Below are 71,328 nucleotides of genomic sequence, written 5' to 3'. Positions count from 1 at the left end.
CAAATGTCATCCAGCTATTGAAATCTCCACTAAGATAACAACTTTGATGCTATAAGGGAGCTAGGCGGCTAGGCAGCGCCTAGGCGTCCTGGGCGGATCTAGGTGGCTCCTAGGCGGCCTTGGGGTGATCTAGGCGGCGCCTAGGCGGCCTGGGCTGTTCTAGGCGGGCTGGGCGGGTCTAGGCGGCGCCTAGGCGGCCTGGGCAGGTATTCTTGCATGCATCCTCTGCAAATGGTCGTGCAGGTATTCTTGTTAGTAGTTACAATTCTGACTTCTTAGTGGTAGTACTTGCGTAGAATAAAAGACGAGTGCTTATGCGAATTGGGCATTCTGCCTTGTTTATATTATTACATTCTACATCCAGCAGATGAGTTGATTAGTTAGAGAAATATATATATTTTTGTCTGTAAGGACAATATGCAGCACTTGCACTTTAATGGTACGCTAATTGTTTCTGAAAAAGGCGCAGCTTTGATTTATCGAATTATTTATTTTTAACAATTACTCTTTGACTCGGATGATTTGTTCCTTAAGAAAGTAGAGTTTTCACCTCCTGGCCTCTTCTCACATCTTTTGGGTTCTTTTCAGGGTTTATGGTTTGATGGGGATTCTTCCTTATGGATGATGCGATGCATGAATGTTGAACTTGCTGACTCGATAAGAAAAAGAGGAATATTTAGCGTGCAGCAACTATTGTATCTCCCCAAGGCAACTTTGCAGACCATGATTGGAAAATTTCCTGCTTCAAAATTGTATCAGGTACGGACTTCTAAGATAGTTGACGCATGGCTGACTAACCCACTGGTCAAGATTTAACATGACTGGACAACTTTTTGATTGGGCTGGGTAGGTTATTGAAATACGAGTCAGTTATTGGCTTTCAGGCATGTTAACTGATTTCAGTAGCTTTGCATCCTAGAATATTTTGTTCTTCTAAGGATCTGCACCCTTCTTCCACGCATCGAACTGAAATTAAAACTTCAGCGGAAAGTCTCGCTCTTTAGACATCACACTGGTGAACACCAATTTCGGGCAAGAAAGTGGAACACCTCAACATGGGAATTATATGCTCTCATAAGAGAGTATCTTTCTCTGATCACTTGGTTATTCACATGGAGTTACCATCAGCTATGGACAAGAAAATGGAAGGCGGCTGAAGATAAAGCAAGGGCTACACTGTTTGGATATTATGGTACATAATTGAGATTTCATTTGGATTTATAGGTTTTGCTTTCTGCTATATCCAATGGGGGGAAAGACAAACACTATACTGAATATTTTGCAGGTCTTAATTTGGCTGTGCATACATTTCCTCCTATTGCTTTGGCTATTATTGGATCATTCTACTTGAATTTGAAGCCAAGGGAGTCAATAAGAAGGTAGTGCATGTTATTATGTCATTGGGTTATGATCACTCAAGATGCCAATTTAACTTCTACTTGTGTGCTTTAATTTTGATAGCAGAAAAGGGAGGAAATTGACTGCTGGCTTCTCAAATCCATTGGTTGTGAACACCCTTCTGGGTGTTTTGTCCACTCTAGAAATACTAGCAGTCTTCCTCTTTATCCTGTTCTTAGCTTGGAATTTTTATGCACACATCTCAAATGATTTCAAGAACTTGAAGCCTGCTAAATCACTAATGCTGAATTCGTGAGTTCTATATCCGAAAGTTTTCTATTTTGAACATTTAGAAACAAGAACTTCATCATGATTGATGCTTAAACCGTATCTCAGATGGCAACTCAAGTACCTAAAGGTGGAAACTCGGTTTGGTTTGCTAGCAGAAGTCTGCCTGGCTTTTCTTCTTTTCCCTATATTAAGAGGTCTGGGCTTATTTCGGTTGCTTGGCATCCAGTTTGAAGCTTCTGTAAGATACCATATATGGCTTGGGACTGCAATGATATTTTTTGCCACGTTCCATGGTGCAAGCACTTTGTTCATTTGTGGGGTCGGCCACTTTATCCAGGAGGAGGTAAATCCTAGTCCTTTTTCATTTGGATCATTTCAATCATTTGGTTTTCTGTTCGGTGTTAACTCTGCTGTATTATTTTGGTATTGGCATTATTTAGTTTTGCTGATCTTTTTGGTGCAATTCATTCAATCACAGATATGGGAATGGCAGAAAACCGGGCGGATATACCTTGCTGGGGAGATCTGTCTGGTCACAGGGTCAGTGATTTGGATCACTACATCACTTCCTCAAATAAGGAGAAAACAGTTTGAAATATTTTACTACACACACCATCTCTACATGGTTTTTCTGGTATTCTTCTTGTTTCATGCTGGAGACCGTCACTTCTACATGGTTTTCCCTGGAATTTTTCTGTTTGGCCTTGACAAGTTCCTTCTGATCATACAATCTAGACCCGAAACATGCATTCTTTCGGCACGAATCTTCCCTTCCAAAGCTATAGAGCTTATTCTACCAAAAGATCCAGGTAATTTTTCTAGACCTTGTTTACTAACCAGAAGTTTTCTAAAATTGGAGAAATCATATGAAACATCACATTCCACTAATTGCAGGGCCCAAGTATAGACCAACCGGCATTATATTTGTGAAGGTACCAAGTATATCCAAATATGAGTGGCATTCATTTAGCATTACTTCCAGCTCTAGGTTTGATGACAACACAATATCTATAATGATCAAATCCGAAGGATCGTGGACAAGTTCTCTCTCCCATATGATCCAAACTAGGCAAGAGTCAGATGGCAATCAAACGAAGTACATACCTATTGCAGTAGAAGGCCCTTATGGATCTGTCTCTATGGACTTCCTAAGGTGCATAAAAAGTTAACTTTTCTTTATAGAATGTATATTGTTAAACTGCTCAGTGATGATCAATTAGCATCTCAAAATCTGGTGAACATGAATTTGAAATCTTGCTTATTTTCGTTTAGGTGTCTTAAATAAATTTCTCCAAAGTCCAAGAGCCCCAAGGCCCAAGTCTTTGATTAGTATAATATAATTATTATTAATCAGCGCCAAATCCAAAGGTGAGCCTATAGCCAAGCCCATTACCCCAACTCTCCAATGTTAACCACACTTACCAAACCATCGTAGTGCTTTGTTTATAAAGACCTTTATAGGATTGTGGATTTTCGATGTGGGGTGTCCACAAAGGGCACCTCAAAAGAATATCTTCAAAGTATAGCCGCTCGGCTATACCATTTAAGTAGCTCTCTTTTTAATTACTTTGATTAGTAGTTATGTTTTACTTGGTGAATATTTAAGGGAAACAGAAAAAGGAAAATTTGAATTACTATTTATTAAGTAATATAATTCATGAAGTTAATTAATAAATTTAATATTAATTATTCACTAAATAAATAATAATTGAAATATAATTACTAATTTCACTAATCAAATAAGGCAAATATATTATTTAATTACTAACAATAAAATTTTAAAAAATTAATTAACCTAAACATCCTAAGTTTATATATATATATATATATTTTAAAAGACCTTCTCCTGATGAAATTTCGTTGTACAGTGTTTTCGTGGGAAACCAAATCCGCAAATTTTGCCAAGATAGATCTGTACAACGAAATTTCGTCGGGAGAAGTGTTCATGTATTTTTTTTAATTTTTAATTTTTAAAATATAAAATTAGTTTCTTTACTTTTTCTTTTGGCCAATTTCCTTAATTTAATATATGAAATTAAGTAATATCTTATCCTTTTTGAATTACTTTAATTAGTAATTGTGTTTCAATTATTATTATTTTAGTGAATATTTAAATATGTTACTTATTTCATAAATTGCTCAATAAATAGTAATTAATTATTTTAAATTATTTTGTGCAATTTTCAACGCATGCCCGAGACATGCCTATTCAATGCATGCCCAAGAAGTGCCTATTCAACACATTCCCTAAAAGTGCCCATGACATGCCCAAGAAATTCCGAAGGCAGCTTGCTTCGACATCTGTCCACAACACAACCTGTGTACACCTTGCTTCGACATCTGTCATCAACGTGGCTATGGGAGGCTTGTCGAATAGGGTGTGCACATGTGCCATGACAAAAGCATCAAAGTAAAATTAACGAGTGAAAACACTTAAAAATTAAAAATTAAAAATTTAAAAAAAGGGAAATAGCTCAAAATGCCACCCTTTTGATAATTTTAACTGAAAATACCACCTCTCCCCAAAATTTTTGGAACTATCACCTATAAATATATATTTATTTTTCACTTATTGCACACATATCACTCTCTTGCTGCCAACTTTCTGTTCTCTCTTCAGCTCTCTCTTGGCTCTGTCTCACCTCACAGTTTAGGGTTTCTCTGAATGTTGGTTTAGGGTTTATGGGTTTTTATGAAATTGGTTTAGGGTTTAGGGGTTTCTCTTAAATGGGTTAATGGGATTTTCTGAAATTGGTTTAGGGTTTAGGGGTTTCATTGAAATTGGTTTAGGGTTTAGGGGTTTCATTGAAATTGGTTTTGGGGTTTCTCTGAAATGTTCTTATTCTAATGATTCATTGTTTGAAACAGTGAATGGGTTTGTTCTTTGTGGATTGATGCTTGCACTGCTGTTGTTTTGATGTTGCTATTGATGTTCGTATTGCTTTTTTTTTTTTTGCTGGTGTATTGCTAATTGTAGTGATGTTGTATTGGCATTTTAGTGTTGTATTTCTAGTTTATTATGGTTCTTGTAGTAGTTATTAATTGGTATTTGGTGGCGTATGTCTTTATGACCATTGCAGTTGTAGCTCAGCTCTCTCTCTCTCTCTCTCTCTCTCTCTCTCTCTCTCGTGCAGTTGTATCCCTTTATCGTAGCTCTCTCTCGCTAGCGCTCTCTATTATGAATTGTCCCCATCTCTCTGTTTTGAATAGGGAAACCCCCCATTGACCCCATCTTTTAGGCATGTCTTTTGAATAGCATAAGGTTGCAGCTGCTTGAAGCTTCTACTCCATTGTCGACCTCCAATAGGTAGTCTTGATGGTTATTTTCTTCGTCTCTATTGGAGTTTGTGAAATTGGTTTTATTTTGATTGCTTGGGTTTCTATGAAATGAAATTGCTTTGGGTAATGTTTTTTGAATCTTCATGCTCATCCATCTGGGTTTTTACCAAATGCATTTAGATTGCTCAGGATATGTGAATCTTGAAACTTGGGATTTTCCATTTGATGTAGTAGATTTGTATAGTATGATTGTGATAAATCCTTGTTCAGTGCTGTGTTAATTGTTGTTTTATTGTTGTTGTGTTTCTGTTATATTGCTGTTGTATTGCCATTGTATTGTGGTTGTATTGCAGTGATTTGGTCGTGGCTTCAAATGTGTTAATTAAATGTTGTTTTGTCATGGTCAGAAATGGAGACAATTGTTATTCTGGAAGAGTAAAAGAAATATGTTGTCCAACAATTCACAAAATCTGAAGAATCTAATCTTGAAATGGTTTGCATGTTTCAACAAAGTCTCACCAAATTACAATTGGAGCGAAATTGATGTTACTGGTGTCTGGCAGGTGCTAATTATGGGTGGAGAGGGAATGGCTCATCATAGCCTCGTGCATGCCACAAGAAGGCCAAAGACATGGATCTTTTGATGGACCTCTAATAATTTTCATTTGCCAGGGTTTGTGCAGCTGAGTAAGGGTAAGTGCTTGTTCGCTTCATATTTTGGTGGGTGGTGATTTATTTTAAATGTCAAAATTGAAGGTTGTCTAAAATGGATGTCTGCGTATTGTATGTATATTGACCTAATATTGTCACCCTAGTGTTCTTATATCGCTACTTGTTTGTCTGTATATTGTGTGTATATTGACCTAATATTGCCACCCTATTGTATGTATTTTGTGTCAATTGGTACTCAGAAGTGTGCCACTTGTTTGTTTATTATGCGATTGTATCCCTACATTGTCTATATATTGCACAACAACGACGAGCCACTGTTATACCTCCCTAAAGACAAATTATAGATCTGTTTATATATCGAGCTGTATGAAAAACCTCAACTAAACAATCTAAAGAATAAGTATGCTAACGACGACGGCAACTCCAAAACAAAAGCGAAATTTGAAAGTCGAAGCAGAAGTACATCCCTAGTGGTATTGATTAGACGTACTACCCAATTTCGTTTCACAAAATGAAAATTGATGCATATTCTTATTCCAAAATGAGTACAAGTTATTTGGCATGTCTATAAAATGGATACAATTTATCTGGCATGTCTACAAAATGGATACAAGTTATGTGCCATGTAAGGCAAGTAGTCACTGCCATCGACTGTACAATTTCCCAATATCACCATGTACAACATGGCCGCAGACCCCATAAATGATTTCACATTGCTACACAAAATAACTAAAGCAAATAGCTGTATCAAACTGGATGGATCACCATATAAAGCAGCTCCACCAGAGCTCCTATGTTTGCATATTCATATAAAGGATAAACTGAAATAATTAAATTATGACTGAATGGCCAAGTGTTAAGCGAAGACTGAATTCAATTGAGAAACATTATCACCTGTATCTCATATATATGCCTTCCCCCTCAAAGCCTCTATCGCAAGCTTTAGCCGGTAATAGGTGATCTTCGATGGGTTAACTTTATCCAAAGAAATGCCAGCACTGAGATGCTCGATGAATTTGACTGTCATTATTCCGCAAGAGGCACTGTCGGGCCAATAAGTTCATAAATTAGAACTACACTTATTTACAATCACTACTACAAAAAATGAAAAAGATGACTAAAAAAAGACGACGGTAGAAGAAAAAACCATCGTTGTATTTAAAAAGACGACGGTAACAAAAAACCATCGTGGATAAGTGACTTAAACAACTAAAAAACGGAGTTACTGTTGAATATTTTTTTATAACGACGCACACAAATAAAAAAGCATCATCTTATTAAAAAAGTTTTCTTCAGAGTTAAAATCTAACCAAAAAACAACGACAGCAGGTATGACAAGCATCGTCTTTTAAAAATCAAGTGTCATTCTTTTGGTAAAGACATGGTTGTTTTGAAAAAACTGTCGTCTATTATGAAGTAAAGACGACGTTTTTTTTTAAAAAAGGGTCGTCTATTTTATGTAAAGATGATGATTTGTTTAAAAAAAGGTCATCTATTATGAAGTAAAGATGACGTTTTTTTTGCAAATAGTCGTCTATTATATGTAAAGATGACGATTATTTATAAAACAAACCGTCGTCTATTATATGTAAAGATGACGCTTTTTATAAAAACCGTCGTCTATTATATGTAAAGATGACGCTTTTTATAAAATCGTCGTCTATTATATGTAAAGATGATGCTTTTCATACAAACCGCCGTCTATTATATGTGAAGACGACGATTTTTATACAAACCGTTCGTCTATTATATATAAAGATGACGTTTTTTATACAAACCGTTGTCTATTATATGTAAAGATGACATTTGTTATAAAACCGTCGTCTATTATATGTAAAGATAACGTTTTTTTTTTATAAAACCGTCGTCTATTAAATTTAAAGATGACGATTTTTATACAAAACTTCGTCTATTATATGTAAAGATGACGCTTTTATAAAAACCGTCGTCTATTATGAAGTAAAGATGACGGTTTTTTTTTTTTTTAAAAATAGTCATCTATTATATATAAAGATGACTCTTTCTATAAAAAAGGGTCGTCTATTATATGTAAAGATGATGGTTTGTTAAAATAACCGTTAAATCATGATTTTTCATTTATACCATCGAAATTTTTTGTCCCGTTACTTGATCTCTGAATGTTTATTTTTTCCGATTTTTGGTGTATATGATCTCGAAGTATAAACAAACAAGTTTGACGGTTGGATCGTTGAAACAAGTTTCTTAGAATGCGTATGCCATCAAAACAATATATTCACTAACAATTAAGAGTTTATTTATATTTTCGCTAAATATAACATAAGATTTTGTGGTATCCACTAGTGCAAATATTTTAAATTGAAGATCAAATTCAGTCATTGTATTCATACAGGGTCAAGGAGTGTAGCGGTAAAAAATCAAAATCGGAGTTAAAATAACCGTTAAATCATGATTTTTCATTTATAACTGTTGAAATTTTTTGTCCCATTACTTGATCTCTGAATGTTTATTTTTTCTGATTTTTGGCGTATATGATCTCAAAGTATAAACAAACAAGTTTGACGGTTGGATCATTGAAACTAGTTTCTTAGAATGCGTATGCCATCAAAACAATATATTCACTTAGAATTAAGAGTTTATTTATACTTTCGTTAAATATAACATAAGATTTTGCGGTATCCATTAGTGTAAATATTTTAAATTCGAATATCAAATTCAATCATTGTATTCATATAGGGTCAAGGATTGTAGCGATAAAAAATCATCAAAATCGGAGTTAAAATAACCTGATAAATCATGATTTTTCATTTATAACTATTGAAATTTTTTGTCCCGTTACTTGATCTCTGGATGTTTATTTTTTCCGATTTTTGGCGTATATGATCTCAAAGTATAAAAAAATAAGTTTGACGGTTGGATCGTTGAAACTAGTTTCTTAAAATGCGTATGTCATAAAAAAAATATATTCACTAACAATTAAAGTTTATTTATACTTTCGCTAAATATACCATAAGATTTTGTGGTATCTACTAGTGTAAATATTTTAAATTGAAGATCAAATTCAATCATTGTATTCATATAGGGTCAAGGAGTGTAGCGGTAAAAAATCATCAAAATCGGAGTTAAAATAACCGTTAAATCATGATTTTTCATTTATAACCGTCGAATTTTTTGTCTCATTACTTGATCTCTAAATGTTTATTTTTTCCGATTTTTGGCGTTATATGATCTCGAAGTATAAACGAACAAGTTTGACGGTTGGATCGTTGAAACTAGTTTCTTAAAATGCGTATGCTATCAAAACAATATATTCACTAACAATTAAGAGTTTATTTATACTTTCGTTAAATATAACATAAGATTTTGTGGTATCCACTAGTGTCGTGTATTATATGTAAAGATGATGGTTTGTTTAAAAAAGGGTCGTCTATTATGAAGTAAAGATGACGCTTTTATAAAAACCGTCGTCTATTATATAAAGATGACGCTTTTTATAAAACCGTGTCTATTATATGTAAAGATGATGATTTTTATACAAACCGTCGTCTATTATATGTAAAGATGACGCTTTTTATAAAAACCGTCGTATATTATATGTAAAGATGACGCTATTTATAAAAAAAACTGTCGTCTATTATATGTAAAGATGACGCTTTTATAAAAATATTATATGTAAAGATGACAATTTTTTAAAAAAAGTGTCGTCTTTTAAAACACGCTAAAAAATGGCTGCTTAAGTGAATTCGAGCTCGACAAATTTTCAAATTTTCACCCGTCGTTGAAAACCTTATCTCTCATTAACAATAAAACACGCTAAAAAGGCTACTTAAGTGAATTCTGACAAATTTTCATATTTTCCCCCGTGTCCAATACCTTATCTCTCCTCCTTGAAACCTCCTGCACTCTCTAAAACACTCTCATGAAATTCTCTACAAAATCATCAAAAATCGATATCAATGAAGGAGTTGAGAGATTGAGGTCTTCGCAGATCCATAAAATGTAGAGGATGTTCTGTATTTGAGAATCAAAGTCGTTGAAAGGTTTGATTTGAAAGTTACCTAATCTCTTAATACCCTTCTATATCTTGCTAGTGAATTCTAGATTAATCTCTTTGCGTTTCTGGTATGTTTTGTCTCCCTAATTTCAGATTTTGTCTGGTTTGTTTACATATTTTTTTATATTTCTGGTTTCTTTTTAGATTTTCTGATTTGGTTATTAGGAGATGAGGAGGAAGCTTGCAGATTTATAACTTTTTCTTTTGCAGGTTTTCTATGTGAGTATGTTTTTTGTTGTTGAAAAATGGTATTTTTATGCTCATTTTACAAGTTTTGTGGAAATATGGACCAATGGTAAAATTTCTCTTCCACCTAATTTTTATGTTTATAATCTTAGCTTTTTTTTTTTCCTCTCTTTGTCATTTTGATTTATTTGGATGATAGAGGAGACTTCGCATCATTTGTATGTTTGGATGAGAAATGCTTGGATTAGACGTAGGTCTTGTTAGGAATTATGTTTGTTGTAGAATAAAGATTGGTTAACTATGTAATAACTATTGAATCTTCAAGTTTTATGAAAGAAACTATTTTTGAGTGTATATATTCATTAATAAAGCATTATGGTTGGTTTTCTAGTTAAAATCGTTGTATAGCATCATAGGAAATAAAAAAGAACTAAAATGTAGCAGTTTGGAAACTTATTAGACGACGGTTTAATAAATCATGGTCTTTACAGATAATTAACGACGGTTTTGTTAAAAAGGTCGTCTATTATAGGTAAAGATGACGATTTTATAAAAAGTCGTCTATTATATGTAAAGATGACAAAAAATCGTCGTCTATTATATGTAAAGATGACGATTTTTATACAAACCGTCGTCTATTATATGTAAAGATGATGTTTTTTATAAAAACAACCGTTGTCTATTATATGTAAAGATGACGATTTTTATACAAACCGTCGTCTATTATATGTGAAGATGACACTTTTTATAAAAACCGTTGTCTATTATATGTAAAGATGACGCTTTTTATAAAAACCGACGTCTATTATGAAGTAAAGATGACTGTTTTTTTTAAAAAGGGTTGTCTAATATATGTAAAGATGACGGTTTTTTTTTTAAAGGGTCGTCTATTATTAAGTAAAGATGACCTTTTTTAAGATGGTCATCTATTGAATGTAAAGATGACGGTTTTTATAAAACAACCGTCGTCTTTATAAACAATCCATGACGGTTTTCATAAAGAATCGTACTCTTTACATACAATACACGACGGTTTTATTAAAAACAGTCATCTTTTCTCCTATAATTAACGATCTTTACCTTTAAAAAACGACAATTTTCTTTAAAAACCGTCATCGTTACAGATAAACGACGGTGAAAAGTTGTCGTAGTTTGACACCCAAATAGATGTCGGTCGATTTCACGACGGTTTGAAAATCGAATACACGACGTTGAATTCCCGTTATCTTTTTCCTTTTTTGTAGTAGTGAATATCAATAAACTCCATTACATTAATATAGCCTACCAATCACATTGTTGGGGCAGATCTCCAATGCTGCAAATTGTGCAATAAAAACTAATATACATCCCCACCCCACCCTACTACTTGGCAGCTGAACCAAGGCCTAAAGGTGCATGTCATATTGAAGATATTTCCCTTAGTAATTCTTTAAGTCTGTTCTCGAACAAGTGATTCATCTTATATGACTTGTTTCCCAGTGTTGGCTGCGCAAATCTTCACGGCCTGGTGCTTCGGGCCGAGGGGATGTGCGTTAACACGTGACGCCTTTCTTTTGGATGCGGTGCGGTTGTGCACGGGCGTGCCAGACGGTCTACCGTAAGGCCGAGATGGTGATGAGGTTTGGGTAGAAGATAGTTAAATGATGCGCCTGTTTTGAGTTCGACTCCTAATCAAACGATTGTGGCCGAAAGAGGAACCTGATCGCGGTCGTCAAGTTCACGGCCTGAGGTACAAGGCCGTTTAGTGGTGGTGTTGGTGGTGGGTTTTAGGCGGTGCTCCGGCGCGTTGCTCAGAGAGCGACGGTCATATGATATATGGGGTGAATGAGATGATAACAGAGATGGTGCTCCGGCGACCTTGAAAATCAAGGGTCGTATGATATATTGATGAATGGATTTTCCTTACAATCTACCACTACTCCTAGGAAAGCAAATAAAGGTATTGAAAGTGCATTACAGGAAAATATAATTTGCTCTGTGGGAGGCTTTTGGTTTGGTGTTTGAACCCTTTGAATGTAGTCTTGAGCTTAGTATTTATAGGGGGAGTCCTGGAGGGACAATCGAGGCTGAAAAGATCTGCGTGGAGGAGCCTGATCGGGGCAAGTGGGTGGTCAAATCGGCATTTGGAATCGTGAAGCATGGTGACCACCATAAATCCAGGTAAATCTCGGCACCGCCCTGATCGTGGGTTCTGCCCCCTTGGCCGTGGGGATGCATTTAATGCCTGGTCTGGTGGTTGGTGATCTGACCTCAAGTTGTAAGAATACTTGTGAGGATGTTTGCGCTTAACCCCTCTGATTTCCATCATCAAATCCTAACTTCAGTCATTTCCCTTCTTCCCTCTTGCATTAAATACTTCTTGCGACTAGTGGGTTTGTTGCGATAGTCAGATGCATTACTTCATTAAATGGGGCGTGGGACCTTGAGGCCACGTGGCAGTTTGACCACAGTATCTTCGGCCGTGTCTTTTACGGCCTTTGGCATCGGCCTATAATATCGCGGTCGCGAGGCCGAGGATTCATTCTTTGTTTTCGGAAGGCGAAATGCCTAACGAAACGTGGCCGTTTCAATTCATGAGTAGGTGCTAGGGCCGAGAGGAAGTTCCTTCAGTCAGTTTATGACCGTGATTTATTAGGCACAAACACCCACGTGTCCTTCAAATTACTTGTCTCTCACTCGAATTTCTGTCTCACAAGGATTTAAGTCTTTACCTTACATGATTATTGACAATTAACTAACAACACACCCAGTACTCTGCCACTTCTGCATAATATAATATCTAAAGACACATCTCCACACACCAGATAATCATGAAACAACTTAAGCTAGAATGGAAATGTGCAGTAGCAGAAGCCCAATTGAGAACAATTCAAGACTAACAATAGAAATCTATCTGACTAAAAAGAGTTTTAAAAAACAAGAAGACATCGAGAAACAATTGATTGACTTCAAGGTATAATGTAATGGAATATCCTATGAATTAGTGGCAACCACAATAATGACTCCAATATGCCCTCCTTTCAATTGTAAGGAAATGAATGAAATTGGCACCATCCCTTCAATTTTTTCTTAACAAAATAAGAGGTTTGTATGTATTGTCTGCTTTATCAATATCAAAGATAAATTAATAAATACACCATCAAAACTGTATAAAATGTTTGTTAGACATGTACAATTACAAAATTAAAAGTTCTCCTCAGAAACAGAGTTCTCTAAGTATCCATACACAAAAAAGAAAAGCAAAAGCTTAAAGAGTTAGCTTGTAGCAAAATCTATGTCCCCATTTCTCTAAACCACACCTGCTGGTGGTAGGTTCCCATCTTCACTCATTTCCCACTTTCTTGTAAGTAGCCAATGATCAAGCACAAAAGAGCAAACTTTTAAAGAACTCATTTTACACCACATATGGTTCTTTGCCCTTCGTTTAGACATTGAATTTTCATCCCCAAACTGAAATTCCAAAGAATCACAAGAAAATATGAAAAAGAAAGAAAACTTATCCATATCCAATATGCAAGCCCTAAAGTTAGTAAACAAAGTTATAAAAAAAATGTCAAATTAACAAGCATTATTCTCAAACAAAAAGTATGATATGGTTGGGAGTTTACAAGTTAAAAATGATATACATAGGTTAATTGTCTTAGACTTTAGATATCATCTTCAAGAAAGAAAATAGACACTGATTAGACTTGTAAGAAGGTTAAATGCAATGGTCATAAAGACCCATAGTAAGCCACCAAATACCAATTAATAAGTGCTACAAAAATCATAATAAAACCATAATAAACTAGAAATACATTAGCACTAAAATGCCAATACAACATCACTAAATTAGCAATATACCAACAAAAAAACAGCAATACGACATCAATAGCAACAGCAAAACAACAGCAAGTGCAAGCATCAATCCACAAGGAACAACCCCATTCATTGTTTCAAACAAGGAATCATCAGAATAAGATAATTTCAGAGAAATCCTAAAACCAATTTCAGTGAAACCCATAAACCCTAAACCCATTTAAGAGAAACCCCTAAACCTTAAACCAATTTCGAACAAACCCCTAAACCAATTTCATAGAAACCCATAAACCCTAAATCAACTTCAGAGAAACCCCTAAGCTGTAAGAAAATGACGATGAACAGTACTTGTTGGAGGTGAGCGATGGAGTTGAGCTTCGATGAACAGATTCCTCTGGGAGAGGAAGAGAGAAGAGAGAGTGAGAGCTGAGCAACGACAGAGTGAGAGTGAGCGTTGAGCAACGAGAGAAGAGAGAGTGAGAGCTGAGCGACGAGAGAGTGAAGAGGAAGTGAGAGACATAGCCAAGAGAGAGCTGAGAGAGAACTTCAGCAAAAGTGATATGTGTGCAATAAGTGGACAATAAATATATATTTATAGGTGATAGTTCCAAATTTTTTAAGGGAGATGTGGTATTTTCAGTTAAAATTATCAAAATGGTGGCATTTTGAGTTATTTCCTTATTTTAAAACATTGCGAGTGTCCAGATAAAGGTAAAAACAAAAAGGTCTTGGTTGGGTGTTATGAGAAACAAGGGTTTGCAGAGACCACCATTGAATATTAATTTGTAAACAGAACCCAGCCCAAAGCAAACTAAAAAACAAAAACAATATTGAGCCCAAAAATAGAGTGTCATAATGGATTATTCAACAAAAGCAACCCCACAATAATGTTATTGGTTATTCCAGTAGAGAGAGAGAGAGAGAGAGAGAGAGAGAGAGAGAGAGAGAGAGAATTCTAGTCTGCCTCCTTCCAAATATCCATTAAACCCTAAACCTAGTAGCAGTTTTCTGGTTTCCATTATTCATTCACTTCTGTCCCATGGTCATGGCCTCAGCCACTTTCTTGAAAGCAGGCCTAGAAGAAATGTCCTCCCACCAAGCCTTAACATGGCGGCGCTCATTGACCAACGAAGCCCATGGAGTCTTCATGAAATAATGAGTGTAGGGAAGGTGGTTTAGGTCAGCAAGGCTATAGAAATCACCAGCCAAGTACTTGGTGCTGCTCAGCCTAGCCTCGTACACGTCCAGCACTTTCGCAAGCTTCTCGAGGTTGGCGTCAATGACTGCTTGATCTGGTGTCATGCCGTATATTGGCGCCACCAAATGTTGGAAGACAATGGCAGAGATTGCAGGGTTGAAGTTCTGAGACTCTGCTTCTGTCCAGACCTTCACTAATGCAGCCTCTTTCAGGTTGTTGTGCCTAATCAGATCGGCACCAGTGTCCTTGAATTTCTCAGCCACATATGCTGTGATAGCTCTAGACTCTGCCATTCAATAAAACAATATGTTCCACAAATGAGTACGGAAAGAAACTAAAAGCTTCAATATATGCGCACACAAAAAAGTCAGATGGTTAAGGACACTGCTTCCCGTTCTTTAGAAGAAGACGATTCTTGTTCCTGCAAATCACAATTTGACACATTTGCAAGAATAATTCAACAAAAACATAAAACATTTTGCACACATGTCAAATTGTGATTAATAGTGAAAGTAGGAGTTCCAACTTCCAAGAAAGGACGCAAGTATTTTCGTTATTACGATCATTGCGCTATGTATTCAAATTCGTAACCAAGAAACAAAAGTCATAAAATAATCATGGGTATTATGAATACACATAGACTATAGTACAAAAAGGTACACTCAAAATGTTCTCCAAAAAATAGTTTTTTTAAAAGGTTCCTCAAAAAATTGAATCAAAATAGGAAGGGGTTCGGAGAAGATTGGATGCCAGACAAACATTTATAAATAGCTTTTTATTTTTGTTTTTCCGTTCGATTGTTTTCCCCACTCCTCCAATCGTACAGTCCTTTATTGATTTTCCGTTACAGATTCCACAATCTTTAGTTTGTGAAACGGCTAATTCATTAAAAACTTTAAGAACTGCTGGACGTAGATGATGAATATTGCTGAATGAGTGATGTGTATTGAGATTCCTATAATTTCAATCAAATTCAAGAGTGCAATTCACAAAGAGTGGATGGTTTAAAAACAAAATAAAACAAAATAAAATCATGAAGATCGCTGCATAAATCCAGATCTCCAGGAGAAAGGGAACGAAAGGGAGGATCTAGAGCAATATTATCAATTATACATTCTGTTCTATATATAATAAATTGAAGAAAAATTACCAAAAAGAGTAAGATCACCATCTTCTAGCACTGGAATCTGTCCAAAGGGCTGCAAACGAAACCAAATCAGAAATTAAAAAAAGGCTATGAAAAAGAATGACTTGTGCGATTAATTGAATTGAAACATCACAAAAAAGAAGAAGAAATAATTACATTTTTGGCGAGGAAAGCAGGCTGCTTGTGTTCTCCAGCAGGAAGGTTGACAGGGATGAGTTCAAAATCCAAGCTTTTTTCATGGAAAATGGTTAAGACACGACCGGTGCATGTTGAAAAGGGAAGGCCATGAAGCTTGAGTGCCATTTGTTGATTTGTGTGTGATTGTTGAGGAGAATATCAAAGATGAAAGGTGAAGATGGAGATGGTGAAGGTCTTGATTCTTGATTTATTTATACAAATTACTGAGGGGCGTCTCTTGTGCTTGGTACGTGTTAGGTAGTATTTACTAGTTGTGATGTAGATTTCCTTCCAAGAAATCTCCACAATTACCCGATGCGATAAGATTTCCCCACTCCCTTTTTCTCCATTTACACTCCATTTTGCTTTTTAATACTTTTTAATCAATTTTGTTCTTTCTCTTTCCTATTCTACCATTACCCTATAATAATTTCATTTTACTTCACTTTTATATTAGTTATTTTTCTTTATACTTAATTTTCAATTTGCATTCAATTTTCAGTATTTTTCTTTCCTTTAATCGAGTAAGAAATTAAGTTTTTTTTCCCTTTTAACATTGAAAACGGAGTGTAAGTTGAAAAGTTAAGTACAAAGAAAAAATAATAATATAAAGTGAAGTAAAAAAAAAAATTAATGTAGGGTAAGGATAGAATAGGAAAGAGAAAGAACAAAATTGATTAAAAAGTATTAAAAAGAAAAATGAAGTGTAAATGGAGAAAATGGAAGTGGGGAAATCAGCTCCCTTACCCAATTTCTGACATTCCTTCGCAATTAGGAAAGAAAGTAATTAAATCAAAATAACATTTCATATCCCAATTAGTATAGAAAGAATATATATATATATATATATATATTTCATAGCTGATTAGTATATAATTTTATTTTATTTTCAACAAGGGTCGGTTTGTTATGTAGGTTTTTAAAAAGTTAAATTTTTTTTTTTGAGTGGCGAGAAAATTACCAGTTAGTTTAAGCGTTTGATAAATTTTATTATAAAGTGATGTCACTCTGTATAATCACTAAAATGTATATGATGTTAAAAATGTTACGTCCTAATCAGATTCGAAAAGAAAATATGTTGACTTGGGTTTATCATTTTCTCTTAACCTCTTCAATTTGCCAAATGCAAAAATAAAAATGAAAGATCATCCAAAAAAAAGTTTTATTAGTTCCTTAGAACTAATCCCATTGTAGAGTATACTACGAATTTTATTTCAATGATAAGAATTGTCTATTTTTCAAGTATTCATTATAGAATTCCTTCTAATAAATCTCCACAATTACCCGATTTCCGAGATTCCTTTGCAATTAGTAAAGAAAGTAATTAAATCAAAATAACATTTCTTATTGCAATTACTATAGAAAGCATTTATATAAAAAGAAAAAATAAATAAAAGTTCATATCTAATTAGTACATAAAGTTTTTTTCCTTCAACAAGGGTAAGTTTGTATTGATGTATAGTTTTTTTAGTACAAGTGATATTCTAGACTACAAAGGAGATGAGAGTTTCTCACACACTATTAAGGTGCCATAAGAATTCGAACCAAAGACCACTGGTATGCAAGTTTGGTCCTTTTCACTCGGTTGGTTTGTATTGATGTAGCTTTTAAAAAAGTTATTTTTGTTTTAACCAAAAAAAAAAAAAAGTTATTTGTTTTGTTGGCAGAATAATCACCATTTTTTTTTATACAAGCGATATTGGGAGATGTGGATTTTCTCACACATACACACATTGTTAAGGTGATATGGGGATTCGAACTTGAGACCACTAGTTTGCAAGTAAAGGCCCTTTCTAGTAGACTAGACCCCATTGACGAATAATGACTAAAATGTACAAGATGTTAAAAATGTTATATGATATTAGATTCGTAAAGAAAATATATTAACTTGGATTTATACATTTTCTCTTAACCTTCGATTGGCCAAATGCAAAAATAAATAATAAAAGATCAACTATCACACAAAATATGTTTTATTATTTCTTTAGAACTAATTATATATAAACAATCCTATTTTATTGAGGAACACATTGTGGAGTACACTTATTTCAACGACATGAACCATATATTTTTCAAGTATTTATTTATAGATCATTCTTGTAAAAAGTTAGATAAATTTAAAACCATTAAGACATTTAGTTGTGACGAATAAAATAGACAAGCATGGTGACACTAAAATGAAACTATTATAATTGAGTGGTCAAATGGTTTCAAAATACTTAAAAGATAAATTGTTCAAATAATTGAAATACAATACGAAGTGACCCTATAAGGATGTGTGTCAATTGAAGCTATATATATATATATATATATATTCTCATTTTCCTCCGTCCCCTACCCAACCCACCCTTCTCCCAATTATGAACCACTTAGACATCAAATTTTTTTTTTCAAAATTAAGAAAAATAGGGTAAGTTGTGGCAATCGTCTATGAAATAAACTCCATTTTGCATTTTCGTCCTTAAATACCAATAATAGTTAAGAGCATCCACAATCATGCTCTCTATTTTTTAGTTAAATTTTAGCTAAAAACATATAAAAGTTATTTTAGGAGCTCTCTATAAAATTTTAACTCCAATCATGCTCTATAGTTTAGGAAGTCATAAATGCTATAACTCTTTTTTAATTGGTCAATCTCTATTAAAAAAATAATATAAAAATAATAAATATTAATTAAAAGTTTGAAATACTCATTAAATAAAGCATCATTAAATTATAGGGAGTTACTAGGAGTCTTTTTTCTCTCCTCAGATTTAGAAGCTCCTAGAGGTCTCCCTATTTTAGGAGGTGGATAAGGAGCATAGTTGGAGATGTGTTTTTCCAAATCCTCCCTAAAATTTGTCTAACGAGGTGGTTTAGGGAGCCCATTGTGGATGCTCTAAGATTCTTTTCATAAAGTTTGTCTAACTTGCATTTAACAAAAAAAAAAAAACCCCTTATTGTAGGTTTGACAAGAAGCATAGTAGCAAAAATCAAATTCGGCCATGTGTGGAATTTAAATTGAGACCCTCACATCATCTAACATGAAAATAATAATAAGAAAAAAAAAACAACATAAACTGATGCCATAAAACAATAAAAGTAATGAGCACAACTATCGTAAAACCCGTTACATACACAAGAAGGTGTTACTTATTTTACTTACTTAAGAACCACTTGAGAACAATAGGGTTTATAAAGAAAGACCCAAAGGAAATTATTTATTTAAAACCTAGATAAAACCAAAGGTCGACTCCAAAGTCTTAGCTCCTAAAATATTTAGTTAAAACCAGCGGAAGCAAAAACCAAGTTTAGACATTGTAATTTTTCAAACTTCTTAATTTTCAAATAAGACTGGGGCAAAGAAACCCTATGGGACCTAGATCCAAGACTGTTGCAGCTAAGCCACCTAAGCAACTTCATTAACGTCGTCTGTATCTGGAACCACAGTAAACCACTAGTGAGATTCACTTAGTAAGTAGTATGAACGTGCTTCAAACAAGGCAAACGAGCACAAAGACCACAATACATATATGAATATAATACAGTCTTATACTTAACCCCTTATGCACCATGCATGAAAATGAACACATAGACTTAACTTAAAAATCTTGCACTAAAACGATCCTATGATACTAGTGGCCCATTGAAACTTATATATATTTAGGAGGGAGCCTTAAGATCACCCGTTGGCGACACAAAAAATGTGAGCCTTATAACATACTTATTATATACTCCCAAACATAAGGGCTCATAGTAACCAAAGATTCTCTAGGGATTATTTCTTAAAAACACGACATGCTCGAGTAGTGCATGAATGCATGCACATGACTTAAACATACTTACATAACGCGACTTAAACATACTTACATAATGTGATTTAAACATGCTTATATATCATCAAAAGCTTTGCAGACATTCATACTTTGCAATCAAGCAATACACATACACAACGGAGGAGAGAGAAAGTTGAATGGGGGAGAGAGAGAAAGTTGAGTGGGGGAGAGAGAGAATAGACATGGTTTTCAAAATTCGACTTTGAAATGTTTACGGTTGTGCCACTGGACTTTCATTGACCGTAATTTTTTCGTTAAAACTTCGATATGGGCCCACTACATGTCTACGAACTCGTATCAACGAGCTCTAAGCAATGGTACCTCACAAATCCCAAAAAAATTTACGGATTGAAAAGTGACTAACGTGACCTTATTTCACAACTAAATAAATTAAGTAGATTAAATAAATGGTTAAAATTGGGCCGGCGTGTCACAGGGCATCTCATTAAAGCTTCACAATGATCAACTTCATGCTTGTGATAAGTGGCGGCCAAGAAACTTTCATTAGTGGGTGAAACCAAATTTTTTTTCAAGTGCCGTTTCTAGTCACACCAAGTCAGTCAAAAATGGAAACAACGGTCAGAGACACCATACCAAGTTAGACAAAAATGAAAAAAAAAAAAAAAAAAAAAGCTAGAGACCACACCAAAGTCAGGCAAAAATTGGAAGAAAAAATGAAGGTCTATCTTCAGTTTATATGAAGAACATGGAAAACAAATGGAAATAAAAATAGAAAGGAAGAAGAGGAGTGTACATTTTCAATGGTTCTTGAGAGAGAGAGAGAGAGAGAGAGAGAGAGAGAGAGCTAAGAAAAAAACAGAAATAAAAAACAAGGAAAAGGGATGACATTATGATGTGTGGAAAAAACAGAAATAAAACAAGCGCACGAATCAACAATAGTATAGAAACATGCAAGTGCGAGAGGTCAAACCCATAAGGACTGATTAAAGACAACTTAATTAATTAAATCGCACTAAACCCAATTAAAAGAAGGATTGATTGTTTTGAGTGATGAATGAAAGAAAACTTAATTTTGATAAAAACTCAAGAGCGAAACAAATAAAATACATGAGAATTAAATGGGTTGAAAAATCAATTTGTAAAAACACTAGGACAATGAATCCACCACTAATAACCAATCTAGCCTCTTAATTACCAATCCGTTAATTAATCCAACTGATGTTGTTGATTAGTTTCCTTGTTTTCATGAGTTACCTATGCTATTTAGGCTAACTAGTATATTCCTACATGCAATTTGTCTATGGTATTTAGTACAAATATGAACATATAGAAACTCCTTAAGTTTTGTGAAAACCTTTTATAACCATGTAAACCCTAGGAGTATGGTATTTACCCTAGAAGAATTACAATTCAAAACCAAAAGAAGCAAGCCTCAAATTAGGGTAGCTAAACATCAATTAAAAACCAAGATGGTAGCTAAACATCAAGACATTCAATCAAGTTTATAAGCATGGTGATTAAGAATCCAACATCAAAATGTAACCAAAAGATAGGCAAAATAAGAAAACTAGATCATATATTAGGGCTTCATCATGCCCTAGAAAAGTGTTTAGTTACACATATAGTCATGAGAAAAGTCATGGAGAGATAAAACCCGGAAAATAATGGTGATGCGCATGCCTAAGCTCCATGTCCTCACTTGAATGGAAATTGTGTAAAACGGTGGTACCCAATATTTGGGGTCATTCTTTTACTGGGACACACATCAGCTAACTTGCACACAATATTTGGGGTCATTTCACTTTAGAAAATTCGGAAAAAATAGGATACACGTAGCTTTATGTCTAATATTTCCAAACATATATCTTACACCACTAGCAAAAATCAGAAAAGTCTTCAACTCATCAATCTTCCACAGTGGTGCAGTTCTGACGGGATTGCAACTTGAACTGTCTTAACTTGTAATTCTGGAACAATTGGCTTCATAGAAAATTATGAAAATTTGATACAATGATCTTCAATGTCTTAACTTTCTTCTCCAATTGGCCTTGCACTAAAACTCTTCCGAAAAATTGATGTTTTACCAAAAACCTTCTAGGAGAGTAGAATAGCTGAAAATAAGGAAAGTAAAGTAATAAGGCTTTGTTTAATCAAATTTCCTACAAAAACCAAATATAAAAGGTATAAAAATATGAGAACTAACGGACTTATCAAATACCCACAACTTAGATTTTGTTAGTCATTGAGCAAAACAAAACAAAAGAATAAAACAAAACTTAAGAACAAAGACTCAACACAAACAAACAAGAAACTATTAACTTCCCAATATTGATCTCAGAGATAATTGCCAATCGTTGGATAACTTCTAAGAAATAAGCAGCAATAACTCAAGATATTATCAAACAGTTAGCCCAACTTTAATTGAACAACTCGGAGTGTAGTATGTGTAATAGCCAACATTAATACAACCCATGACTTAAGCTTCACACAAGTTAAATAACCAAATAATAACAAGTTTTGACTTCAAATTTCACAACGGATGTTCACTCCAATAAAAGCACTCGAAATTTGACTATTTTGTTGATGTTGTTGTTGTTGTTGTTGAGAAAAGATGGTATTTCATTAAACCGAAAGGAACATTACATGGTAAGAACTAGCATGTTAACAGTGGCCTCATTAAAACATTCCCAGAGAAAACAAAACCCCTGGGTAGGAAAGAGTACCACCCATGCTATTGACTAAACGGAAGAGTCAAACAACTTATACAAAACAAACAAACCTAAAATCCGACCACAAAACCCTTAAAACAACATCCCATCACTACGTAGGTACTGTCAAAATACAAAATAGTAGGGATGTCAATGAAAAGCCTACACTACGCAGGGATGTTTTAAGGGTTCACTACGTAGGGATGTCAATGAAAAGCCTACACTACACAATACTATGGTACCTAAGCCATAATACAAAATAATACAAAATAATATGTACCTATGCCACTATGTCAATACCATAGTATTAAGCAGTGTAGGCTATTTCATTAGCATCCTCAGCAATGATGCAAACAGAGAAGAGCAAATTTGGATTAATTTATTGTTTGAGATCAATAAGAAATATCATTTCTTGGTTGCTTCTGACCTTAACAATGTGCATTGATGTTAATGCCTCTATAATTGCAGTCAACTCCAACGTGCTCTTGCTTGATAAATAAGTTTGGGCAAAGTGTTGAGGAATGTCCTCTGATGGAGTCTGTTGATTCCCAATGCAGTGATTCAAACCCACTCTTTCTGCCACATGTTGCAGACAGAGTGCTGGTGGTGGGATTCATGTCTTCTTGTCCACTATTGCCTAAGTAGAGGTGATGCTTGCTCCGATAAAAAGTTAAACATAAACTACAAAATTTCATTAAAAAACTGAAAATTTTAAAAAACAAAAATAAAAAAGAAGCAGAGACCTTAATCCTTATGGGTTAATCGCATATAGTGTTGGTGGAGAGAGGCTCGTACTTGTGTTGTAGAGGAGGCGGTGTTGTGGTGGTAGAAAGAGGACACAAATAGATCTGGGCATGAGAGGGGACTACACTGTTGGAAACAAATAGAAAAAAAAATGAAAAAAAAGTTTTATAGCCTTGAGTAAGTGATGTGCTTCTCATGAAAAAAAATATTAAAAATTAAAAAAGGATACCCGTGGCTTTAATCTCTTTTATCTAGGTGCATATTAAAAGTTTTTTTTGTCTCTTATTTGGCCCAAAAAAAACCTTTAGTCTCTTTAAAATAAATAAATAAAACTGAATTTTATGAAATGCGTGTCGAAAACTTAAAACAAGGGTAGTGTTTTTATTGATTTCAGTTACAATTAGTTTTGTATTTATTATATTTCAATCAATAGTCACCCGATGCAAATAATTACACATGAACAACAAAAGTGAGAACCAAGCAAAATTATTGACCATGTACCCAAATATCACCAAAACCAATTTAGTTACAATGAAAACGTGAGAGAGAGTGAGAGAGGGAGAGGTGGGTGTGGGGTAGGAACATGGAGTAGTGAGAATTAGTTGCATAGCACATACTACCCATTAGTTTCTAGGTGAATTAGATGCATAACCAAAAGAGCCACATGTATAGCCTATTTTCATCTATTGGTTACATAAAAATAAACTAATGAATGGTCTCAAGTTGTTGGTCATCAAATGAATAGTAACATTTGACATTTTTAAGGGACAATTGTAACTAATATGTTGGGGGGGGGGTGCAATATTAGTGATTAGTGCTCAATATTGTTGTAGTGGAGTCAGTAGTTTTCGTCTCTCTTCAAATCTCTCATCGAAGTTCTTGACAAATTGTCTTGATCAACCCTCAATTTCAAATGGGTGGTCAATCCTTAATCTCAAATGGGTGGTCAATCCTTTATCTCTGGGGTGAAACCCGTGAACTTGTTGGATGATAAATTCATATTGGGTGGCAACCCTCAAATCAAACAAATGAATGAGATATCCATAGGCTTGTTCAATAATGCTCTACCGAGCAAACATGAAAAAAATGAAAAGCAAAATATTGGGGTTTAATTCCACAACATGTGACAAGCAAGAATAGGGTTTACCATTATCTGTAGACTCTAGTTGATTCCCTGTGTATTAGTGAGCTGCAAATAAAAAGTGACACCTAAACATGCGAAGAATAAAATGTTGTGCAATGTAATTTATGTACTGTATTGTTACGATTTCTGAAAATGCTTTATTGTTTTGTTCTTTGTATGCAGAGTGTTGATAATGCTCTCTTACTCACCAAGAAGGTGAAGTAAGGATTGTATATTCTCTTTTCTGTAAAAAGTGAGCACACACAGCATGCACTATATGGTCGTTGGCCTTAGCTGGATACACACAAGCAACATTGCATCTTAGCCATTCATCTAGCTATTTTCTAGGATTATTACAAGTGTCTTATTTCAGCCTTAACTTTTCCTCAAACTCGTCATTCTCTAAGACTAAGTGCATACACAGTTTAATATTCTGGGCTTATACTATACCTATCAGCTCATTACTTATAATTCTACATTCCCCTTTAAGTTTTGAGCTAATTTTACTCCAAGCTTATCTCTAAGGTAGCATAATTGATCTTTAGCCAAGGCTTTTGTGAAGTATTTGCTAGTTGCTCATTTGTAGGGCAGTAAGTCAAATCAATGATTCCTTCTTGTATAGCATCCTTGATGAAGTGATATCTTCGATCAAGGATTCTTTGTAATGACAATTGCCGTAGTATTGTCACACTGAAGTGGAGTAGCTTCAGCTTGAAATTCATCAAAGTCTTCCAACACAAACCTAAGCCAAATTGCTTGTGCAGTTGCCTCTGATGCACTGATATACTCTACCTCTGCAATAGAGAGAACAACACAGTTTTTTTTGACTGAGGCCCAACCAAAAACTCCATTGCCAAAAGAGAAAGCATACCATGAGGTGCTTTTACTGTCATCAACTAAACCACCCCAGTCACTATCACAGTAGCCAATAAAGACTGCATTCCTTCCTTTCACATACTCCAAACCATAGTCAAGTGTTCCTTGGACATACCCGAGGACTTGTTTTGCAGTCTCATAATGCTTATTGGTGGGACAATGCATAAATCTAGCAAATAGACCAGCTGCATACATCACATCAGGTCTTGTGGCTGTGAGATACAATAGAATTCCCACAATCTTCCTATACTGTTCTTCATTTGCTGGACCATTGCCATCATCTTTCCTTAGTTTTTTAGTTGTAACTAAGGGTATAGAAATAGGTTTACACTCACTCAAGCCAAATTTACTCAACAAAGATGATGCATAATTTCTTTGATGAATAAAAATACTTGTATGTGTTTAGATGACTCCTATTCCCAGAAAGTGATGCAAGAGTCCTAAGTTTGTCATTTCATACTTTACCATCATGTCTTTCTTGAACTCTTATAGCATTGACTGACTATTCCCTATGTACACAATGTCATCTACATATATGGACACAATCAGAATCTCTGCTTCTCCTCTAGTTTTGGTATAAAGAGTGGCCTCACTTTGACTCTTCACAAATCCACATTGAGCAAAGTAGGTGTCAATTTCACCATACCAAGCTCTTGGTGCCTATTTTAAGCCATACATAGATTTATGAAGCTTGTACACCTTGTCTTCACTCCCTTTGACCACAAACCCATCTGGTTGATCTATATATACCCTATCTTCTAGGACACCATTTAGAAAAGCAGATTTAACATCTAATTGATACAATTTCAACTCTTATGTGCTGCCAATGCAACTAATGTTCGGATTGTGTCAAGTCTAGCTACAGGTGCAAAGGTTTCATTATAGCCTACACCTGGTTTTTGAAAGTAACCTTTGGTTACCAGCCTTGCCTTGTTATTTTGTATTGAGCCATCAAGATTTAACTTGATTTTGAACACCCACTTAACTCCAACTATAGGCTTATCAGTTGGTCTATTCACCAGCTCCCATGTTGCATTTTTCTCTATCATTGACAACTCATCTTCCATAGCCTTCATCCATGATTCATCTTTAGCAACGTCATCAAATTTTTCAAGTTCCATAATGCAAAGATTGCATTATGCTAGAACATCATCCAGATTTCTCCATTTTAGTGGAGTGTGATCAAATGCTTAAGTATTTCTCATGCTGCTACTTATGCCACCTGATGGTTCATAAGGAGGTGACAACCTTGGTGAATGCATGTGATCATGGCTTCCAAGAGGTGCCATTGGTGATGTAGTTTCAGATATATCGGGTTGCTCTTCATGATATGTCACAGATACCTTGTTTCTCAGACATTTTCTTCCAATCCCAAGCTGCATTTTCATCAAACACAACATTCCTTGAGAGTAGAAGTTTTTTAGTGATAGGATCATATACTCTGTAACCTTTTTCACAAGTTGCATAACCCACAAATATACCCCTGGTACTCTTTGCATCTAACTTTTGTCTCACTTCACTTGGTATGTGCACATAACACAAATAGCCGAATATTTTAAAATGAGCAATCCTTGGTTTTCTCTTACTTTATGCTTTAAATAGAGTTTTATCTCCAAGTGCTCTAGTAGGGCACCTATTTAGTATGTAGACAGTTGTGTGTACAGCTTTTGCCCACAAATAATAAGGTAATCCCTTCTCATGAAGCATGGCTTTTGCCATCTCAACCACAATTCTATTCTTCCTTTCCACTACTCCATTTTGTTGTGAGTGTAAGCCATAGAGAATTGTCTTTGAATGCCTTCTTTTTCACACAATTTGTTGAATTCACAGGATGTGAATTCACCTCCTCTGTCACTTCTCAAACACTTTACTCTAAAACCACTTTGCAATTCTACCATTGACTTGAACTTTTGAAAACAATTCAGTGCATCAAACTTGTATATGAGTAAATAGACCCATATTATCCTTGTACAGTCATCTACAAGAAGCATGAAATACTTGTTGCCAGCAATGGATTCATTTTTCATAGGTCCACACAAGTCCACATGAACTAGCTCAAGAGGATTGCTTGCTCTTCATGCTTGGTTCTTTGGGAACCACTCTTTATGCTGCTTTCTAAGTTGACACCCTTCACAGACTTCATCAACCTCTTCTAAGTGTGGAAGTCCATGAACCATTTCCTTTTCTTTGAGTTGGTGCAGCCCCCTTAGATGTAGGTGACCTAGCCTTTTGTGCCAAATCCACGTAGAGTGAGATACACTTGTCTTCAATGCAACATGATCATTAGGTAATCGTGCCAAAGGATAGCATCTATTTCTTTTCACTTCCACTTTGATGATAAGATTCTCCAGTGAAGCACTGTAAAAAACACTGCACATTTTGCCTCCAAATAGCAGATAATAACCATGCTCATCCATCTGTCCCACGCTTAGCAAGTTCTCCTTCAACCCAAGTAGCTACATCAATTATTTGATATACTTTCTACCTTTGCTAGTGTCAATCACCCGATTGCCTATTCCAGCTACATTTACAAGCTCTCCAATTGGCATTTGTACCTTGCCTATTACATTTATTCTTATGTCAGCTAGCAGCTTTCTATCCCTAGTCATATGATTGCAGCAGCCACTGTCTATGTACCACTCATCATTAACACATGTTTCAAATATGGTATTATTGGTATAGAACAAATTTCCGGTTACTCCCACTTGATTTACATAGTTAGCTTTCTGCATAGTTTTGTTTACAGTACATTCTCTAGCCTAATGTCCAAATTTGTCACAATTGTAGCGCTTAGGCTTTCCTTTGTACCTGCATTAACCAAAATGAAACTTTGAACACACTTTGCATTGTGGTTTTGAACCTTCTTGACTCACTAATTATGATGAATTTTGTGGAGAGCTAGTCTGTTGATATTTGGATTTTGATTCTCATGGCTTGCCCTTTGGATTTCAATTCTTCTAGGATTTTGATGAACCAGATTGGTTGCTCCCCTTGTTCTGATTCTTTGGACTAATTGAGAATAAGGCAAATGCCTTCTCAGCTGTCTTAATATTATGCAGCTCAAAACGTTGCTCTTGGCTCTTTAAGATTGCAATAACTTCCTGCAATTCTACAGTCTCTAGACTATTTGTGTTCTTAATCACCAGACAAATAGAATCATAAACTTTACTAAGACTGATTAGAACCTTTTGAACAAGCCTCTCATTAGAAAGAGACTCTCCAAATGTTTTCATTTGGTTAAGCAACTCATTCAATCGAGTAAGAAAAACAGATAGAGGTTCATTATCACGCATTCTAGTGTATTCAAATTCACATATGAGGTTTTGAAGTTTTACCGATCTGACATGGTCACCACCATCATATTCTCCATACAATAGCTCTCATGCCTTCTTAGCTAAATCTGTATTAGCAATACGAGGGAAGATCTGCATTTTGAATAATGCCCAGAGCTTTTACATATTTCATAAGAATCGTAGCCATCTTCTCATCATCTTCTTCTGCTGATGGTTCCTTAGTAGACTTCTTCTTCTTCGAATCTGGAATCGTGATTTCTTCCCTATCAGAGTCCACAACCCATATGACTTGAATATAGTTACCATCTTTATTCTCTAGAACTCGTAGTTCTCACTGGAGAAGATCGGAGTTTTTGCTTCTGAATTTCCAGATTTCGAAATCTTAGTGAAAGACTGAATTTGTTATCTCATGTTTGCTTTTCGTGAAAAAATACCAGTTGAAGCGGAGGGTTTCTTCAGACATTTCTGATCCCAGGTAACCAAAAACAGTTTATGTTAGATTTCAATTGAGCTCCAACGATCGTCACGAACTTGAGTGAGCACATATGTAGCTTGATTTCATAGTTTTGAAAAATGCCCAGATTCAATTGACCCAACCTGGCTTTGAGGCCATGTTAGTATTTTAAGATTCTAGTTGGGTTATGGGATTCACAAGCAGAGAGAAACGAAACTAATGAAGAAGAAGAAAATGCAGAGTGTTGATAATGCTCTCTTACTCACCAAGAAGGTGAAGTAAGTATTGTATATTCTATTTTTTTGTAAAAAGTGAGCACACACATCGTGCACTATGTGGCCGTTGGCCTTAGCTGGATACACACAAGCAACATTGCATCTCAGCCATTCATCTAGCTATATTCTACGATTATTACAAGTGGCTTATTTTAGCCTTACTTTTAGAGCCTCACAATTGTCATTCTCTAAAACTAAGTGCATACATAGTTTAATATTTTAGGCTTATACTATACCTATAAGCTCATTACTTATAATTCTACACACGCAAGGTGCCTCTGACCCCTGCCAATAGCATGCAGCCTTTAGAATCTATGATTACCCAACCAACCCCGCCATGTTAAGTCTATGCCAACCAAGCACAATCATAGTTCACCTTGATCCATCTCGGCGATGGTTTTTTCCACTTATTCTCCTTGCCCTCTTGTTGGTCAAGTGGGCAAGGGAGTTCATTAATCAAAGGCTTGGATGTCATTTGAGCCGTCTTATACTCTTGTACTTGTGGCCGGAAACAACGCACCACATCTTCAGAGCAATGACTAACCCCTAAAACACTGCAGTATTATGATTCTTCCATAGTTTCCACAACCCAAACACCACCAATTGTGAGGTATCTTTAAAATTCTCAACCTTGGAAAACTTCTTTAATATACTTTCCTAGCAACCAATGAAGTCTTCCCCTTCAATTCGCGATATATCAAGTTGTAAGAAACTAGCAAACCAAAATAAGCACGCATGCTCACGGCCGAAAAAAAAAAAAGTATTTGAGATTCTCCTTCATGTGCACATAGAGTATAGCATAGGCATTGTCCATATCAACATGGCGACACTTCAAGTTCTCCTTCACGACTAATGCATTAAAACAATATAAGTATGGTTGAGTTTTCAATGAATCTAACCCTAATGAAAAAAAAAAACTTCCCTATAAATCCATCGGGCCAGGGGATTTTGTTGGGTTTAACAACTTCACCACTTGCCAAATCTCCTAAGAAAGTAACTTTTTGTGTTAATTCATCATTATGTTGGCTTGTAACCCACCTGTGCACACATCCTATGATATCATCAGTATGTGTGGGACATCCAGAAGTAAAAATATCCTTGAAGTTTGATATTGCAATGGTTTTTATATCATCTTCGTTAACGCACCAGCTTCCTCTATCATTCTCCAATCCCATCAATCGATTTTCCCTTCTCCCAGCAAGTATCTTAGAGTGAAAAACTTGGAATTTGTATCCCCTTCATTTAGTCACTGGACCCTCAACATGAGTTTCCAATACATCTTCTTCTCTTGAAGTGCACCTTTAACATTGAGTTCCATTTGCAAAACATTGTCAAGGTCAAAATCTAGAGAGAGGTAAGCATTCTTCAACTGTTGTTGTAACAAATCAATGGTTGCCTTAGAACTCCTCCACTCCTTCCTCTACCAATTCAATAAACCCTTTGGTACCCAAATCAATTTGTCTGAAATCTGAGACCCCCATGATCCATGAAACTGTCATCCCTGCCTTTCTTCCACTACTTTACGACAAACCTCAGCATCTCCCCAATACGGATCATAAATAAACATTTTTTGCCATTTTTGAGCTGGAGCCTGAGTTTATAGCATAAGCAAAACATGATCAGCTCATGTCACTGCCACATGATGCAGCATCGTTGCTGGATACAAAGCCATCCATTGATCAGTCCCCAACCCCTATCCAAATGTTCCATTATTCCTCCATGTGAAGGGATGACCCACGTATCCCAAATTCAAGAGGTGGCTATTTAATGGAAACATGCAACCGTCTTGCAACACACGGTTTCTCCTTTGAGCACTTCTCGACAAGTCTTCGCCCTTTCTAGCCAAATACACTAAGAGCCCTTCTTGAACACACCATTGCACCGTGAAACAAAAGTGAAGACTATTAGAAAACCAAGGCCATCAACAACACAAACCCTAGTTGCTCTGCCAAAACCCTAGCATAATCACCTCTTCATTCGAGAGAGTCATCCTATGTTTTTTTATTTTAAATTTCAAGTTGATGTGACTCTTTTCCATATATTTTTCCTAGAGTCACCCTAAACCATTTTAATAAGTCTAGTCAGACGACACGACTCTTTTCCATTTTAATTGAAATAGTTCAATCCTACTCGCCAATCATGGCCTTAAGCGTAATAGAAACGAAAAGTTTCACCCAAATAAAAATAGGGGAAATTTGCATAAGGCTTAATTATGTACATGCCCTCTGTGCTTACAAACTTGTCTCAGATTACCACTTGTGTTTGCAAACGGCTCAAAGTACCCTCCAACCTTTTAAAAACCGTCTTACGTTACCCCTTCCGTCAGTTTTTGATGTTGTTTGAATGTTCATCCCCCAAAATTCCGCGAACCCCTCCCCTTTGTTATTGTTCATCCGACTAGTTTTGGGCTGCCATCTCCTCCTCCGCCACCCCAAGCGATGACATGGGTATCAAAAGAACCAAGACGTTGTCCTCTACGACCTCACATCTCTGCCAACCGCCATCTTGATTGTAGGAAAAAGCAAGAAATTGGCTGGTTTTTACCCAAAATCTTCATAGCTCGTTCAGGCGATTCCGAGCACCATTTGCTTTGATCCGGTATAATTTTCAACCTCTCGAGCTGTTCTTGCTGCTAGTTGTGTTGGTTAGGAGAAATTTCGAGTTTTGAAGGGTAAATAAGCGATGAACAAGTAACAAAGGGAGGGGCTTTCGGAATTTTAGGGGATGAACATGCGTTAAATAGCAGCGGGTAAGCGTGAGACGGTTTTTAAGCGTTGGGTGGTACTTTGAGGACGTTTGCAAACACGGTGTGTCGAGATAAGTTTGAAAATAGGCGTATGTACATAATTAAGCCTTTGCATAAATACCACATAAACTTTTACGCATGTACATGCTTACCACATGAACTTTATAGAGTGTTGCAATGTACAACCTACGTCTAACTTTGTTAAAACTTTCCGTTAAGTTTAAGGGCATTTATGTCAATTCCCTATAACTAAAACACCTAGGGATATTTTAATAAGAATGCTGTTTTATTTTTCAGTTTATTTATAAATTTGTATTTTAATATTTCACTTAGGGCCTATTTCTCAACTCACCTTATCTTCCTAACTATCATGTAAATTTGAAAAAACATAATTGTATCTTTCTACCCATTATTATTCATAAAATACCCTTTAATTATTAATTCAAGCAAATTATCTTGGCAATTGTGCAAATTTCCCTAAAAATAGAAACAAAAACAAAGAAACTACAACATAAAATTCCAGAAAATCGCGAACACCATTGATTGAATTGATGGGTTTCACAAGATTTGGGCGGCCAAAAGGAGCGCAAGGGCAGTCGAGCCCCAACCTGTACGTGGCCAACTGTGGGCCAGCGGTGGGACTCTCCTATGACACCATTGTTTCGGTGTTTGGGGCCTTCGGTGAAATCAAAGGAGTCTTTGCGGCTGATGAGAGCGGTGCTCGTGTTGTTGTGTGTTTTGCTGAAGAGGGCTGTGCCCAGAATGCCTTCAATGCACTGAATGGACGACCTTGTGCTGAGCTTGGAGGGCGTTCCTTGCACATTCGCTATTCTGTGCTTCAACCCACTTCACAATCACAGGTACTTTCTCTTTGTGTTGGACTGTTGGACTTGAACTTCATTGTTCTAGCGAAAGTTCGTTTCTTGAGGGCAGTAGGAATGAATAGTTGGAACTTTTTGACTCTGTTGAAGAAATTAGATACTGAGTATTGATTATTGGTTTGACTGGTGAAAATGATTCAGGTTGAGGACTTTTTAAGTTGTTTGAGAGGAAAAAAGAAAACCTCATCTGGCCGAATTTTTTATTCGTTTATTCTTTTGTAGCATAATTGAGAAGAGCTGTGCTTGTAAAGGCAAATGCCATGACTTGATTTCATCTTCTAATTCTCACTTTAGGAAATATTGTGGTTAAATATGGTTGATTAATGGTTTGATATCACTACATTGTTTCCTATGTCTTTGTGCAGATTAACTTGATTCCTGGGTGATACCTATTTTCCTTGAAATGAGGTTTTGATGTTATTTGCAAATGTGGGATGTCAGAATTCCCACTTTTAAAAAAATGAAAAATTATTTATTCGAATCCCTTGTTTGTTCTATTATAACAATGCAAATTATTGTTCAGTTGCATTGCATGGCTGCACGTCTTGCTTATTTTTTTTTGCGTTTTCTTCTTGAGTTCAAGAGTATGTATATCATTCTTCAATTTCTTCTCACATTAACAAGATTGGTGTCTTTTTAGGGCCGAGTCAATGATTCACTTCCTGTATCTTTGCTGGCCTCAGAGCTAAACATTCCTGGCCTTTACCTAATGCACGACTTTGTTACTGCTAAAGAAGAGGAGGTGTTCAGTCTTTGTCTTTTGAAACAGTACTTAATTCTTGCTTTATTCAGTCACATGCATTTTCTTTTAAACTTTTGGTGTATCATTTAAAATTTTCTGCACTCACCTTACAAATGTCTCTTATTTTGTTTATTTAGGAGTTTCTTGCAGCAGTTGATGAAAGGCCTTGGAAAAATCTTTCGAAAAGAAGGGTTCAGCATTATGGCTATGAATTTTGTTATGAAGTAAGCTTCAAATACTTCAGAGCTAGCCACCTCCTTTACTTTGATTATTTAGTAATCTACACCGTGTTTAATATATCCATTGTGTTGAATTTATTTTGATTAAAGACAAAGTGGAAAGGCTTTTATCCCATCAACTCTTTATATCTTAATGGAATGCTCTCTAATTACTCTTTTTAGAAACCTTAAATAGTGACAAAGTGTAAAGGGATGGAGCTATAGTGGATGCCATAGTGATTCTGATATATAATCCAGTTTAAGATGTTATTTGTGCTTTTTCCTGTTTCCCCTTCAAATAAAAAGTGTTGTTGTGGTTATTTTTGTAATCTTTCCTTAAACGTCTGTCGTTTATCAATTCTATTTTAGCAAGGTTACCAAATTCTGGATTACTCTTGTTAATTTAGGAATGTGAATAAATTCCCAAGCGTTTATGTATAATCTCTGTTTACCTGTTGCTACAGACAAGGAATGTTGATTCTAGAAAGAACTTAGGTGAACTTCCAGCATTTGTTTCTCCCATACTTGAAAGGATAGCTATGCTTCCCATGCGTGAGGATGCTGAAGCTATAGTTTTGGACCAATTGACGGTATGCAACTATGTTTTTCTGCACTTAATTATTATGTCAATTGACAAAGTAAATTTTGTTTTCTTACTTTTATTTTGTGTTGAAATAGAAGAGGATAGCTGCTATATATGGATATTCACCCTATGTCTTAGGTTGAGTTATTGAAGCATGGTATGCATTTAAGACTGAAGATAGACTATTATATTACAGGTTAATGAGTACCCACCTGGGGTGGGCTTGTCCCCACATATAGACACCCATTCTGCTTTTGAAGGATTAATTTTCAGCCTTTCGTTAGCAGGGCCTTGCATTATGGAGTTCAGAAGATATCTTGATGCGGGGTTGACTCCTAGAGCTTCCTCAAGTTCTGATATTGAAATAGAAAGTTCTGAAAACAATTCAAATTTCTTAAGGAGGGCAATCTATCTTCCTCCTCGATCTTTGCTACTGTTAACTGGAGAGGCACGCTATGCTTGGAATCATTACATTCCACATCATAAGGTATATTTAATAGTTTGTAATTTAGCATATGTTTGTGTGCTGAGGGCTTGTCTGGTAATTATCTAAACCATTTTATATGCTGCAAGAAGTTGTTAGAACTATTACTCATGATTAATCTTATAAGGCACCATCATATCACAATCACCATCCACCCATCATCAATCTCTCTCTCTCTCTCTCTCTCTCTCTCTCTCTCCACGGTGTTGAAACTTTGCTATTATAATTGATTGTGAAGGTTCAATAATTGCTTTGGTTCTTTGACAGATTGACATGGTGAAAGACAGTGTGATCAGAAGAGCCTCGAGAAGAGTGTCTTTCACATTTCGTAAGGTGCATAGTTTTCAATTTTTTTTCTTTTTTTGGTTTATTTTTGGGTGGTACTGTGGAGAATCTAATTTATGTCATATGATATAATCATTTGTCGACGGAATCCTTGAATTTGATTTACAGAAAAACAAAAACTTATGCTTAGAAGATGTAGATGGAAAATTTTCTTAAGTGAAGCAGAACCTGTTCTGAAAACCATTGTAATTGTTCCTAATATGATTTAGTATTTGGAAACTTATGATTCAAAACCCGCGTTATAGAGGAGGTAACGTACACTATTTGAATCAATCATGGTCTGAAAGGGTAAAAGTTGCACTGAAAGTTGCTGAAATGTAGATTTACCTTTGCTGAAATTTCTAGACAGCACTTGTGACATTTCGTCTGTTTTGGATGGTAGCTTAGGAAGTGAATTTAGGGTTTTGTAATGGAAAGAGTGACTACTGTGTGGTGTGATAAATGATGCATGAAAGCAGAAACTTAAAAAGACTTGTGCTCAAAGGAAAAATGAATATATGTTCGTATATATACAAGCCACTTAGAGAGTATCCCACTCTACAAGATCACACATGGTTTGAATGGTAGGAAGTTGTTTTGAATACCGTCCGTGCTTTGGTTTCGGGGTTTAGGCTGTATGATTTAGGGCTTAAACGGGATTCAATGCAACGGCCTGTATTCTTAATAATCTATCAAATTACAGGCATTGTATTGAATCCAACAACTGTCTCACAGGTGCTGACAAAATTTTCTCAATAGAAGAATAGGATAATACCTGTAATACATAATTATACAATTGCTCTGGTGATGCCTTTTTCGTACTCATTATAACTACAGAGCCATAATATCTGCGAGGCTGTATACAAAGACAATAGTTTTTACTTTTCCTACCCATACAAGATTTGGTTATTGTTACATCATCATTATGACCATGGTATGTAATCTGCAGTGATAAAGCATATCGCTGGATGCATAGCATTACATAATAGCATAAAAGTTTGCCATTCTTCTACTGATTAGAAATTAAGAACTAAGTTAATAACTTTGAAGCCGTACAAATACCAATTCATTTTTATCTTATCCTAATCTTTTCCAAGCGCTTTCTGCCTTCCCCACAAGAAGTCAAGTGTGTAGTGAGTCAAACTAACAAGCAGTAGCTTTATGTATAGAAACTAGTTTCTGAGCAAAGTGATTTATTAAAACTAAGATGACTGGAAATGCTGCAAGAATGGAGCAATTTGTGTTTTGATGAAATATTCATTAAGTCATTCTTTACTGCTTTTGTTTTCTTTTCTGTTCACCATACATATGGTTGTGTGCATGCGCATTATAGTGCTTCAGCTCACTTTCCATTTCTCCTCCCATGTTCAAAGTAGTTGCACCTATAAACTGAACTAATTTTCTTCAGCTTCCATTGGATGTGCATATGATTCCACACCTCAACCTTAATCCATACTACCCTATTCTTTTCCATGGTCTATCGTCATTAAATTTATGAAGGTATACTAAGTATGTTCATGTTTTTCAGGTCAGAGCAAGCCCTTGCCAATGTGAATTTTCCCAATATTGTGACTCTCGGAGATAAAATAGGTATGCTCCTTAAAGGTTGAAGATGTTTAGTTTGAGCTCTGCTGCTTTCAGGCACTGTAATATTTTATTGGAGATGGTAGCCGTGGAGTAAATTGAGCATTAGGTAGACTTGGTTCTTTTGCTCTTGGAACAGAGCAGCCTGCTCTTAAGAGTTGGTTTCATACGCATTCATGGAATCTTTTTTGTGGATGAAAAGTCATCTATAGTGATCAAAGATTGCCTGTTTGAATTTATAGGATTCAACCCAGGGTCTGTAAAATGGCAATCCATGTAGCAAAGTTCGTTGCTGGTCTTACAATGAGTGAAAAGCATGAAAAATGGAAGTGAAACATAGATTTCATATTTTAATTAGAGAAAGAGGATCATCTACTATACTTTGTCTTGATACTGTGCTTATGGCCTCACTTTAGAGTTTAGGTAATATAAAATATAAACAGCATATAGTTTAGTTATGATTCTAATGATAATATCAACATATAAAATATAAACAGAATATTTGAATTTATAGAGGTTGGTAACATAATTTCTTTTATAGTAGATTTCAGAATGGTGAAGAATTGCTGTTGGATTGGTATTATTTTCTCAACAGTGTTTTTGTTTTTGTTTTTGTTTTTTTTTGGTAATGACTGTTGCTCGTAGTAATTTTTAAATTTGTTGAAAATGTTGATTGTAAGTTTCTACTCATGGAAAACTTTAAGAGACAAAAATCAGCTTTGAACCCTAGTAATACAATAATGTCGATTAATCACTGTGGTGTTACTTGAGGAAGCCTTCAATGTGGCAGAGAGTATTCACATTCACTACATCACGTGAGTAGCATGTGATGGGTGCATGTGAGGAGAGGAAGAGACCTATACGGTTGTCCCACCCTAGAATTTTGGCTCTCAGATTTTGGATTTTGGATCTACATGATTCCCTGCAACGTTTTTCTACAATAGAAGAATATGAATCTTGATATCTTTTTTATTTTTGGCTCTCAGTTATAATCGTTGTGTTATTTTTTGAGCGTTCTTCTCCTCCTTAAATGGTTCCAAAGACTCCTAAAATCACAATCGTAAGGTAAAAAAATGGGTTAAAGTTATTATGGTTGGAAGGAAAAGTAATAGGGAAGAAACTTCTGTTTCTACTACACATGCTTTTCATTTTACCCCTTTCAAAAAACTTTGTAATTACAAATTTGTTATTTTTCTATGCTATTATATAAGATAAGATCTTTAAGGGTCGTTTGTTACATAGGCTTGGCTTGGACTAACATATATACATGTATATTATTATTATAACATACCCATATATACACCTACATGCACATATATTATATGTATAATATATGTATACATATATATTATATTATATTATAATATACATATATACACACATATATACATGTATATACACATAGGTCATATAAATATTATATATGTATGTATATATATATTATATATATATACACATACATAATATATGTATTTATACATATATACATATATATAGATAGTTTTGAAAAAATAAAAAAATCTAATCCTAGTCCAAGCATACACCAAACGTAGGATAAGTATCATCCAACTTAGACCAAGCCAAGACAGTCCCTAAGCATAATTCATGTCAAGATAGTCCTGTGTAACAAACAAGCCCTTAGGGTTTGGTGAGAGTTTTGAAAATTTGAAAAGGTTTTTTCATACAAGGGATATTGCGGGATGGGGGGAGTCGAAGCTAGGACCTCAGTTGGAGGGCTAAATTAGGAAAAGGTTTTCATTTAAAGAAATTGTCACAAGAAGGATTTCATTTAATGAATATATTGAGGAAAATTGCTCTTGTTCCCTTAAAAAGAAGAAAGGCCGAAACCTAAAGGGCAATCAGGTGAATTACTTCTTGAAGCTAGAGATTTATGTTTTCTTTATTCTCCAGGACAAGATAAATGTCTGATGGATAACAAAAAAGTATAGACGGGTTCTGTATATGCATCTAATTCTTGGTGTTATTAGATGGTACATCTTAGTTTTATGTTTAGCACAGCTCCACACAGGGGAAAGGGAAAGAATGGTACGTAGCAATGCAAGTTTGGTATATTGCTTTATCAGAATAAAGTAGTGAGCAAGATACCTAAATGGAACAGCAGCACAGTACAAGATATATGATATATTTATACAACAAACAACAAATGCTTTCAAATTAGGAAAGGAAGATACCAAAACCTTCCCTACCAATAAGAACTAGGAACAACCTCAAACTTAATTCCATGTCTTGCCGAGCCCCCCCACAACCCTAAATCACCACCACATCTTCCTCCAACATAAAAACTCGCCAAAAAACCCCGAAATACTCTTGCCCTATGTTGTCACTATCTGGGCACCAACCATCAGTAGCCCTCAATGACAGGAAAGTTTTTCCATGGTGCCACCCAAAGAGCCACACACCCTCTGGTTTGGTTTGCTGCTGTTATCTGCACTGTTATTGCCATAGCCGTAATCATCACGGGGATCGTTGTGTTCGTGGGCTACATGATCATCCATCCGAGGGTGCCTTTCATCACCGTCACCTCAGCTCACCTGGACAACTTTCAAAACTCTGTGGCTGGTCTTCTTGACACAGAAATCACCCTTATTGTGAGGGCTGAGAATGACAACCCGAAAGCACATGCCAGCTTTTCGGATACAAGCTTCACACTGAGCTTCCAAGGCCTGAACATTGCCAGGTTGGTGGCATTGCCATTTGATGTGAAGAAAAATAGTTCGGTGGATTTTCATTATTTGGTGCAATCTTCATCGATTCCATTGAGCCCTGAGCAGATGGATCAAATAGATATTTCATTGAAGCGAGATAAAATTAGTTTCAATTTGAAGGGGAATTCGAGAGCAAGGTGGAGAGTAGGGCCGTTTGGCTCTGTAAAATTCTGGGATCATTTGAATTGTCACCTCAGGTTTCATCCTTCAAATGGAAGCTACATACACTCACCTTGTAGCTCCAGGGCAAAATAGTAAAATTGTTAAGTACTTTCCCTTCTTCCCTTCTTATCCTTTTAGCTTTTATGTAGACAACTTGAGTTCCTCTTTCAAAATAAATAGGCTTCATTTCAATTTTCATGTTTGAGATTATTCGAAGACAAATAATTATAATCTCATCTTTATACTCTCTCTCTCTCTCTCTCATCTTTATACAAGTCTATTTTACAATCAGTCTCTTTCTTTTGTGTGTTTTTTAATTTCAATTTTCACATCCATTAATTTAATTTCAAGCACCAATATTTGCAGGCTTTCTTTCGGCACAAAAATAAATAAATAATAATATTGTAAAATTCAACTATATGACAAATGGGTATGTCAGAGTACAAACAACTTTCACATGAAGCTCGCCTGAAAATTTTTTTTAAAAAAAAAAGAAAAAAAAAACTTTTACATGAAGCTTTCCCATGAGAAGAGAGAACCGTGCAAATTAAGCAAAAAAAGAAGGCACCTTTTTCTTTATTGTGCTTTTATTATTGCCTTTTCGTTTACATATCTTTTGGAGTTGCTTCGAGCTGGTCCTCACTCCTTTTAAATAGGAGGGGACGAGGGAGCGAGGGAGGCCAATGCGTGCCTAAACATTTTGACTACGACCCAAAACAAATTCATGTACATTGATTCTTTTTGCTTTTTTGGGTCGAAGTTTTACGTTGGTTGGATGTCAATTGAACCAAGACGTGTGCTTTAGTTTAGACCCACCCTTTTAACACATGGGTCACTGAAACATAGTCCAAATGATAGAGGCCTAAAGAACCAAAAAGCTCTTGACGCAAACATGAAGACAAACCGGTTCACTTTTTTAAATGAACTTAAAAATTATAGTTCTTTAACATTAAGGTCTCGTTTGTTAGGGAATACTATACTAGACTAGCAAATTGGCTACATTTCACATGCAATCAAGGGAGATATTGTTATCGAACCATCTTAATTCCTTTAAATTTCTTTTAGGGTCAAAACTAATAATCAATGACATAAAAAAAGTGGCCTTATTGGGGGTCCCAAATCCTAGTTCCCTTCCCCAGCCTTCACGGTTTTGCCCGGTGTTTGGTCATCTTGCAGTGGAGGCAGATCTATTGGAGCTTATATGATTGGTGCAACGTCATGATTTTTGGGTTTTTTTTTTTTTTTTTTTTTGGTTGGTTGGGCCTAAGTTTTGTTTTGGCTTCTCTTTTGAGCAAATACTGCCAAGGAAAAAAAAAATAGCAAATACTCTCAATACAGACAACACATTAGACAATATGTCTTTATTTCTATTTGATTGTGTTCCATTGTTGTAACTTGTAATTTTGTTTAGTAACATAAGTTGTTGCACAGTCGTCTAGGTTATAAGTCACTATCAAAATGGACTTGTTCTTGTCTTCTTTGACATTTTCTACTCATGCTATTTCATGCCAAATAGTAACAGGTCCTACCTAAAGCACACATAAGGATACACAAAGCTTTACGTAGCTCTCACTCAGGCTTCCTCTTTTGAGAATGTGAATTCCATGTTCGGGAATTAAAGCATGACCTAATATTTTAAAAGACCTAAGACATCTCTGGTTATTGTCAATTGATTTTGAGTTAGATGCTCATATTCTAATATGGTATGAGAGAAGGCTATACACGTGTTGAGCCCAACGACCAATGCATAAAATACCACATCGAGGAATTAAAGCCAATTAGTTTTGGTTGAGATACTCACACTATAGTATACCAAAGTGTGTTAAGAGTAAATTAATAGACCATAACTGGTGGAAACATGGCAAGATCTAAGTTGACATGAATTTTTTCACTTTCTGCCTTTGATGTCATTCTACTTATTATTTAATACAAGAAACAGTTCATGTTATTAGAAGGAAGGGAACTTGATTTTTTCAGAGCACTTCCCGTGTGATGAGAGGCCAAGGCAGTCAACGATTTTAGTTCCAGCAGTTTCTCCACACATACTGAACTGGTAAAGTTGTTTGTTACCTGTTTTGTCTTCGTTGCACGCTATTCCTGGCATGTGTGTAACTTTTGATTGTATGGCACTATAAACTGCACTTGCACTGTAAAATGATCCATTTGGATGAATTCCTGCATTCATTTTCCCACAAATTTACTTTTGTCAATTAACAAATTGGAGCATGGTACGTAGCAGCACCTAGCCGTTGGTTAAGTGATATTTTTCATTTTTCATGTTAAAATGTTGGGAGAGTCGTCAAGTTCGTATATGTTCCAACATTTAACTTTGAAATGTAAAAACTATGCTAACAATTTAATTGAAGTATATTAATTTAGAATGACCTGCATCGCTGAGTAGCTTCAGGATGTCTACTGTTTTCAAAAGGTTGAGGGCTGCATGAAAGTATTGATATTGGCCTCCGAAGAGTTCTTCTGAACAAGTCCCATATTTCTGCCATTCATGCTTCCATAATTTCTCACTCCTCCTACTTGGGCAGGAAAGTGATGGCCAATTTTTTCCCAAGCTCTTTGTCAGGTTTGACATCTATTCAATTACAAATTAAAACTCAAAAAATATATTAATAGAAAGAAGCAACAATTAAACCGGGATTATGCCTGCCGAAACTACATATTCCTTCAAATCATGATTTGACATGTAGACAAATAATTTATAAAAAGGAAAAAAACGAGAAATTTCTACTGTTTTACACATGTCAAACCGTTATTGACAGGAATTTATAACAGGAATGTAGAAGTTCGTACTTGCACACAATAATCAAATATTTTCCTTAAAACAGAATCCAACAAGTATGGCCTGTGGTTTGTTCTCTCAGAAATTGAAGTCCATGAAGATTAGCAAGAACTTATCATCACTTTGTGTCTTAATTAAATGCTAAATGAATCAAAATGACTTGAATGAGGAAGAGAGTACCTTAGACAAACTGAAATGGCTCTTAGATTTGCAGTTGGTTGGCCTATTTCCGCTAAGGTATAGGGCCATATGCCACCAATTTTGAAACCTTTGGTTGGTTTTCCAGTCTTTGGGTAGCAACAACCATGCTTTGCTCCACAATAAGACCCTGGCCACTAATTGCAATACCAAAACAAAAAAACAAAAAAACCAGATTTGATTTATAGTAATTTTGTTGCAAGCAATTAGTGCAGTATTGATGCTTACAGTTGCAGAGATACCTGATAAGCAATGTAGAAGGAAACTGGATTTTCTTAAGGTATGGATAAAGTAGTCGTTGATAGGCCCCCTCTTCTACAACTCACCCGAGCATCCCCACCGTCTATATCCTGCCTACCCCAGCTATGATGGTCAAACGTGGAGCCACGCCAGCACCCATCAGTCGAAGCGATGGGACAAGAATCGATGCGACTCCTCGCAGGCCCCAACGTCAGCATCAGTTAATACGCCGCCTGCTCAACCAACTGCTCACTGACACATCACCACCACTCGAGTACCCCAAATTCAAAACTTGGCGCCACAAATCAAAGGAACCCTCCTCAGCTGTGGACTTCGGGGCTACCCACCCAATCCGGTAAAGGCTCGGCTCACTAAGATCTGAACAAACTCCCCACCCAAGATTGGCTCCTTAAGTTGAGAGTTAAGGGGTTATTGTTGATGGATCATACCACCACCAAAAGCCGAGCCAATTACAGACCGTCACGTGGTCATTTCCTGGCTGGGTTACCCCTATACCGACCCGAGCATATATGGTGCTCCAGGGGTCGATAAAAGGCCTCCCAGCCAAAAGTTGACGGCACCAAGTAAGAATCTGTGTTAGGGGACTCGAACACCGACCCAACCACGATGGTGCCGTGTATGGCCAAAGGTGCATTGATGACGTGCAGGCTTGATCGGACCCTTGTCAGGTCAGTCATTCCATCCGCCTGATAGGACGGTCTGGCGAATGAAGGGGATCAGTTAATGCACTTCCCATCCATAGCCAGGTGTCGCCTCACCCTTCGATCCTCAGTAAACGACTTGATGATGGAAAGGGATCATTAAGTACGCCTCTCATCCAAAGCCATTGCTTCACCACCTGATCCCTCTCGGATAGCATGGTGATCAAGACAGGCCATTGAATGTGAATTTAGTCCCACTAGGGGGTTGGGGGGAGTAAATATCTTCTCCTTAAAAAGTATCCTAGTCTCCCATTCTTCCCCTATAAATACCCTTCACCTATCTCTGGACATAGGTAATAAATATTTCAACCTGATAAACCCTACATCCATTACTCCACCACCAAATAGCTTCTAACTTAGCCATCAGAGGGGGCTCAACTGGGATCAACCACAGTTTGCTCTTGTTCTGATAAACTATTCCAAGTGTTCAGGTCTCTTCCAGAAGCCAACTCCCTCCACGAGGTCAGGTACAATACCAGGCCCTTATCTTGGTTCAAGTCACAATACATACGATATGAGGAGGATACATGGTTTACAAACATCAACCAAAGAGGGTGGAATAAGAAATGAGGGAGATGGAGCATCTTCTCCTCCAACTACAATAAAGACAATCGATCCCAATGCCAAAACTAAAAGGACTATCAACCGAGTTTACTCAATCCCTTTTACATTTTTTGAATTTTTTAAATTTTTTGTTCATTTAGAACATCTCCAAGGGAAATGTCAAATACCAAACATCAAATTTAACTTTGATGGCGGCTGTGGCAATTTGATAACTTACACAGCTTTACACTCCACCCAATATGTCAAATTAAATTATTATTTTATTACATTTTAGTGTTGATTTATTTTTAATTAAAAAGAAAAGAAAAGAAAAGAAAAATAAAATATTCATTTGACATTTTGCTTTTGGGATGTCAAAAATAATATCTCAACCTTCAGCCTTCATTCCACATCAGTTTTGACAGATCGGTTGGAGTGATGTGAGATGTTATCTCTAGACGTTAAATGTCTATGTGGCACTTTTGACACATCGGTTGGAGATGCTCAAAGGTGTATATATATATATATATATATATGTACTCGATCCCGTTCGTAAAAAATTTCTATTTTTAGTTTAAATTTTTTTTACAAGTTTATCATAATTTTTTTTAGATTTATTACGTAAATAGTGGTAGTGGACAAACAAAAATAAATATAGGTAAGTTTATTGAGCAAATAGAACTTCAATTTCAAAAAAATAAACTATTATTAGATTAAATAGAGTAAGGTTCCACGCTATTAGTATAGACAGATACTATTGAGTAATAGATGTTCTAAATCCCTTAACGAAGTTAATTTTTCAAAAACATTATCAGAAAAAGTGGAGGTTTTTGAAACATCTATAAAAAAAAATTATGATTATTAAGAACTCAAGGGGACCTACCCCCTCTTTTCTTGTCTGATTCAAGGGGGATCTCGTTAAGTTCTTATGCTTTCATGTCTACAACTCAGTTCATCCGATTATTATAGAGAGAGAGAGAGAGAGATATATATATATATATATATATATGAAGATTCTAAGGTATGTGCCCTTTCATGTACATTAATCGTCAAAAAAATTTATATTTATGTATTTTATTTTGCTTTCAACTAATATAAGCTTATAAAATTTAATCTAAAAAAATATGTGTTGGCAAGTTGTAATGCCATTGCAGAGTACCCAAACAGAGTAAAGTCGATGGTTGAGATACTAATTTTTCTACTTAGGATATCAATTATTGATAAAGGGTGAGAGTTTGGTATTTGCTTTTTATTTAGCTTGATATATCAAATTGTTTGCCACAACTCCATAACATTTCAGGTTTTGTCTTATAATTTCTACTAGCCTCCTTGCATGAGCTTCCGCATGTTTGAGAGGCTTTTTTTTTAATCATGAGTGCTGCACATTACTTACAAAGTTTCGTAATTATCCATTATCTTTTTTAATTCTAAAATAAATTTAAATAAATAACAAAAATATAAAAAAAAACGAATGCAGAGAGATTGGTCATAACTTAAACAAAATCTATTATGTATATATCGTGTCTCTTGACATCACAAGAGTTCATTTTGCTTTACATAATGTATGTTCTTAAAGGAAAAAAAATAAAAAATGAAAAGAGAGAATCGGGTCCCATTGTGTTATTGATATTTTTTGTGTGAATGTACATAAATTGAAAAGCATTCAAATGGAGTGGAAAGCTACAAGCCGAAGAAAACCTAACAACAACAAACAAAAAGACAACGGCCCAAACATGAAAACACACAACAGGCAAACTGGAGGCCCAATGGGAATGAATCAGCTACGCCACCCAGAGAACACCTGCCACAACACCGTTGTATGGGAGTTTTGGTAAGTGCGGCTGTTTTAACCAGCATTGGGATGTTGGTCTACTTAAAGCGCACTATAATGTTATCCTGATTGTTCAAAGGAAGCACATTCTAGGATCAATCAGAAAAAGATTACTCAAGAGCCATGCCCTGCCCTTCCATGCCAACCCTAGTAGATTATCTCATTGGCGTAGGTTTAATCAAACTGAACATATTGGATTCAGATCACCACCACCAGCAACTAGTGTTCTGTAACAGAAACGGAAAGTAATATATTGTAGGTTACACAGAGCTGCAAGAAGGTGATGACTGGTCCACTGTTACGTTCTTTTTGTTTCTGATATTACTGTGGTCCACAACACTCGATTGATTAGTGCGAATAAATGCATCCCGGCTCCGTCCTGCTCCATCATCCGCCAGGGCCAAAAGGATCGTCTTCCACTGCTGATTCTTCAACTAAAGCACTCATTTGATCTCGGGGAACAGATGCGGCATGGCTACGTCCTGTATCAGTTCCCCCAAAAAAATCCAGATATGGTTCCACTGCTAATCATTCATGTATAGCACTAGTTTGATTCGGAACAAATGCGTCGTCAACTCCCCCTGAAAAATCCCGATCTGTTTCCAAATCATACAAATGATGATCTGGATTATCCATATTTTCCTTCATGACTTTGTCCCATTCTAGATGAACCCGTCTTCTTCACTCTCACAAAATCAACATCATCAGGCCTTACAAGAATGGAGACTTGGTCACCGCCTTGCAAACGTAGCACATCGTTTGACAATTATCCCTGCCAAAGAAAAACAGTCTGATTCCTCACATCTTTAGCCTCCATATCGTAGAATATCGGCACAGTCGGTTACAACCACAGCCCAGAAAACGGGATGGTCTACTTAAAGCGCACTAACTGTTAACCATTCATATGATTGTAAACAATTAGTGAGTTAGGTGTGCAAGGCACGTACGTGAGTTGTTAATAGTGTATGTGAATTAGTTAGAGAGCTGTATAAAGTGTAATAGCGCCGTAGCTTAAAAGATTAAGAAATACAGAAATCAAGATTGCAGTTTCTCTCTCTTTCCTTTTTCTTCAGGTCTCTTCCTCATACTTCTCTGAATATGTTGGTATCAGCAACCTCAGTGGTTTAAACATAATCAAACGATCATATCCTCCTCCTCCTTGATTTTCTTCCCTTGTTCTCTCTGTTTCTTGAAATGGACTCATCAACTCCCCCTGAAAAATCCTGATTTGTTTCAAAATCATACAAATGAGGATCCGCATTTTCCGTATTTTCGTTCATGAATTTGTCCCATTCTAGATGAACCCCTGTCTTCTTCACTCTCACAAAATCAACACCATCAGGCCTTACAAGAATGGAGACTTGGTTCCCGCCTTGCAAACAGAGCACATCGTTTGACAACTGTCCCTGCCAAAGATAACCGTCTTTAGATTCACTCCAAATTTTTACCGGGCCAGATGCTATCTTGATGTTCAAAGCAGTTTGTTTGGTAAGATTTCTAACGATAATGCAAATGCTATCAAGTACTGGGCTGTCTGAAGAATAAACGAAGCATATAGTCAACCCCTTTAAATCACGACCCATGATTCTTTGAGGAACTTCAAAGACGATATTGTCCACATCGTAGAACTCGAACCACTCAGGAATATCATAAATTCCATTCAAATAAATTCCACCATATCCGGAAGAAGTCCATCCCTATATCATGTAGAGCAAGATTTGTGTAAGCATTACGTTCTTATTCAAGTGCACGTGCGTATATCATGTGCGTCTGTGTGTGATAGAGAGAGAAAGAGATTGACCTGTAGGATGTTCTTCCTAAACTCAGAAGTGAGATTGGTGCAGCCTTCCATATGAATCCTTGTCATGGAGTTTAATGACTTACCCAAGCCTGGAACCTCAGTGAGTTCGACCGAATCACAGAGATACAATTCTCTCATATTTGACATCTTTGAAAAATCTGGAATTTTTTTCAATTCTGGGCAGTCAATTGCTTTCAGAACATACAAATTGGTTGGTAAATCTGGGATTGCAAGAAGTTTTTTGCATGCATTTAAACACAAGACCTCGAGCTTTGAAAGACCAGCGAGACTTGGCAGGCTACGAAATTCATTGTCTCCAAGAAGCAGATGTTCTAGGCTACATAGATCCTTAGGGATTGCATCCTTAATTAACGACCAGCAGCCTGCAAGACATAACTTTATTAAAGAGTTTAAGCCATGTAACGAAAGGAGTAAAAGATAGAATTTCAAAATTCTCACCAGATAGAGATAAAACTCTGAACTTCTTCAATTTTACTATGGAAGATGGAATTTGTCTGATGGCTGTCCTATCTGCTTTCAAATTTGTCAATGACACCATGTCCCCTAAGTTTTCACCCAACTTTTCAAAACTTGAACAACCATTAAGTAGAAGAATTTCAATAGACTTGGATCTATAGAAATTCAGTGGGAGAATCTTTAGCATGTCGCAGCCTTCAAGATTTACCAAATAAAGTCTTCTAAGATCCCCGATGGATGAGTGAACCTCAGACAAACTCCAACAGAACTGCAATATCAATTCCTCGAGATTTGGGAGTGCTAAAAAGTCTGGTGATTTTGTTAGCCTACGGGAATGGCTGAGATTAAGGATTTTCAAATTCTGATGCAACTGTTACACAAGAACAAAATTAAACCAAAATGAAGAGAAGGTGAAGTATAATATATGTATAGAACCAGAAGGAAAAAACCGACAACAACTACGTTGAGATTATTATACCTTGCGATCCTTCCAAACTATTTTGAGTTTGCTATATTGCAGGTCTAAAGCAACTAGTTTTGGTTGCATAGGAAAGTCATCTGGTATGGACTCTAAAGGAAAATAATGCCAGCACAACCACATTAACTTTCTGGGAAAATCTTTGTACTCTCCAGTGAGCTCTACTCTGCTGAGGTGGAGTAACCTCAGTTTTTCCATGTTGGTAAATGCTTGTGCACTGAATCTAGTCAAATCTAGATCTGAATCTAGATCCGAATCTTGATCCAAATCTAGAGCAACTCCTTCAATTTTTTCAGTTCCCTGTTAACAAAACATACTGAGTTAGAAAAATGATTTACAAACATGAAAATCCGTGTATGTATTAACCAAAAGGTAAAATTAATAGTATTGGACCACGCCTTATAGTTTGTGTTTGCAACCAAAACACATATTTTTTGTTGGTTATGCCTAATTGAGCTTTGATCTTAATGGATATAATATAAGAAATGATAATGGGGTCTAGCGAAGTGAAAAATAGTCTAAACCTGCAGACTAAGGTCTCAAGTTCAAATTCATATGGCACCTTGGTAGTGTGGATGTGTGTGAGAAACCCCTCTCCCACTTTGCTTTGACTTAGACTATCGCTTGTACTAAACAAAACAAAAATGAAAAATGACATTTTAATTTATTATAGACATGGGATATATATGCTTCTCTTGCATGATGCATTCTAAAACTTTATTGGGAAAGTACTTACAGATTCATCGCTCAATACATCTGTTACGTCTTCACGTTTCCACAATCTACTAAAATTTTTGGGGGTACCGCAGGCATTTTCATGAACTATATCTCTTCCCATGTCTCGAAGCAAATTATGCATCATCAGCTTGTTTTGCTTAGTAACAGTTACAAGGCACCGTTGAATGAGGATATGGATTCCTATCACTGCAGCAGTGCGACCTCCATCTAATATTTGTGTTACATAGTCCTTGTCCATTCCTATAAAGAAACAAGATATATCAAGGAATATCTTTCTCTCTATATCATCTAGCCCGTCAAAACTTATTCTGAGTTTTTTTTTAATATCTCTATCATCAGGACTTCTTTCCAATTTCTCCAAATGGCTTTCCCACTCCTCTATGGGTATTTCGATCAGAAAAGACGCTACAACTTTAAGTGCTAGTGGCAAGCCTCGACAGGGACGAATTGCACGTTTTGAGAGGTCAAGATATTCTTGATTAGGATAACCACTTCCGAAGGCATGCCAACTAAAGAGCACTAGAGCTTCTTTTTCATCCATTGCTTGAACCATATATGTGCTATCCACTCCAAATTGGTCTAGCAAATGTTTATCTCTTGTTGTTATAACAATTCTACTTCCAGGACCAAACCAATCACGAGCTCCAGCTATTGCTTTTAGTTGCTGTAGATCATCTGCATGGTCAATTATGACAAGTGCTCTTTTACAGCAAAGTCTTGCTCTTATCATATCGATCCCTTTATAAACAGAGCCAACCTTGACGTCCTCCCTTTTCAAGATATCATTTAGAAGTTGTTCTTGCAAACCAACCACACCATGGTATGCAAATACGTCACTCACGTCTGCAAGGAAACTCCTACCTTCAAAGATACGTTCAAATTTGTTATAAATGGTTCTGGCAAGCATTGTTTTTCCAATGCCACCCATCCCCCAAACACCAATCATGCGAACATCTGTAGAACCTAATTTTTCAAATTCTTTAGATAATTCAATATCTAACTGATCACTCAAATCCCGCACCCGAGAAGTAATTCCAGCTGCGTAAGCAGAATAATGGTTGTGGATTGCAGTATCAGTTAAATTGCAGCTTGCAAGAACTGATTCTCTTAATGGTTCGCCTTGGCTTGGTCCTGCCTCATCTGGAGTTCTCGACAACCAATCAGGATTTGGGTCAAAATTATATAGATGAGGATCCGAATCATGCATATTTTCCTTCATAACTTTGTCCCATTCTAGATTGACCGCTGCACCCTTCACTCTCACAAAACCAACTGTAGCAAATACAGAAAGCAAGACTTTATCCCCAACTTGCAAACTGAGCCTATCGTTCGATAGTTGTCCCTGCCAAAGATAATAATCTTCAGGTTTACTGTCTGTTTTTACCGAGGCAATTGCTGGCCAGGTGTGCAAAGTAGTTCCCTGCGTTACATTTCTAACCATAATGCCAAGACCATCTTTTGGTTTTGGGTTGTCTGAAGAGTAAACGCAACACAACGTTAACCCTTTTAAATCATAACCGAAATTTTGGGGCACTTCAAAATCCACTTCATTGTCCTCATTACCGACCAACTTGAACCACTTAGGAATACGATAAATCCCTCCAAGATAAATGCCTCCAAATCCGCAAGAAGTCCATCCCTATACCATGTAGAGCCAAATTTGTGTAAGTATATTTGTATTGGTTCATGTGTATACATTGTTGAAATGTAAATTATATCCTGGTTGAAATGTGCAGGGCTTAGATTCAATCATAGAGTATAGGTCTTATATGTCCTAGATTTGTGCCAAATGTCTAGCTCATATTGCTGACACAATTGTATGGCTGAGATAACATTCTCTGCCCTGTAAAAGGAATGTTTTTGTTAGAATGAAATCAGAGTGGGAGTGTGTGCATTCCAATGATGAGTGCTCAGTAAGAAACTCTCTCTCTCATTCTCTGCAACTTTTTCCATATTCCTCTTTCCCAAGCAAAACTCTGCTATTGAAATCTCAACATACATGCGGTGGACGCGGATGTGCATCTGTGTGTGTGTGTGTGTGTGTGAGGGAGAGCAAGAGAGAGAAGGGTTGACCTGTAGGATTTTCTTTCTGAAATGGGCGGTGAGATTTGTGCAGCCTTCCATATGAATCCTTGTCACGGAGTTTAATGACTTATCCAGGCCAGGAATCTCAGTGAGTTTGTTCGAATCAGATAAATACAGTTCTCTTATACTAGACATTTCTGAAAAATCTGGCATTGTTTCCAATGCTGTGCAGCCAAACCCTCTCAGAACTTTCAGATTTGTCGGTAATTCTGGGATTGCCCGAAGTGCTCTGCAGTCATTTAAACACAAATATTCCAGCTTTGAAAGACCACTTAGACTTGGCAGTCTAGAAAAAGAATTTTGTCCACAATCTAAATGTTCTAAGGAACTTAGGCTCCCGAGATCCTTAGGGAGTTCATCATCAGTTAAACTGCTGTTTGCAAGAGCTAATTTTCTTAAAGAGTTTAAGCCACCTAACAAAGGGGGCAAAAAACCAGTTGAACTCGGGTAAGAATGGGGCAAAAAGCCAGTTAACCGTTCCAAACCACATAGAGATACACATCTCAGGTTCTTCAATTTTACTATGGAAGATGGTATTTTTGTTATAGCTGTATCGTCTGCTTCCAGTGTTCTCAATGATACCATGTCCCCTAAGCCCTCAGCCAAGTTTTCGAATCTTGAACAACCATTAAGTAGAAGAGTTTCAATAGACTTGGATCTATATAAATTCAGGGGGAGATCTTTAAGCATTTTGCAGTGTTCAAGATTTACAAAAGCAAGTCTTTTGAGATCACCAATCGATTCATGGACATCAGACAAACTCGTATAATCCAATATCAACTCCTCGAGATTTGGGACTTCTGAAAAGTCTGGTGATGTTGTTAGATCAGAAGAATGACTCAGATTAATGATTCTCAACTTCTTAAGCGACTGTTACACAAAAACAAAATTAAAATGGAAATTAAAATCCGGAAAGGTCTGATAAAAACATATGCAAAAAGAAGAGAAAGTGAACATAATGTATGTATAAAACCAGACAGAAAAAACTAACAAACTCGGTTGAGATTATTATACTTTGTAGGAGGAAGAGAAATACACAACACGAATAGACACTTATTTCTTGAGAGAATATGCTCTTTCATTTTAATTTAGTTCAACGAATAACATTGATAAAAGACCTATTTAAAAGACTTCTCTTATCACGACCCAAAACCCACTCTCACATCCTACTAATAAAATAACTGATTAAATAACAGAAAAAAAAAAGACTCAATATTGAAACTTCTTGAATGCAATAATAATGCACATTTGGCTTAGTTCTCCGACTTACTTTGCAATCCTTCCAAACAATTTTGAGTTTGCTAAACTGCAGGTCCATAGCCACTAGCTTTGTTAGATCAAAGTCGCCTGGTATCGAATCTAAAAGGAATCCATGCCAGCACAACCATCTTAAATTTTTGGAAAGAAATTTGTACTCTCCGGTGAGCTCTACATAGTTGAGCTGGAGCAATTTCAGTTTGCTCATTTTGCTAAATGCTTCAGTACTGAAACTAGCCTTTTCCGAGCTTCGCAGATTTAGAGCAAGTCCTTCAACTTTTTTAGTTCCCTATTAAAAAAAGGCACTCAGTAAGAAAAACATTGTTGGCAAATGATCTACAGACATGAAAATTGCAAGTGTTAACCGAATTCTTTATCCACAGGTTTGTTAACAAAAGCTATAATAGTACGTACACATGAAGTTTGGTTGGCAAAACATATAGTCTGGTTGATTTTGCCTGACTGAGACCGACTATATTACGTACACATGCAGGGAATTCTATCTATTAGGGGTTGGAAAACCGACTATGTTACGCATACATAGGCTTCTCTCTTGTATGATGCATGCTAAACTTTTATTGAAAAAATACTTACAGATTCGTCTTCCAATACATCTGTCACATCTTCACGGAGCCACAATCTACGCCGGTCTTCTTTGTCACCTTCTTGACCGATTGCTCTGCCCATGTCTCGAAGTAAATTATGCATCATTAGCTGGTTCTTTTCATTAACAGTAACAAGGCACCGCTGAAGGAGGACACTGATTTTTATTTCTGCTTTAAAACCACATCCATCTAATATTTTTCTGACATGGTCTTTGTTCATTCCAATGAAGAAACAAGATATATCAAGGAATATACACTTCTCATTATGATCTAGACCGTCATAGCTTATTCTCAGTTTTTTTAGAATATCTTTAGGAGGGATTTCTTCCAATTCCTGCAATTGGCTTTCCCAAACTTCTATGCTTTTTCTAAACAAGAAAGAGCCTAAAACTTTAAGTGCCAGTGGCAAACCTCCACTATAAAGAACTGCCTTTTCTGAGAGTTCAAGATATCGGTGATTAGGATAACCATTTTCAAAGGCATGTCGACGAAAGAGCTCAAGACCTTCATCTGGATTCATTTCTGGAACCGTGAAAGTTTCATTCACATGAGGTACGTTTAGAAATTGTCTATCTCTAGTAGTTATTATAATTCTACTTCCAGAGCCAAACCAATCACGACTTCCAGCTATTGCTTCGAGTTGCTCGTTTTCATCTACATCGTCGATAATTACAAGTACTCTTTTACATTTGAGTTCTTTTTTTATCACAACCTTCCCTCCATCAACACAACTTATGTGAAATTTGGTCGGTTTCTTGTTGATTTCAGCAAGAAGTAGTTGTTGCAAATAAACAAGACCATGTCTATTTGCAGTGTCCCTAATGTCTCCAAGGAAACCATGAGCTTCGAATTTATCCTTAATTTGATTATAAATGGCCTTCGCAGCTGTTGTTTTGCCCAGTCCGGGCATCCCCCAAATTCCAATCATGACAACATTTTGTGATCCACCACCTAAAAGATAATTGATCATATCATGTACACGAGAGTCGACTCCAACCGGGTGATCGGCTACCGGTAGGGGAGTTGTGGAAAGCCGTGTGATAATATTATTCTCAATAAATTCCTCGATAAACTTTTCTTCATTCCTGAAAATTGAATTCGGAAGCAAAACAAAAGACTCATTATGATGAAACATTAGATTTCTACATGTCAACTTTCTATTTATTTGCACTTATGTAAGGTCTCAATTATCATTATTAGTATTTTTATACAAACGATATTGTCCGCTTTGGGCCTCCCCTTATATTTATTGGTCCCTTTTACATGCTTTTCTATTTTGTGTTTTCTTCCTATCTCTGCAACAATTCAAAATTCCCCTCTTTCTCACCGAAACTAATTGCTTTTCTGTATGGTTTTGAATTGGATTTCAATGTTTTGGTACGATCAGGAGAAACAAAGACAAAAAAAAGGTCTAAAATATCAAACTCAACAGGGCGCAGGGAGCACAGTAAAGACTCCAAGGATGCTGAACCAAAAAAGGAGGATGGGGCAGAGGAGGAGGGGTAGAGGAAGACGGATGGGGAGGTGGAGGGGCAGGGGCAGGGGTTGGGATGTAGTTTGTGTTTTTGTTTTAACCTTATATTTTCTAAAATATTAATTTTCTTTACAAATGTTTTATGGATTTTAAGTTTTAAAATTGAAATTTCAATTTTTAATTAATATTTTGTGAAAAATAGGGTAAAGTGAGAAAAGTTTGTGTGAAATAAAAAAGTGTGACAAAAAGAGTTTCAGGGGTAAAGTGAAACTCAAATACACTCAAGGGATATGTGAAAAAAAAAAGAGTTTCACTAAAACACCCAAAATGGAGGTTGAAATTATAAAAAAACCCAACACCCAAAACACTTTATAAACACACCCAAAACCCATCATTACACACACTCAAAACCCATTTATAAACACACCCAAAAAGTTGACTTTGGGGTTGATTTTGGGTGTGTTTCTATGTTTAAATAGTGCTTGGGTTTTTTTATAAATATATGTCTAGGATTGGGTTTATTTATAAATTTGTAAAAAAAAAATAAGCATTTTTGTTATAGTAAAAACTATTAAAAAGAGATTTTCTATTTAAACCCCGCACTTCTCTTTGTTCACCCCAATACTTAAATAATTAAGCTGTAAGTTTTATTATTGTATAAAAAGACAAAAAAGGTCATCCAACTTAATAATTAACCCTAGTACATCTATACACACACCCCCACACACCCCACCACTCTTTATATTAAGTTTTAAAAACCTCCTTCCAACTTCATGTTTACAAACTCTCTCTCTCTCTCTCTCTCTCTCTCTCTCTCTCTCTCTCAACTCAAAAATACCCAAGTGTTAGAATTCCAGTTACAGTTCTTGGAGAGAGATAAAGTTGTTCTCTTTCTCTAGAAAATATTAAATTTCAGATTTGTGGTTTCATTTGTTTGTGTTTTTTTTTGCTGAGAACAAAGAAAATTGTGGGATTTAAATAAAAAAATATCTTTTAGTTTTTATTTTTTTAGTTTGGGGTGTATTTAAGGGTAGTTTGGGAAGATAGTGGGGTTTTTTTAGAAATTGTGAAAATTTAAATTAAAAGTTGGGGTGAACTTAGAACATGGGGTGAACTAAGAGAAGTGTGGGGTTTAAATAGAAAATCTCATTAAAAATTAAGTGGACAAAAGAGGAGTGGGAAAATTATGTGCCTATGAATATTTTAAATCATTTAATGGAGTTATATTTAATATATTATATAATCAAAACAATGTTCTCTAGTATTTCATTTATAATTTACATTTACATATATTAATATGTTTGATTAGGTTAAACCTAAGGATAAATATTTATTTTTATATTTTTATATTTTTTTCATTATCAAAACCAATCATCCAATCAAATATCAATTAGATCAGATTGGATTTAAACATCTAACATGATGAGATTGGATTGAAAAAATCACAATCCAATCTATATTGGATCGGATGCGGATTGACTTAATTGTATTGGTTTCGAACCGATGTACACCCCTATGGGTGCTGCGTATATTTTTTTTTTTCTTTTAACTTTCATGATTAGTTTTATTTTTCTTTGAAATAAGTATATAGGAAATGACAAGTCTTGACCGAGAAGTGGATGAAATGTAAGGAATTTAAAAATACGGGGTACATTGACCAAAAAAAAAATCATTTGTATTCTTAATTGACTAAATAAAAGTACAAGAGGAATTCGAAAATTGAGTGATATTTCAAGGGCAATTATGCAGTTTACTCTTTAAGTATGATAACATCTTGATTATATTTTTTATTATGCAAACGATATTTTACTTTAATCTTATGTAAAATATGAGGAGGGGGATTTGAACTCAGGTCCAGAGTCAGGAGCATATCTATTTTTACCAATTTGGCTAAGTCCATGTATGCTAAAAAGAATGAGAACTTAACACGAACACTAAATAGCTAAAATATATATTCCCGATAATGTTTTTCTCCCATAAAATCTTAACCAAATAATTTAAAATTTTATGAATCTTAATCACTAGAAAGTTAAAACATATCATCATGAATCTAGATCAAATTATTACCTATAGAACATATACACAAACATATCATCATGTAACCGATTTTGCCGAATTGACCGATTTCCGAGACAATTTTTTCTTTCATGTTTTCAAACTTAAAAGTATCACTCAAAATGTATTTGGTTTTGTAAAGTACCAAAATCCACCCAATTTTTATGAATCACTAAATTTTTTTACCAAATTTGGTAATTACCAAAAGAACTCAGATTTTGTAGAGATCTGCATATAAGTTTCTAAACATAAAGATATATATATATATATATATATATATATATGTACTAAAACTATACACATAAATCCTATCATAGTAGCTTTCACCAATACTGAACTAGTAAGTAGTATTAATATATGCGTATAGTAAAAGTCTCCTAATAAAAATATGGGCGACAAAGAAATACTGAACAATAAATTTGTTTGATAACTAATTTTAGTTTTTTTTTTTAAATGGAAAATTGTTTAAAAGTATATTTAAAATTCGAAACTGGAGTGTAATGTCTGTTTTTATTTATTTATTAAAGTGCAATGTATGTTTGATAATGTAAATTTGGTGAAAAAAGAAAGGGCGACAAAAAAATATAACGAAAACTGCAAAAAAAAAAAAACAAACAAACAAACACTTTAAATTTGTTTTAAAAAATAAGGGTGATTTTGAACTAGTTTTCACTTTTTAAAATTTATAAAAATAAAAAAAATAAAAAATAAATAAAAACAGAAGACGAAAATTGTTACCAAACATAGTTTCGGTTTCAATTTTCAAAAAAAGTGAAATGAAAATTGAAAACTAAAACGGGGCCTTTGTATTCCAGTAATCAGGTAATTAAGGAGATCATATTCCAAGGAAATCACTGATTACCTGTCCGCAGTGTCTACGCGAACCGCGGCACACATATTCGCAGCTTCAGTAAGAGCCTTTCTCCACTCCTTTACCACCTCATCTTTATGTCGGATGGTATGTTCCTGAAAATCAGATGCCAAAGTACCAGTCTGATGCCTGAAGTCTGAAGGATCCACGTTGTAGAATATTGGCAAAACGATTTGATTCAGTGTTCTTCTACACTCCATGATCTTCACCAGCTCTTGAAGACACCAACTGGAATCTGCATACCTCGTTGAGAAGACAATTACAGACATCTTGGACTTTTCGATTGCCTGCAATAGTTCTGGTTTTATATCTTGCCCGATTTTTAGATCGTTCTCGTCCATAAAAACTTCGTATCCCCAGCTTTGTAATGCCTTGTGAAGGAGGGACGTGAAGCCATTTCTCGTGTCCTCACCTCTGAAGCTCAAGAATATGTGGTATTTCCATTGTATTGAGGAGGCTTCACGCGCTGCCCTGGAACCCATGAGCTTGAACTCTGCAGCTGCTCAAAATGGCAAAAGTTGAACTGAACGACCTGTTTCGTGATTGTTGTTTTTCTTGGCAGTGGTTGTGTGTTGCAGCAAAGGTATAATACTGAAACACCCAAGTCAAGTCAAGCTCTTCGAACGTTTCAAAGCCACTTTAATATTTTATTCACTTTATGTACGATATGTTTTGTTTATTGCCCATGCTTGGTGTTATCTTGATGGTGGAGTTGCTGGGTTCCTTCGTTGCTGGTGCAGATTGGTGATTCTCCTTCCATGTGGCGGCAGCTAGGGTTTTCTGACGTTTGTTTGTTTTGTTGGGCTTTTGTTTATTCTGGCTTGGGCTTTTGTTACTTTTTTCATTTTATTGGATCTTGTTTATTGTGTGTAGTTGGGCCTTTTGCTATGGGATTGTGTTTGTGATCCTACGTCATTTGGCTATCTACCGTAAATTCATTATCTAATGAATTTCACGTTGACCAAAAAAAAAAAAATAGTCATGCTAACTGTAGCTAATTTTGTATAGCTTTCGGCAGAGTGCTCTCTAGTCTCTAGGAGCAAAAGATGTTCAGTTTTTTATTCCTCTGCATTCTATTGTTTAATCTTAACGCTTGATAGATTGTGCAGCTAAAGTTTGTGAGTGTGCATAGGTTGAATCAATATTCCAACAATTTTCTGTCCCTCCTAGCTGCACGATCTGCTGGACGGCTAAAATTGAAGGTCCGCGTTAAATTGGGAGGAAAACGACGTACATGATAGCAATGCATTGTCTGCAAAATTAAGGATAAAAATAATCTTGTCAGTTGTATACGTTACAACAAAGTTCCAATGTCCCTTATTTATATGAAAAGTTGTACTCTTAGAAGTCAAGTGCTGTGTCTATATATCTCTTGGATTTGGATACAACTGAGGTTATGAATCCTACTAATGAAGTTGTGAGGTTATGAATCCTATTAATGAAGTTGATCATGTTGATTTAGATGGTGATACACAAGATTTAGAAGATATTCATGTTATTGATGATATTTCACCAAACTCAACAAATGGTCAAAAGAGAAGAAATCGTGCATCAAATTCTTATGATATTCTTCCTACAAAGAAAAGAGGTTCTGTCAAAGATGTTATTGCTGATTCAATTGCTAGAATGGCTTTATCATTTGAAGAGTTTATCTGTGCTGATGCTAAGAACCTTGATCAAGCAGAGATATATGCTGAAGTACAAGCAGTACCAGGTCTTAGTGAAAATGAACAACTCAAAGCATGTGCTTGGCTAATAGAAAATGACAAACAATTTCAGATGCTGAAGTCACTCCCAATTATTGAGAAAAAAAAAAAAAAAGAGTATGTTGCTGATGTTTATTGCACGTGGGGAATGATTTGGTTTGCTATTATGCTTTGTTTGTTTAAGTTGAGTTATTTAGTTCATCAAACGATATGTTATTTTATACTTCGAGGAATAACTTCTATGTCGGTTATCAGTTTTTTTGTTCTTTCTAAATATTTAATTTGTCATTTATAATTCACATGAGTTATCCAAACATTGAAATTTTCAATTTCTGTCATTTACAAAATTCCACATATATAAATCCAAACACTGAAATCTTCAATTGCCAGAAATGTAAATGAAGGAAATCTAAATTCTGTCATTTTAGAATTCCATGTAATTTGCAATTCCTTCATCCAAACGGAGCAGGAAAAATCACCATTTTGATCACAAGGAGGACCGTTTATATGCTAAGTGTGATACTTTACAAACAAAATGACTTACTAATTATATAACTAGCCCCTCTACATGCACTCCTAGCTATAAAAGAGGCCATTTTTTCCATCATGGCACTGCGTGCGACTTGAAGTTCTGCTTAAAAATTCATGCATGTTGAGAGCCTATTTTTTCTCCATTCATTCGCCAAGGTATATAACTATATATAGTAAAAATGAATTCAGAAAATTGCAGAACATTTGAGAAGATCATAAACTATATTTAGGAGAATTAGACGAATACCCTTTTGTGGAGGATGTTACAAATTGAAAGCCATCTCTGTAAACTTATTACATAAATTCTTTAGGCATACACACTTAGAATCACATCAAGAAGAAAAACTATCAAAACACAACAAAATATTAATAGCAACAGTACATACCTAAAGATGTCATTGATAAAAAGTTCAAAAGAAAGTCTACTCTTTGTAGATTCCTTATGTTCAACCAACAATAGGGACTAGATGTTTTGAAGGACACTTACTAAGAGAGCAGGGACCTCCTTTTATGTTGATACAAAACCCTAATTAAATCCACCTATTAAAGACATTAAAAGGGTTTCCTTGGTATCATATACATTTCCTTATTCACACCTCATAAGGACTTTCAGGATATTCGTCATTGAAGTGTATTGGACTCTTCTTTATACATACCAATCCCTAACCTCACTTGAATAAGAATCCACCTTCTGGTGACTAAGTCGAACTCGATTCCCCCCTTACTCAATATCACTTTTGCATTAAAATGCTTCGAGACAGCAATTTAATATAAAAAAGATAAAATAGTGTTCGGGGCTGATTTCATCACAGCCAAAATATGGATGGTATGAGTTTATTAGAAAATGACATGCTTCGGGTCTGGGTTATTTATAGAAAGAAGCCCAATTTGTTTCTTGATTTATTTAGGAGACCCATATTTAAAAGGAAACTTTTTAGTGTCGGTCATCTTTTTGTCAAGTGTGGTCATTTGATAAGATTTCATAAAAATTTGCATGCAACTTGCGTAGGAATTACAATCGAATTGACTTTAGGTACAGAGGTAAATGCTTTTAGTCACTTGAGTTACTATTTAGAATATCTTTATTTTAAGGCTTGCGATATAAATAAGATTCATATGTCCGAAAAATAAGTACTCTTTAACTACTTGAATTACTAGCCTTTTTTTATATAGTGAAAATTTTAGGCTTGCGATCCGTTCAATTTCCTTTTGAAAGCAAAACTTCAAGAGTGCTGCTAAATGAACCCTAAAATTAACTGAGTACACCCTACTACAAAAGTATATATTGAATTACTGATTTACTCTAATATAAAATGACCAAAAATGATATATGGAATTGTGAAACAAATATAATTTTAATAAGTACACCCTACTAACAATATTCAACTCTAATCAAGAAATTACTTGGTGTCCATCTTTATGATCTGCGAGTCAGAATCACTTGGAGCAGATGAAGCTAGCCTTGGACAACTTTTAGAAGGGTGCTTTTGACTTGGTTGTTATCAATGTCGAGGGTTTAGGGGCTATTAGGGATATTTTTAGTAGTTCAATAGGGTGTAATTAGTTAATTTGACATTTTAATTAAAATATTACGGTGTACTTATATTATAGAGTATACTCAGTTAATTTTAAGATTCGTTTTAGCAGCAATCAATTTCAAATGGACACTTCCAAATTTAATTATATAGTGTATGTCCTCGCAAGAAAACAAATGAATGGCCCTAATATATATCTTTCACTGAGAACGTGTCAGTCATTGGGCACGGTCCCGCTGCCACCTCTGCACTTGCGCAACGGCTTTTGATACAAACAAGCCCCGCACTTATCCTTGTTTTTCTCTCTCTCTGTTTTGGCTAGGCTCAAGCTCAACTCATTGTCTCTCTGTCCTGCTCTGTAAGTTTTCTGATTTTCTTCTTTAACTCATATTGCTTTCGTTTTCCGGTTATACCTGGGATATCTGCATTGGTCATTTTAAAATTATTGGTTCGATTCTCTCTAGCTTTATTTCTTAAAGTTTTCCTATTGGATGATGTTAATTTTTCTTTCTATCGCCTCGGCCTCCCTCTTCACCAAAATAAATAAATAAATTCCTACTGGATGCATTTGATGGTTCCTTGCCTGATTCTATGACATTTAAGAGATGTGGGTTTTCTGGGTTTTTCATAAATTTTGTCCAGAGATGGAGTTTGTTGTGGTCTGTTGCGGTTAACGTATTCGGATGTGGTTGAACATTTTTTTTTCTTTCTATTTTTTTGGGTTTTGTTCACTCTTTACTCTTATTGTCTCTTCCTGAAATTTATTTTAGTTATCATATAGGTTGATTGGGTCAGGCCTTGAAACCTTCTTTAGCTTACTTCATCGTTCTATTGAATTATTTTCTGGGAAGAATCTCGCTTCACCAACTTGAATGGAAAAGTACCAAATTTTATGAGAAGTGTAGTTGATAATAAATGAACAAGAATTCTCTTATCTTTAGGATGGAAATTTGCATAATTTAAAGTCTCCAAAGTCTATGTTGTTTAGGATCTGACTGATAATCTGCATGTCTTATTTTTCTTTTTTACAATTAAAGAGAGAGGAGGCAGATGAAGATGAGATTAGAGAAAAGAGGTGAAAGCTGAGGGAGAGAGGACATAAAATAGTTTTTAAAATAAAAACTAAAATCAATATCATATGCTTTTTGGTTTTTTAATTTTAGCTATCTAGTCACCCCCCAACATCTCTCATTTCTCTCTCTAAAATAGGAAGTGAAAACAAAAACTTTATGGGACCACAAATGCCGTAGGTATCATTTTCATCTAGTGATGTTAAAGTATTGCCGAAGTTGTTAAAATGAAAATCTATTGCATCAACCTCTATTGGTCATTTACCACACCCCCAGATAGTGAAAATTAGAAAGGTATATGAAACACTTGAAAGATGCTAATTTCTGGCACTGGAAACTAGATGATATTTTGCTTTCATACTTGTTTACTTTGAATTTCATTTAGTGTGATGTTAAAATTTTAAGACAAAGCTCGAATAAGAACTACTAATCAAAGTTTACGTGGTTTGTCTCTTTTTGTACTTTGGTGTAAAGTTTCCGACTTACATTAGAATAATCGGGCTGGAGAAGTTTTTAATTGTGTGGTTTGTCAAAAAGTATCAGGGAAATTACTGCCTGCACTTTTACATTTTTCTTGCATGATGGCCATCTAGCATATTCTTTTTTTATCACTTTATTTTGTTCTCTTGTTTCCTTTTCTGTTCTTTTTGAAGGATTTATTGATTATGCAGGATATCAGGAACTCAAATGAAGGCTACAGAATGTCTTGCAACTTGTGGACAGATAGTTGATCAGAAAAGGCACTGATACCCATGGATGTGATGGCATTGGTTTCTGAATTACCAACTAACATAATAATCTTAGTGACTAGGCCTTTTTCACTTTTCAAGCTGTTATGCTTGTTTGGCATAAAAACTACTTTTATTATCGTTCATACATGCATAGAGTTGATGAAGGCATCAGTCTGCTTCCATGTGATCCTATTCTGGAGAATAACGATGTGGACATTTGCACTTATATCTCTGCCTGGGCGAGTTTTAACTGCCTTAGAGAGGGAGAGGCAGGTCAGTTTCATCTGCTTTCAGTAACTTTTAGTCTCCAATTTTGAATACAAACCTGATTTCTGAATTTTTATTTGGTGAAAATGGCGCATTGAGCATGTCATATCTTCTAAAGGGAGTCGACTGACATGTTGTTTGGTATCGACTGACATGTTGTTTGGTACTTATTACAAAAAATATCAAATATAAGGATTCAGAAAAATGGGCATTCTAGCCACATGATTTTTTTTCCTTTCTTTGTCGGTTTTCTTTCTTAACTATTTATTATTATATATTGCTTTATTCCTTGGGTGATTGAGCATAATTTTTCTACTAAAATCTCAAACTAGTGAATGTTCACTCATTTTGTGTAACAAAAGTTTAGGTCAAAGAGAGAAGAATTAAGTTGCCCATGCAACTCAGGTTTAATTAAGGACCCATGAACCAAAGAGGTAAAACAGATGGAAACAGGGTTGAAGGGAGGGTTTTGAAGAAAAAGAAGGAAATTGCATGCTATTTTGAGTACGTTTTATGTACAAGCAGGAAGAATAAATATACATGAGTTGGCCAATATGTAGAAACTGAAGGATAAAAGGATAAATTTGGTGAGAATGCTCATCCTTGTGTTTTTTTGTGCAGAAGTTACTGTAACCATCCTTGTAGTATGCTTCTGATACAGCACTAACTGTATACTGCAAATAATTTATTTAACTGTCAAAGCTGTCAAATTGGTTGCATGTGTGAGTGCATGCGTACACTTCTTGTGTCTCTTTAAAAACTCTGTAAGGTTAGTTCTATTCGAAATTAAATCTTCATTATGCAGGTTAAATCTTTCCTTATTAGACTCTGTAAGGTAATTATATTTGGAATAAAGCATGTAAAGATAATGGGTGCTTAGATTTGTGCACTAGCTGCAGACCAGGATGATGGTTTTTGTTTGTTTACTATGCCTGTTCTTTCTTTTCTTGATGGTTATTTGCAGTTGTTTGGCTCTTTGTTTTTGTTCCTACTTGCAATTTCGTAGATTTTTTTTTTCCGGTTTATTCCACTGTATTAATCTTTTATCTTGTTATTATAGTTCCTATATTACACATTCTCACAGTATGCCTGACTTATGAGAATTATTGCTATGCAAGCAGCTGGAACGGCATTTACTTGATATGCAAATTGAGTTGGAGAATCTGGCATGGGATAGGAAAGAACTTCAGGAACATCTACAAACAGCCATTAAAGAACAAAAAATGATGGAGTTGATATTAGCAGAACTTGAAGAGGAGCATGACAAGGCCATTGCTAAAATTGAACTGCTAGCAAGCGAGGTAAAGATTTTATCATCCTCTTGCATGCAACCAGAGTGGTGGTCCATTGATCCGAACTTTCAAATTTTTAGATCCCATTCAACATTCATCCATAAAATGAGCAGAAAGGGAAATCATGAAGACAGAACAATATGGTTTGGATCACTGGATCGTGTTAAGGTTTGGGTACACATGCAGTCCCTTCTGGTTCTTATAAAAAGTGATCCTTCTTAATGAATTTCTTCTGAAACTAATTGCCTAAGTTCAATGATTAACCATATGCAAACTACAGACAGAGACCAAAAACCTTCATGTGCTTTTACTACTGAGATTGAAAACAATGCTGTATACACTACATGAACAATGAAGATCCTTGCTTCAGCATTAAATAAGATCATGTAACAGATTAGGGTATGATTTCTCAGTTCTTAAAGAAAACACTAGAAGAAGTTACACTCAGGTTTCTTGCAATGGGACTTTAGATTGTGTCTTTCTATACATAGACATAATTATGCCCTTATCGAATACTGACCCTTGTATGTGCTCTGACAGTTACACGATCTGAAAACTGAAAATCTTCGGCTAAGAGAAATTCAGGGCAAAGGATATTGGAAAAATAAAGGTCGAGATGAAACAGGCAATGTCAAGGACTTAGCCATTGCTGACTATGGCATTCCCTATGGGATCCCGTCATGGAAATCCCATTATGATGGAAGCGGTATGATCCTCCAAGACCTTCTGATGCACAAAGATACTTGGGGAGACGAGAGCAAAACTAAAACAGAGTTGCTCAGAATCTTAAGAAATGAATCAATATCTAGTGGGCCTATACATCCTGTTATGCCTGAAATCAACCACAGAAATTTAGATATGAGTGAAGTTTTGGACCAGCGAAGGGGTATTGCAATCAAACAGAGTCTTTTCAGTGCAGTGTTATCACTTTTGGTTGGAATAATTGTTTGGCAAGCTGAAGACCCTTGCATGCCCCTCGTTGTTGCTCTCTTCACCGTAGTTGGTATGTCATTGAAGAGTGTGGTTCAGTTTTTCTCCACCATAAACAACAGACCTGCTTCTGATGCTGTTGCTCTCTTAAGCTTCAACTGGTTCATACTTGGCACGCTTACCTACCCGACATTGCCGAAGGTAGCTCATATGGTGGCCCCAGTGGCATTAAATTTTGTGGACCGAGCATTGAGCTTGCTTGGTTTCTCTTTTTTCCTAGCTTAAGTCTCCCGGCGTTTTCATACACTGCATGTACTATAGACCCTGAAATATGAAGTTTTGTTTGTTGTATATACAAGGTTTACACTTTGTACAGTAAAGCGTGTTCTGATATTCAGTTTTTCCTGGTGCATTTTCTTGTATCTTTCACATTTCTGTTGACCAACTGTGATTTTGGCAACCTTAGGCGATGAAGATAAATCCGATGGGACAGCCATGTGGCATAGTCTAATTTAACGTTTATTCGAAATTCTGACGTAAATGCAAGCTTTTAAAGTAAATGTAACTACAGTTGTGCTAGCAACAGTCGTCCACGACGTCACAACAATGTAGAAAAGTTCAACAATTAAGGATAAGTTCAACTAAGGATGTCACAACAATGTGGAAAAGTTCAACAATGAAGGATAAGTTCAACAACTAAGGATTTACCTGGCAAAAAGTCCAACAATCAAGGGTCTGTTCCAAGTTCGAGGCATAAATCTAGGGTGTAAATTGGTTGGCTTGTACAATTTAAGTTTGATTCATGTTCGGCTTGTTAGAAAAATGAGCCGAGCTGAGTAAACTAGCTTGAGCTTTAGTTTACTCAGCTCATGAAGCTGGTGAGCAACTCGTAGTTCTTTCACGAGAAAGCTCGAGTTTGATTTGAGCTCGGCTCGTTCCTTAAAACGTGGCTCAGATAGACTTGGGAATTTTGCATCAGAGTATTAGGGTAATGCGGAATTGTGGATAACAATGGATGGCAGATATTGAAGAGGGGACGCATCAATAACGTTATTGCAGGAATGATGCACACGTAGGTGAATGGATAAAGGACTGAAGCACACATAAGTATATAGATTATAGAGGCTGCTAAGTTTGATTTGCTCATCCATTTTGGAATTTGATGGTATGAGCTGACGCAGTGCTTTCTTTTATCCTCTAGTCATAGAGGCATCTGTCTGGCTAAGGACTCTTTTTTGGGTTAGTTTTTCTGCTTTACCAAAACTGTAACCCAAAAAAAAACTGTTGTCCCAAAGGAGAATCGTGTCTGACTTTCCCATCTTAATCTGTGCTGTTAAATCTGCAAGTGAACTTGTGTAATGCCTATTTCCTTCTTTATAAATATAGCTACACTACACAACATTGGAAACGGCAGAAATACAGCAGTCTATTTATCAGGGTTGAACCTTCTCGCATTAATTTGTAGCTGTAGGGTGGTCCCTATATAGGAAAAAGGTCCAGAGTGGACAACCTTTTCTTAGTTTTCTAAGCTCATCATAGTATCTTATACCCAATTTCTCATATTGGGTCCTGATACTTGTAGTGGTTAAGACTTGCGATATTTTTCTTCTGCTCCAATGCACATGCCCAAAATGTTCAAAATCAAGTGGATTTTGAGGTAGACTGTCAATTAGGGGTAGGAACGGTTGGGTTGGTTTCGATCCTAACTTTTAACCCAACTCATAAATGACAGTTTATGATTTTTTGGGTCCAAGATTAGCTTATTATTAGGCTAACTCAAACTAATTGAATTCTCTTGTGATCAAGTTAGGTGACCCGAAATTATGCACACCTAAAGTGTGGTTGGGGTCTACGGGTTGAGTTGCATCAGTTTTGGTCTCAACTTGTAACCCAATCTATACATAAATGTTTATGATTTCTTAGGCTCAAGAACTGCTCATTATTAGGCCAATCCAACTCTCTTGTAATAGGGTGAGACGGTTCGGTCATATTGAACGAAAAACATAACCAAAATTGTGCCCATCCCTACTCCCTATCTCTCTTTCCTCCTCTCTTCCATCTGCGGTTGCCAAATGGGTCTTAATTTAAACTACACATAATAGGCTTTTGACTAGTTCTTGAAAAAGAAAAATGAAAAAATATAAAAGATGATAATTAATTAAATTTACATAACAATAACAATACTAGCAACACATAACAAAACAGGTGTAAAACACCATAATACTAGTAATAACGTTTGTAGCAACTATACCCAACTTATAACATGAAGCCTTGTTTGTGGAAATTTATTGAGGGGTGTTTTTTATTTTTACTTTAGTAATAGTTCATGACACCACACTTTTATATGTGTTAACAGTTAACTATTAATTCACCTTTTATAACTATGAATACATTTTTTATGACTCTTAAATTACTATTTATAATTGTTAATAACTTTTATTACTATTGTTGACGTATGATCTCCACTGAGCCGATTGACTAATGGCATGACTCAATCATGCGTTACCAATGCCATGAACATACAGAGTGACAAATGGGGTCCTTGCCCTTGCCGTGCTTGTCCCTTGCCATGCCCTATTTTTTAGGTTTTGATATTGTCTATTTTTCAAAGTTCACTACCATAAAATTCTATTTCAACTTCAATTAACTCAAGACTCCTCACTTAAAAGAATGAGTAACAAGTCTCATCCATCATAATATTTGTGAATTTCATTGGGAAGAAATTAACCTCATTGTCTTTTTTTTTTCTTTTTTCTTTTTTAAATATCAAAAAGAGCAACTTAATTAGATAACCTTCAACAATACAACTAAGACATCAACGTGACATTCAAAGCATTAAGGTTAAATGAGCAACAAAACTAACACACTAACCACATCAGCATGATCTCAAGTGAAGCCCACATAACCCAAAAGAACCAAAACCCTAAAACAACCAATAACCCTAAATGAACACTATTACCACCACCTAGAGAAAAAGTAGCCATCAACCCACCGCACCTAGCCTTTAAGTGAATAAAAATCATGTGATCGGGAAGAAAACATGGTTTCCAACGATCTAAAGTGTGTATAACAATGAAGAAATAACTTGGTATTTATCTCATTAAAATGATTATTAAATTCTTGAAGTTGTTTATCAATGACCATGTAAAAGAGATTAGCACAATAATAAGGAAGGTTTGTTATTTCCCCTACTCTACGATGTGAGCTTCCTCTAGCTATGAACACATCATCCATATTGGGAACGTCAATATATTGCTTGCCAAAAAAGGAAGAAACTTTATCAAGCAAAATATCCCAATCACCATTCCTCATAGATAGTATTCACAATATTTTGTTCTTTCCTTTGCAATTTTATGACATACCCTATGATTACCAATATACTTTCTTTTAAAATCACAAATACATAAAATAAAAAATGGAAAGATTGCATCAACTCAAACAAATTAATTGCTTCACCACTTTGATCATAGTTTACTCTATCTTTAACAAAAAAATTCAAGCACCATAACTACAACATAAAAATCATAGTTAGTAAAGTAATGTGAACGCTAATGAGTATCACTAGCACGTTTGAGATAATCTCTTGACTTTAACCATGCCCACTTAGAAGTTCATAATTTTGATTCAATGACTCGGATTTTTTCTCTCAAATTATATCACAACACTTGCATGACGCTCCAACAACATTAAGCACGCTACTAACCACAACAACAAAAAAGAGGTAATTTCAATATGATTCTTTGACACAACCATAAAAACTAATTGAATTTAATGTGCAAAAAAATGAACAAAATACACACATTCATTTTCTCTCAAGATGAGTGTTTTAACACCATTTAGCTCACCTTGCATCTTATTAGTCCTACAATAACATTGTCCTCATAGCGTAGATCTGCTCAATTTATGTCTAGAAAATAAATCATCAATTATATCTTTTCGAGGTCCAAGGTGGTACTAGTAACATGTTCAATTCCCACAAACCGTTCAACTACAAACAGAGAGTTCACTGAAAATCTCCACTTTGGATATTTAACTTCCCTCTCTCCTTTTCCTTTTCATTTCTACTTCTACTTGAAAAAGTTTTTTTTTTAATCTTTGACCAAGAACAGTGTAATTTATTTATTTTTCATTGAAAGCAAGAGCATGTAATTGAAGTAGAAAATCCACAGTGCATTTACCAATTTATGCGCGTACAAATATACGATACGAGGAATTAACCACATGCCACACAGTTTCCAAAAGTGCCCACCGTCAAAGCATACAATTTTGGCGATGTGGCCAGACCTGATTGGGGGTCCTGAAAAGTGCCGAAACGAGAAACCACAGTCAACAAAAATCTGCCCACTAGATCCCAAATCGGCGAGTCTGGCAGCACTCCCAGACCACGTTGCAGCAGCATCACACGCGCACGTGCATTCACTGTTATGCTGACCTGAGCCCAAACTCCGATGGCACGCCCGTAAATAACCGATATCCCATGGGCCATTCCAACCCCCACCACACCAGACGCGCAAACTAAACTTAATTTCCTGAGCGTGGGCCGCTGTTTCAGGTTACAATTACCTGTGGCGTTAGCCCAGAAGAGCCGGTGGCAGCCCACGCGTCGCAACGTAACTGGTCTGTGGCGGGTATAAATAATACCCACCCCAGCTGTTGTCATAGATTTCATAGGGTTAGATTATAAGAGCCACCTACAAATAAAAAAAATAAAAAAAAACAACCTCAAAACAGACGTATTTTGCTTTGCTTTTTCTCTGAGAGGGAGGCTTGTAAGTTGTGTTGTGGGCGTTGATTCAGTTACTGGCGGTCTCTAATTCGCTTGGTGCAGGTCGGGAACTGCTTCGCGTTTAGGGCCGTTTTTTCGTACAAGACCTATGAGCCAGGTGGCGCCATGGTATTGGTCGGCGGGTGCGAAATGGGTCCCGCCTTGCATCAACTGAATCGGAGACCGCGGTGAAGAGGGGGGTTGGGTTGTTTGGTGGTTCATGGATCTCGCGTTTTTTGCTTTTGCTCCTTTCTCAGATCTCATCTCAGGTTGGCCACTTCCAACAAATATATATATCTATATATCTATATATCTCTAGTCTGTATATATTCTTAATTAATTATCAAAATTTTGGGTAATAAAAACATAAAATTTTAATTACATGGGTGGAAAATCAATAGATCTTTACCTATTTGACTATATGCTAATACAGAAAACTCTAATTTCCTATTGTTTTATCTGGAATTTTTTATTTTTTTTTGCTTGGATGTAAGGGAAATAGTTTTGGTTTCTT

General features: G+C 35.7%; 7 protein-coding genes across 8 annotated transcripts; 4 read left to right on the top strand and 3 right to left on the bottom strand.

Moving 5' to 3' along the window:
- Positions 1 to 942: 942 nt before the first annotated feature.
- LOC103336754 (ferric reduction oxidase 8, mitochondrial-like) lies at positions 943 to 3,006 on the top strand (the record flags this gene model as incomplete). Its single annotated transcript, XM_089041933.1, has 6 exons — positions 943 to 1,192; positions 1,286 to 1,379; positions 1,462 to 1,650; positions 1,735 to 1,972; positions 2,108 to 2,438; positions 2,524 to 3,006. Coding segments are annotated over 6 exons (1,377 nt in total), but the record flags the coding sequence as incomplete, so codon positions are not given.
- Positions 3,007 to 14,427: 11,421 nt separating this feature from the next.
- On the bottom strand, positions 14,428 to 16,330 carry LOC103336691 (glutathione S-transferase F13-like). The gene is made up of 3 exons (XM_008239782.3): positions 16,099 to 16,330; positions 15,946 to 15,994; positions 14,428 to 15,081 (listed from the first exon to the last, which is right to left on the bottom strand). The coding sequence occupies exons 1-3, from the start codon at positions 16,243 to 16,245 to the stop codon at positions 14,624 to 14,626; spliced, it is 654 nt and encodes a 217-aa protein (XP_008238004.2). The 5' UTR covers positions 16,246 to 16,330; the 3' UTR covers positions 14,428 to 14,623.
- A 16,257-nt stretch (positions 16,331 to 32,587) lies between these two features.
- On the top strand, positions 32,588 to 37,293 carry TRM9 (RNA-binding (RRM/RBD/RNP motifs) family protein). Its single transcript, XM_016795691.2, has 7 exons — positions 32,588 to 32,974; positions 33,636 to 33,737; positions 33,875 to 33,961; positions 34,420 to 34,545; positions 34,735 to 35,025; positions 35,290 to 35,355; positions 36,875 to 37,293. Exons 1-7 carry the CDS (start codon positions 32,666 to 32,668, stop codon positions 36,929 to 36,931), a joined length of 1,038 nt encoding a protein of 345 aa, XP_016651177.2. The 5' UTR covers positions 32,588 to 32,665; the 3' UTR covers positions 36,932 to 37,293.
- A 147-nt stretch (positions 37,294 to 37,440) lies between these two features.
- LOC103336689 (late embryogenesis abundant protein) lies at positions 37,441 to 40,065 on the top strand. The gene has a single exon (XM_008239780.3). It carries the CDS (start codon positions 39,306 to 39,308, stop codon positions 39,909 to 39,911), a length of 606 nt encoding a protein of 201 aa, XP_008238002.1. The 5' UTR covers positions 37,441 to 39,305; the 3' UTR covers positions 39,912 to 40,065.
- A 7,029-nt stretch (positions 40,066 to 47,094) lies between these two features.
- Positions 47,095 to 49,575, bottom strand: LOC103319144 (disease resistance-like protein DSC1). The gene is made up of 5 exons (XM_089041574.1): positions 49,465 to 49,575; positions 48,903 to 49,202; positions 48,407 to 48,794; positions 47,948 to 48,330; positions 47,095 to 47,843 (listed from the first exon to the last, which is right to left on the bottom strand). Exons 1-5 carry the CDS (start codon positions 49,558 to 49,560, stop codon positions 47,289 to 47,291), a joined length of 1,722 nt encoding a protein of 573 aa, XP_088897700.1. The 5' UTR covers positions 49,561 to 49,575; the 3' UTR covers positions 47,095 to 47,288.
- Positions 49,576 to 49,596: 21 nt separating this feature from the next.
- On the bottom strand, positions 49,597 to 58,486 carry LOC103336752 (TMV resistance protein N-like). The gene is made up of 5 exons (XM_089041573.1): positions 57,979 to 58,486; positions 53,577 to 54,672; positions 52,996 to 53,271; positions 51,714 to 52,595; positions 49,597 to 51,279 (listed from the first exon to the last, which is right to left on the bottom strand). The coding sequence occupies exons 1-5, from the start codon at positions 58,467 to 58,469 to the stop codon at positions 49,612 to 49,614; spliced, it is 4,413 nt and encodes a 1,470-aa protein (XP_088897699.1). The 5' UTR covers positions 58,470 to 58,486; the 3' UTR covers positions 49,597 to 49,611.
- A 3,382-nt stretch (positions 58,487 to 61,868) lies between these two features.
- LOC103336688 (coiled-coil protein) lies at positions 61,869 to 66,461 on the top strand. Of its 2 annotated transcripts, none has more exons than XM_008239779.2 (4): positions 61,869 to 62,117; positions 63,501 to 63,833; positions 64,949 to 65,128; positions 65,660 to 66,461. In XM_008239779.2, exons 2-4 carry the CDS (start codon positions 63,582 to 63,584, stop codon positions 66,332 to 66,334), a joined length of 1,107 nt encoding a protein of 368 aa, XP_008238001.2. In that variant the 5' UTR covers positions 61,869 to 62,117; positions 63,501 to 63,581; the 3' UTR covers positions 66,335 to 66,461. The 2 variants fall into 2 exon arrangements, with proteins under 2 accessions (XP_008238001.2, XP_016651439.2); XM_016795953.2 differs by lacking the exon at positions 61,869 to 62,117 and adding an exon at positions 62,142 to 62,207.
- The last annotated feature ends 4,867 nt before the right edge of the window (positions 66,462 to 71,328 follow it).

This window comes from Prunus mume, linkage group LG7 (genome assembly GCF_029339155.1).
Source record: "Prunus mume cultivar Tortuosa linkage group LG7, ASM2933915v1, whole genome shotgun sequence".
Classification (NCBI taxonomy): Eukaryota; Viridiplantae; Streptophyta; class Magnoliopsida; order Rosales; family Rosaceae; genus Prunus; species Prunus mume.
Note: the sequence above shows the minus strand (reverse complement) of the source record. Positions and strands in the feature narration are given on the sequence as shown.

Coding starts and splice junctions, on each gene's coding strand:
- TRM9 (XM_016795691.2), top strand. CDS start 32,666: ATGGGTTTCACAAGATTTGGGCGGCCAAAAGGAGCGCAAGGGCAGTCG. Junction 32,975..33,635: donor AACCCACTTCACAATCACAG/GTACTTTCTCTT, acceptor GTGTCTTTTTAG/GGCCGAGTCAATGATTCACT. Junction 35,356..36,874: donor TGTCTTTCACATTTCGTAAG/GTGCATAGTTTT, acceptor CATGTTTTTCAG/GTCAGAGCAAGCCCTTGCCA.
- LOC103336688 (XM_008239779.2), top strand. CDS start 63,582: ATGGATGTGATGGCATTGGTTTCTGAATTACCAACTAACATAATAATC. Junction 63,834..64,948: donor CCTTAGAGAGGGAGAGGCAG/GTCAGTTTCATC, acceptor CTATGCAAGCAG/CTGGAACGGCATTTACTTGA. Junction 65,129..65,659: donor TTGAACTGCTAGCAAGCGAG/GTAAAGATTTTA, acceptor GTGCTCTGACAG/TTACACGATCTGAAAACTGA.
- LOC103336691 (XM_008239782.3), bottom strand. CDS start 16,245: ATGGCACTCAAGCTTCATGGCCTTCCCTTTTCAACATGCACCGGTCGT. Junction 15,995..16,098: donor CTGCTTTCCTCGCCAAAAAT/GTAATTATTTCT, acceptor TTTCGTTTGCAG/CCCTTTGGACAGATTCCAGT. Junction 15,082..15,945: donor TGGTGATCTTACTCTTTTTG/GTAATTTTTCTT, acceptor ATTGAATGGCAG/AGTCTAGAGCTATCACAGCA.
- LOC103336689 (XM_008239780.3), top strand. CDS start 39,306: ATGACAGGAAAGTTTTTCCATGGTGCCACCCAAAGAGCCACACACCCT.
- LOC103319144 (XM_089041574.1), bottom strand. CDS start 49,560: ATGTCATTTTTCATTTTTGTTTTGTTTAGTACAAGCGATAGTCTAAGT. Junction 48,795..48,902: donor TAGTTTGGAAGGATCGCAAG/GTATAATAATCT, acceptor CTTGTGTAACAG/TTGCATCAGAATTTGAAAAT. Junction 47,844..47,947: donor TTAGGAAGAACATCCTACAG/GTCAATCTCTTT, acceptor TACATGATATAG/GGATGGACTTCTTCCGGATA.
- LOC103336752 (XM_089041573.1), bottom strand. CDS start 58,469: ATGGGTTCCAGGGCAGCGCGTGAAGCCTCCTCAATACAATGGAAATAC. Junction 53,272..53,576: donor ATGTATTGGAAGACGAATCT/GTAAGTATTTTT, acceptor TTTTTTTAATAG/GGAACTAAAAAAGTTGAAGG. Junction 52,596..52,995: donor TTGTTTGGAAGGATTGCAAA/GTAAGTCGGAGA, acceptor TTTGTGTAACAG/TCGCTTAAGAAGTTGAGAAT.